Source organism: Mesoplodon densirostris, chromosome 18, assembly GCF_025265405.1.
Source record: "Mesoplodon densirostris isolate mMesDen1 chromosome 18, mMesDen1 primary haplotype, whole genome shotgun sequence".
NCBI lineage: Eukaryota > Metazoa > Chordata > Mammalia > Artiodactyla > Ziphiidae > Mesoplodon > Mesoplodon densirostris.
Genome location: NC_082678.1, coordinates 39,480,010 through 39,552,098, shown reverse-complemented (window position 1 = coordinate 39,552,098; position 72,089 = coordinate 39,480,010).

The following is a 72,089-nucleotide window of genomic DNA, read 5'->3' as shown; positions in this document are numbered from 1 at the left end:
AAGTAATGCAATAAATAATTCCAGGGGCTTCCCTGGTGGCACAGTGGTTAAGAATCCACCTGCCAATGCAGAGGACACAGGTGCAAGCCCTAGTCCGGGAAGATCCCACGTGCCATGGGGCAACTAAGCCCATGCGCCACAACTACTGAGCCTGAGCTCTAGAGTCTGAAAGCCACAACTACTGAGCCTGCGTGCCACAACTATGGAAGCCCACGCACCACAACTACTGAAGCCCGCGTGCCTAGAGCCCATGCTCCTCAACAAGAGAAGCCACCGCAGTGAGAAGCCCGCACACTGCAACGAAGAGTAGCCCCCGCTCACGGCAACTAGAGAAAGCCTGCGTGCAGCAACAAAGATCCAGCGCAGCCAAAAATAAATAAATAAATTTATTTATTTTTAAAATAAATAAATAAATAAATAATTCCATTTACATGACATTCTAAAAAAGACGAAATTATAGTAACAAAGAATGAATCAGTGGTCGCCAGCGGTTCCTGTTGAGGTGAGGGAATGAATGGCTTTGAGATGATATAATTATTCTGTATCATCACTGTAGTGTTGTTTACACAAATCTTTACACAAACTCATAGAATTGTATACATACACACACAAGTTACTGTATGTAAGTTGTGTGTGTATGTAATTTTGTTAATTTGAAAAACAAGTATTGAGAGGTATCATTAGTTTTTCATTTTAATTAGTGTCCGTGTTTGATTTCTAACACTGACTTAACACAGTATCACAAAGATATACTATGTTTCTTTTATGTTAAATTGATGCCATGTTATTTTATGTCTGAGAGTTGTCCAGGGGTTACCGTGAAATAATAAAAGAGTCTAGAAGGCTTATAGGGTTTGTTGGTGCCTTGGGGGACCCCTGTTGATGGGGCCCCAGGTTCAGCATTCAGTCAGGTGGGGGATGGGATCTATCCTAGGAGAGCTCTGCTGAGCAGTGAAGGCAGTTTGCTGATTCAACCCCCATCTCCTCAAGCCACGCCTCCATTGTATGAACAAAGACCATGCCAAGGAATGGGTGAGTGCATGTTTGTTTCACTGGGGACTTCAGTTACTTCAAGTATTGGGGGTTTATTAAAAGTATGCACAAGCACAGAACCCCAGGAAGACCCAGACAAGGGGGCCTCAAGAAGAGCAGGAAGTGGTGGGTGATTTTGAATCCAAGATGGTCAATGGGCTTCCACAGCTGGAGCTGATGAATCTTTGTTATGTGTTCCACCATCAATCATAATTCAGCTGATATTCTCACGTCTGGTTCTTCCTAATTATTAACTGGTTCATTCCTTCTCTCGATTCTTTATATCCTTTCTCTATCTCATAGCTTTTGTTCATTCCTACTGTCTGCTTCCTCGTAGCTTCAGCTAATGACTGTAATGATACCTCAGCTCAGATCTCACTGCTAACTGTACATTTCTTGATCCACTGAATCTGGCCCAGCTCATATTTTTGTGCCAGTCCACATCACAGATTACTGGCCAGCTCATGAACTGGCTGTTCTTTAATTCCAGTACCCACTCCAGGTCCAATTAGCTGTCACCAGGTGTGGGAATAGTCACCTGGCCTGTATCAAGCTGCATTTTCATGACACAGTCCCACTTAGAAGAGGCTGTGGGCTTGGAGGCACCATGATCATCCTGTCTACTACAATATCCCACAGTTAGCAAACTGTACAGGATAGAATACAAGAAAATTCTAAATTTTGTTGATATATAAGTGCCAAGACCTATAAAGGATCTGGGAGTCTATCCTACTTGTAGGCTATTAAGCTAACCTATTATTATTTCATGGGCGTTGGCAGAAGACACGAGATTCCTGGGTCAGAGACAATATAATTATAGCACAACAGGCAGCTTGAGTTTCCTGTCATGTCCATTCCCTATGGTTCTCAAGTCCCCTGGGGAGTGATACAGATGAACCTAGATGGATGCCTTCACAAACAGCGGGTTGCATTAAAGAAGAGGAACACTGAGATTGGTGTGAGTGGTAACAATGCCCTCTCTCTGGCCAGGAGGGCTTGGTACTTCATCACTCAATCTTGCTTGCTGCAAACACAATTTTGAGAAATGGACCAGGCAGAGAGTGGTCAGGATCTTGCATTTTTGGCAGGCTCAGCTAGAGCACGAAGAGACACTCAGAGCCAGTGGTAGTGGTGAATGGCCTCTCCCAGCAAGAAATTATCCTCAGCCAATGTAGAAATGATGGAGAATGCAATCAAACAGTAACTAGTGTCAATAAATAATCTCTGCTTTGTACCACAAAGTATTCCTAGAAACATCATCATTATAAGATTAAAAAGTTAGAGTTCCCACTTTCTTCCCAATCTCAAGCCTGCCCACCTCCCTCTGGAAAAAAAAAATGTTTTGGCTAGCCCTAAGTTTGCAATGACCACTTGTGGGCATGGGATGGCATACTGTCAAAGGTCAAATTTTCTGGGAGAAGTTTCATTCTTCGTAGTGTGATGCAGGGGCCTAAAAGAGAAAGCAATGGTTCCTTGCAATCATCCGATGAGAGCTGAAGATCATCAAAAGTACCCTACCTGGGGTGGTAACTGTACATCACACACATCTCCGAGCATGCTGGATCCCCCTTCACTCCTGGGGTCTCAGCCTTGATCTCCCCAAGGCCATAAGGCAAACTTATCCATCTCAACATGACTCTAGTCTAAGAAGTGACTTTCTTCTTCATCCATGATCAAATCCCCAGTCCTTCTCTTCTGGGTGATTTATCAGTCTTTTTTGGAATCTACTTGGTGATTCGAGATGCAAAGGTCATCTTCCTCTCCTGGAAGACAGGTCACTTTCCAGGGGCTGTTCTCGTGGGCACATGTGGAAACTGGACTGGCGATAAGAACTTTCCTACTGAGTGCCTACTGTATACCCAGGAGTGTGCTAAATATTATTTCATTTTCACAACAACTCTGTGAGGGAGAGAATGTGATTATCCACGTTTTACAGCTGGGGTAACTGACGCTTATAGAGTTTGAGGAATTTCCTAGGGTCATACAAATAGTAAGTGGGGAAGGCAAGTTTTGAACCCAGTGCTAGAGGCTGACCAACTCTTCACCACTCCCCTGGTTTACTCTTGGACATGGGCAGCCCTGGGTTGCTTGGGGGCTTTCCTACTGCCGTCTGAGTGGAGCAGCAGCTCAATGTTGCAAAAAGAGCCTTGTGTTTAGAGTCACGTGATCTAGGATTAAGCCCCTTCTTCACAATGTACCAACCTAGTGATTGTGGCAATCACACTATTGTTACATTACCTAGTGAACAAGGGCCTGTGTCTCAGGTCAGGAAACTAACCCTAGCCTTTTCTAACTTCATAGGGTTATTGAGATATTCAGCTGTCACAAGAGTACTTTATAAACTTACAGCAGTCTATAAATATAGGACAACAGCAAATTGCTATTTGCTCTCAACTGTCCAAAAATATAGAGTCTGGCTTCAATATGGGCTCTGCTTTCACTGAACAATCATACGACAAACTTTAATTCTGGGGGTCAAATAGCTTTCTTTTGGTATGATGGGTGATGACTGTCCTGGGTTGAGAAGGATGCTGAGGCCTCACTGGACTCAGCAGAGAAGGGTACTGTGACTGATGAATGCGACAGTTAGGAGAGAGGAGGAAGGTTATATTCATGCTTGATTGTTCCATGCTGGTCTTGGGGTGAAACAGAGATAAATGAAGACAAAATGAGTATTCTGTGACAGCCCTCAACAGTTCTGGAGGAGCCCCAGGTATGGGCATCTGCTACAGTTGTGGTGATTCCTTCGGTATCAGAGGACTTCTTAAGTGTATTGAAGTGCCCATAGTGGGAGAATTAGTTCTCCCACTGTACCAGCAGCTTGGATAATTTTTCATCCTGGAGGCATGCCTGGGCCTGACTCCTGGGATGGGGAACATTATGGCTGGGAGCCATAATGAGAAGCAAATCTCCCAGGATTGGGGCCCATGATGTGATGAAAAGCTCTGACAGTGGATGAGATAAGAAGTGCTGAGTGGAAGCATGCATGGCTGATCCCACAACTTCTATTAAAAACAGGCCTCCCGCCCCATCATTCACACAAGTTTTTCTTACTCTCTGCCCATCAGTTAAGAAAACTGTTAGGAAACTAACATTGACCAAAGCCCAGGGCTGTGACTCTGCGGAAGTGATCCTTGGTGTGCTGGGATATGGGGCAGTGACATCTGGAAAGGTCCTTGGGAAAAAAAAACTGGGGGCTCCAATTAGACATGATTCAGTCTGGGTGGCCAGGCAAACGCATCCGGGACCCACATAAGAGGCCCAGAATTTTCACCACTCTCTGCATAGAAAAGTGTTTTCAAACCAGTTCATAGCACTTTGTACTCCTATTTGGGAAATAACTCTCCTTGCCCACATATTAAAACAAATTTAGGGCTTCCCTGGTGGCGCAGTGGTTGAGAGTCCGCCTGCCGATGCAGGGGACACGGGTTCGTGCCCCGGTCCGGGAAGATCCCACATGCCGCGGAGCGGCTGGGCCCGTGAGCCATGGCCGCTGAGCCTGCGCGTCCGGAGCCTGTGCTCCGCAACGGGGAGAGGCCACAGCAGTGAGAGGCCCGCGTACCGCAAAAAAAAAAAAATAATAAAAAAAATAATAATAAAACAAATTTAAACATATTTAAACAAATAAAACACCTAGAGTGCCAGTCTTCAGGGATAACCATTGTTTACATTTTGGTGTACATCTTTCCTATATTATGTAGATTAAAATATCTATATAGTATATATTATGCACATATATCTGTATATGTGCATAATATATATGCACATATATATGTAGATAAAAATATGATCAATCTATAGATCTGACCATCAATTATGGCAGCCAATAGCCACATGTGGCCATTCAAATTAGAATTAATTAAAACAAATATTTAAAAAATTCAGTTTCTCAGTTACACTAGCCACATTTCCAGTACTCAAAAGCTGCATGGGGCTATTGGGCAGTGCAGATAAAACACATTTCCATCCACACAGAAAGCTCTGCTGGACAGTGCCTCTCATAGATACAGTCCTGTGGGCTTTTCTCACTGACTGTGAACATCTTTCATGAAATAAAATATGACTGTAAGAGTAGTCTTTTTTTTTTTTTTTTTGCGGTATGCGGGCCTCTCACTGTTGTGGCCTCTCCCGTTGTGGGGCACAGGCTCCGGACGCACAGGCTCAGCGGCCATGGCACACGGGCCTAGCCGCTCCGTGGCATGTGGGATCTTCCCGGACTGGGGCACGAACCCGTGTCCTCTGCATCGGCAGGCGGACTCTCAACCACTGCGCCACCAGGGAAGCCCAAGAGTAGCCTTTTTAATGACTGCATAGTATTCCTCTTTGTCCATGTTCAATCACTTTTTTAAACCATTTCTCTAAAGTTGAAATTCAAATCATTTCTGGTTTGTCACCATGATTCAGTTAACTTTCTAAGAGCTAACTGCTGATTATCATGTGCGGTTACTTTTTTACTATTACTTCCAAAGCAGGCTGCACAGTTTTTAGGTCATTTTCATACCTATGACAAAATTAACTTCCAGACAGGTTGCATAAATTTATACTCCTCCCGAGCAGGGTACACAAGTACCTCTTACTCTAATCTAACAAATAACTTTTTTGTGTGTGTGTGTGGCCTCTCCCGCTGTGGAGCACAGGCTCCGGACGCGCAGGCTCAGCGGCCATGGCTCACGGGCCCAGCCGCTCCGCGGCATGTGGGATCTTCCCAGACCGGGGCACGAACCCATGTCCCCTGCATCGGCAGGTGGACTCTCAACCACTGCGCCACAAGGGAAGCCCTCTAACAAATAATTTTAAAAATTATTGCCAGGGCTTCCCTGGTGGCGCAGTGGTTGAGAGTCCGCCTGCCGATGCAGGGGACATGGGTTCGTGCCCCGGTCTGGGAAGATCCCACATGCCGCGGAGCGGCTGGGCCCGTGAGCCATGGCCGCTGGGCCTGCGCGTCCGGAGCCTGTGCTCTGCAACGGGAGAGGCCACAGCAGTGAGAAGCCCACGTAATGCAAAAAAAAACAAAAAACAAAAATTATTGCCAATTTGATAATAATTTTTTATCAAAGCAGCATTACCTCAAAGACATTTTGGTTTGCAGTTATTGGATTTTCAGGGTTTATTTGGGTTTATAACCACTTGTATTTCTTTTGCCACCTGCTTTTGTTGAGCTTTTAATTGAATTATTTATCCCTTTCTAATTGATTCATACAAAATCTTTATATGTCGAGGAATTAAGCCCCTCCATAGAAGTTACAAAACTTGTTTTTGGTTTGTCGTTTGCTTGTCAATTCTTTTTGTTTTACTTACAAACATTATAAAATTGCATTTAGTCAAGTCTCTTGGTTTTTTTCTTAGATTTCTATTTTTGATAAGACACTTAGATCTACCCTGCTAAAAATTATATATAAATATTTACTGTGTTTTATAGTTTACTTTTTTTAAGTGCCTAAAATTTTAGTACATCTGGAATTAATTTAGGGTGTAGTATGAGTTTGGTATTTACGTTTACTTTCTAAATGGTTAGCCAGATTTCCTCAAACCGTTTGTTGAATTATTATTCTTTACTTTTTAACTGATTTTAAATTTCACCTTTATCAAATATTACATTTACATATATACTTGGGTCTGCTGTTATGTTTCCTATTCTATTTTATTACTCTGTCCTTCTAATTTTGTACAAATAACATATTGACTTAATTATTATACTATATATTACATGTTAATATTTGTGTGGTAAGTCGTTCTTGTAAGTTTTCTCTTCCAAAATATTTTTGGCTTTTCTAATTTGCTTGTTCTCCAATACGAATGTTAAAACCATTTTGTGAAATTTCAGACAATAGTCCTGTCAGAGTTTTTATTGGCATTGTTAATATGAAACTAAATTTGTGAAAATTTGATATTTTATCAATATTAAATCTTCTCATCAAGGAATATGGTATACCTTTTTTTTTTTTTTTTTTTTTGTGGTACGCGGGCCTCTCACTGCTGTGGCCTCTCCTGTTGTGGAGCACAGGCTCCGGACACACAGGCTCGGTGGCCATGGCTCACGGGCCCAGCCGCTCCACGGCATGTGGGATCTTCCCGGACCGGGGCACGAACCCGTGTCCCCTGCATCAGCAGGCGGACTGTCAACCACTGCGCCACCAGGGAAGCCCCGGTATATCTTTTAATTTATTCTCATTCTTGTAAATGTCTTGTTCAAGTTTATCAGTTGTTTTCTTTCTATAGGCCTTGAACATTACTTACGAATTTCACTCCCACTTTGCCAAAAACTTGGCCCTGGCTGCTGGGGTGGGGAGCAGGGGTGAACTGTACTGGGAGCCACACTAGAAAGCAAATTCCCTGCACTGGGACACATGACGTAATATTTTAATTTTTTAAAAAATGGTTCTTGTGGACTTCCCTGGTGGTCCAGTGGCTAAGAATTCGCCTTCCAGTGCAGGGGACACGGGTTTGATCCCTGGTCGGGGAACTGGGATCCCACATGCTGGGGGGCAACTAAGCCCACACGCCACAACCAGAGAGCCCGTGTGCCACAACTATGACCTAACACAGCCAAAAATAAATAAATATTAAAAAAATAGTTGTTGTGGGGCTTCCCTGGTGGTGCAGTGGTTGAGAGTCCGCCTGCCGATGCAGGGGACACGGGTTCGTGCCCCGGTTTGGGAAGATCCCACATGCCGCGGAGTGGCTGGGTCCGTGCGCCATGGCCGCTGAGCCTGCGCATCCGGAGCCTGTGCTCTGCAACGGGAGAGGCCACAGCAGTGAGAGGCCCGCGTACCACAAAAAAAAAAAAAAAAAAAAAAAAATAGTTGTTGTGAATGAGATCCTTTTTTTTCAGATCTCATATGATATCACTTATATGTGGAATCTAAAAAAATGATACAAATGAACTTATTTACAAAATAGAAATAGACTCAGGGCCTCCCTGGTGGCGCAGTGGTTGAGAGTCCGCCTGCCGATGCAGGGGATACGGGTTCGTGCCCCGATCTGGGAGGATCCCATATGCCGCGGAGCGGCTGGGCCCGTGAGCCATGGCCGCTGGGCCTGCGCGTCCGGAGCCTGTGCTCCGCAACAGGAGAGGCCACAACAGTGAGAGGCCCGCATACCGCAAAAAGAAAAAAAAAAAAATAGAAATAGACTCACAGACATAGAAAATAAACTTATGGCTACCAAAGGGGAAAGAGGAGAGGTCTTTAAATACCATTATATTTTGAGATACTGCAATAGTTTCTAGGTTGGATATCTTGGGCTTTGCAAAGAGATGATCATTTTATTTGCAAGAAATATTTGTCAATATTTAGAATTTTGACTTCTTTTTCTTATGATAGATCAATATAGTGCAGTGCTTAAAAAGCATCACTGTTTCAGACAGACAGACCTGGGTAAATTCATACTGTACCGCCTACTAATTCAAACCTTCTGCATTTTACCCAATTTCTAAGGCTGTTTCTTCAGTTGTAAAAAGGGATAATGATACCTACTTTATAGGGATCTTCTGAGGATTAAATGAAATATTGTCCATAAGGCACAAAGCCCAGTACCTGGCACATACAGAGTCTATTATTGTTTGTGTGATTGCAGTTGGCTGGAACTCCCAGAACCTTGAATATTAACCATAATGGTGGACATCAGGCTTTAATGGCATGAGATTCATTGCTAAATAGAAATACCAGGCACTGTTGATGACAATGTTGATGACGATGATGGTATGATGGTGATGATGATGATGACTAACATTTATTCAGCATTTGTGCCCCATCCAGCACATGCACTCTACAGACGATTGCAGGAAATTACTCCAGCATCTTGCAAACTTGCTCCTAATCATATTGCTTTTATTCATTCATTCCGTCATTCAATTAATTCATTCAACAATCATTTGTTGAGCATGCACCAAAGCTCTCACTTAATATGCCTCAATTCTTACTATAGTCATTTTGGACAGGATGTTACTCATTGGATGAAGAGGGAAGAAACAAATAAATCAACAGACGATGGAAGGTAAGTGCACCTAGGCTCTGTGTATAGAACCACACACATGCACAGGTGATGGTGCAGTTCATTACCATGATCCTTCCTGTCCATTATGGAAGGACACTGAAAAGCAAAGGATGAGGGGCAGGGTTTGTAATGGGATAAAGAATGGGGCTGGCCTTCCTCTGATGAAAGATCCTCCATTCAACCATCATTTACTGGCGCTAATAATAAAAAGATGAAGAAGATGGGGATCTTGCCATCGAGTCACTCGTAGTTGAGAAATCCAGACGGGTAAGGAGCATCACAGCAGAAGAACGGACAAACGTAAGTGAGGACCGAGAGAAGTGCTTGTGCAGGGAGGTGAAGGTTGCTGGCTTGTTATGGGTGGGAAGGAGACAGGGCTGGGTGAGTGAGGAACTAGGCAGTAAGGGAGAAAAGGCATGGCTTTTTCAACGCTGGGCACGGCTCATGCAGAGGCACAGAGGCAGACTGGAGCCGACTGCTTCACTTGCCAAATAGCCTGTTTTGCAGTGAACTGGAACTGAAAGGAGGTGGGCTTTGTGATTAAATTCAATTCGAAGCCTGGCTACATATTAGAGCTTATCTTATATGGTTTAATGAGGTCAGCAGAAGGGAAACAAATTGTGCCTGGTTAGTATTCCTAGTCAAGGTATGTACTGGGGCAAAGCAAAATGAAGAAAGTAAATACAACTTTCACTGGGAAGAGATTGGGGACAAAATGAGGAACTGAAGGAATCTACTGCTTTCAGGAGGTGTTAATTTTCTTTGGATTAGCTCAGTTTCTCCATTTTTCTCTTTCCATCCTTATCTTTTTCTTCTCCTAGACCCTTAGTCAGCCGCAGGTTTCTAGGCTGGGTGGATTTCTTATAACACCGAGGAAGAATATTAGCTCGGGGTAGAAGAAGATGATTTAAATTTCTCCCTAAAGTCATACACAGACAGGATGTAGCCCCTTGGGCTCTATTATATGCTAATGAATCCAGAATTTGGGGGATTGATTCATTCGCCCTCCAGAGTCAGCTTCTCCTTTTTCCTCTCTCTCTACCCTGCTTCCTTCTCAGGTATTTGGCTTTGGCAGGCTGTTTAATGGGTGGAACCCACAGACACAAGGAAGTGATTTTATGGACTTTCTTCTGGGCTCATGTACAATTTTTTAAAATTCCTTTTGATCCTCTAAGATCCCAGCAGCCTACTCTGGTTAACATCATTAAGAAGCTAGCTACACCCAGGGCTGTCCTAGGAGCCACGCTTCTCATGTGCTAAGCTGCAGGCAATTCTGTCTCCCTGCCTGGAACTGAAGGCATCTTGAGAAGATTCAAGCAAACAGAAGTGGAGAGTCAGATCGTTAACATGTGAATTTTATCAATGTTTACATCTGTGCAAAGCATTTCATACCAAATAAATCTCTGAAAAATTCCACAGCCATCTTCCCCACCTTTAGGTTGAAGAGCTTAACCCTCAGTTCTTTTATATAAATTTCCTGATGCAGTGCCTAGTAAGGTTTTAAGGTTGATCCTGTTCTGAAACTTTAGCTTATTCTCGTGAAAGTCCTAGGGGTGTCTGGATCGGAACTACTACCTGGACACATTGGGGGACTGCAGGAAATGGCTTATCAAAGGAGCCTTCAAACTCTAACCAGACCTGTGAGCCAGATCACCACCATTGCCTAAAAACGCCTGAGGCCAGGCTGTTACCCCAGTCCTGTGTCTGGCTTTTGATCAGACCTTCCTGCCTGACTTTTGATGGCATTGTGAGCACATACAGATAAAATATAATAAAATACAGATAAAGTTGTTTGTTATGAGTGTGATGCCAGATTAGACCCATTCATTTTTTTTTTAAACATTTATTTATTTATTTATTTTTAATTTATTTTTTTGTGTGTGGTACGCGGGCCTCTCACTGTTGTGGCCTCTCCCGCTGCGGAGCACAGACTCCGGACGCGCAGGCTCAGCGGCCATGGCTCACGGGCCCAGCCGCTCCACGGCATGTGGGATCTTCCCGGACCAGGGCACGAACCCGTGTCCCCTGCATCGGCAGGCAGACTCTCAACCACTGCGCCACCAGGGAAGCCCGACCCATTCATTTTTTGATGGGATTACAAGACTAGTTCTATCAAGAAAGTACAGCAATCCTAGTGCATTTTTTTTTACATTTGCATTTTTTTTGTTCTGGCTTCCCTCCCCCGCCACCCCCAGTTTTACTTTATTTTTTTAATTTTTAACATCTTTATTGGAGTACAATTGCTTGACAATGGTGTGTTAGTTTCGGCTCTATAACGAAGTGAATCAGCTATACATATACATATATCCCCATATCCCCTCCCTCTTGCGTCTCCCTCCCCCCCTCCCTATCCCACGTCCCCAGTTTTATTCAGATATAATTGACATATAACACTGTATAAGTGTAAGGTGTGCAACATAATGATTAGATACATGTATATACTGCAAAGTGATTACCACAGTAAGTTTAGTTAACGTTCATCACCTAACATAGCTATCAGTTTTCTTCCTTGGGATGAGAACTTTTAAGATCTACTCTCTTGGGGCTTCCCTGGTGGCGCAGTGGTTGAGAGTCCGCCTGCTGATGCAGGGGACACGGGTTCGTGCCCCGGTCCGGGAAGATCCCACATGCCGCGGAGCAGCTGGGCCCGTGAGCCATGGCCACTGAGCCTGCACGTCCGGAGCCTGTGCTCTGCAACGGGAGAGGCCACAGCAGTGAGAGGCCCGTGTACAGCAAAAAAAAAAAAAAAAAAAAAAAGATCTACTCTCTTAGCGAAAACAACCAAACAGACAAACAAACTAAACATCTGAAACTAACATAACACTGTAAATAACTATACTCCAATAAAATTAAAAACAAAAAATCTACTTCTTAACAATTTTCAAGTATACAATATATATTATTAACTAGTCATTATGTTGTACATTACATCCCCAGAACTTATAAGTGAATATTTGTGCCTCTTAATTACCTTCACCCAACTCCCTCTACGCCCCCAATCCCTGCTTAACTACTTCACTGAATTTGACTTAAGATATTTGAGCTGTGTATTCATAGTGTCTCCATGTACATAAAAAACTGTAGATTGAATGACAATACAATTAGGAAGAATTGTACCTTACTGAGTAACTGAGTCTGAAAGATGAAGAACGAAGATCAGCATCCATCTGTGAGATTGTCTCTAAAGATGACACACAGGGCTCTACCCTATGGGGCATTTTTACTTATGCCAAGTTTGAAGGTGGATTTTAGGCTCATTAAATTTGTGGATAGCACAGTAGAAACACTAAATAATGGAACTGAGTTCACCCAGTGGACTCAGACAATGGGTCAGGTGGTGGTGGGCGGGGAACAGTGGAAGCTGGCCACGTGTTTTCTTCTTCCTCCCCTCCCCCATCACACCCTTCTCTCATTCACCTTTGTGGCGTGTACAAGTTTATACACCCCACACAGGGCCATTGAGGGATTAAGCGAGATGAAGGGAAGTGGGTGAGGTAGCATCGTTCCCTACATTCTTCAGGACTACTCGCAGTCCGGTGGTTAAGACTCTGTGCTTCCAATGCAGGGGCCACCGGTTCGATCCCTGGTCAGGGAACTAAGATCCCACATGCCTCAAGCCCGAACAAAACAAAACAAAACAAAACACACCTTCTTCAGCCTTGGCCCAGGATTTCAGGGTGGGCCAAGATGACAATCCGCTAAGCAGTACTAGCAGGGGCAGAACTCAAACTCTAGGTCCCCTTCTTTGCAAATTAGTCCGACGTCTCTAGAAATAGTCTTTGGGGGTGACCACATCTGCCTTTGTGAACACGAGCAGTCGGTGCAATAAAAGGGTGGTTACGGAGATCTGCACATGCTTGATGTGCTCTTTTCATCAGGCAACCAGGCCCAGGATAAAGCAACTGCCGCTAACATGTGCTTCTGCTGAGGCAAACACATCAAAAAGACCACCAGAGCTAAAAATAGACAGGACATCAGATGCATTCAGGCCACAAGCTCGAGAAGCAGCCTTTTAGATGGGCTACCACATATGCAGAAAATAATGATTCAGCAATGAAGACGAACGTTTTGGAGCTAGAAGAACTGTAAGAAATCACGTGGCCTAACTCCTCACTTGAGTGTGGAGAGCACTGGGCAGAGAGAGGTCTGATGTGCCCAAGATCACCCAGTTAATTACTGGTGTGGTTGGTTTCTTGGCCTGGTCCAAATTTCCTTCTACTCTGCTATGTTGTTCTGGTTCTAATAAAGATAATAACAGTAATAATTGTGATGACTTAATGTTTTTATCACTTTTTTTTTTTTTTTTGCAGTACACGGCCCTCTCACTGCCGTGGCCTCTCCCATTGAGGGGCACAGGCTCCGGACGCGCAGGCCCAGCGGCCATGGCCCACAGGCCCAGCCACTCTGCGGCATGTGGGATCTTCCCGGACCGGGGCACGAACCCATGTCCCCTGCATTGGCAGGCAGACTCCCAACCACTGTGCCACCAGGGAAGCCCTATCACTTTTTATACTTTAAACATCTTGGATGGTCTAATGGGGCCAGCAGAGTAGAGAAGATGAACCGTTGTGCCCTGTTAAATATTCATAGTCACACTATTTACTGGGGCAAAACAAAGATAAAGTAAATATAGCTTTCACTGGCAAAAGACGGGACAAAATGAGGAACTGAAAGACTCTATGGCCTTTATGTAAAAACAACGAGATATTAACTTTCTTTGAATTTGCTCAGTTTTTCCATTTCTCTACCCATCCTGTCCTTCTCCCCTCCCAGAATCTCATTCAGCAGCAGGTCTCTATAACAGAGCAGAGCCCTATGGGGCCTTCCCCAGACAGACCCCACCTCCACCCCCCCACCACGTCCTCCGCCTGCCTTTTGTATGTAGAAAAACTTTAGCCAAAGAATAAAGTTCATCAGAGAAATGGGAAAAAAATGCAAAAGCAAAGGAAAGCAGTCAAACAGGACAAAATAATACTAGTTCAGTCGTTAAAGAAATTCAAGGACCTTTAGTTCCTCCTCAGGGGCTATAGACAATATCCTGAGCTGTGTCACTAAGTTTGTGATAGATAGTTTGTTGCGGCATGCTATAGCCACCCTTCAGAGACAGGGTGGACCCCTACCCCAAATTTGGTTCAGATGTTGAGATTGATGATGCCACACAAACACCAAAAGGATCTGAAAAAAAACTTTTACTCACATAAAGGAGGCTTTCAGGGTGGCTCCCAGTCAGGTCCAAAAATAGCTTGAGAAAGTGGGAAAAGGAGACTGGCTTGGAGGTTTTGTGGTAGTTATAAAGTGGGGACAGGGTGAAGGTTCCTGTGCATGGTCTTATCGTCGTCGTCCCATTGATATCAATTCTTATCAGCTTTCCCAGGTGTGGGGCACAAAGAGGATAGTGTGGAGTGAAGCTTAAATACTGTCAGCAAACATCAAAAAATGGAATCAGACTTTATTACCCAACAATAGGAGATCAATACACCAATCTTTCTCTAGCTCCATCTAAGCAACAATACATACATCCATCCACCCACCCATCTATATTTGTTCAATGTTTTATTGCATATCCATCATGTACCGGCCACAGCTAGAGTTTATGGATACAGTAATGTCACTGAAATAGTTTTTCCTCCTGTTGTGCTATCTGGTAGGAGTGATCACTGAATTTGAAACAGCAGGGAAGGGGGCAGGGCACAAACTTTAAAAGAATGACATAGCCCGAGGACATGACATAAAATGATTAGAACCAAATAGGTCCAAGTTGACAAGTGGACTTCCACTAGACCTTGAGCCTCAGTATGCTCATTGTAACACATCAGCAAGCTATGTGACACATCCACCAGTGCCATGACAGTTCCAGGACAACCATCAAAGATTAAAAACTGGGCAGTGGCCCAATTCCTGGAAATCCCTGCCCCTTCCCAAAAGAGTTGGAATAATCCTCCCACTCATTAGCATATGAAATTACCCAGCCCGGGATTTCCCTGGCGGTGCAGTGGTTAAGAATCCGCCTGCCAGTGCCGGGGACACAGGTTCAATCCCTGGTCCGCAAAGATCCCACATGCTGAGGAGCAACTAAGCCCATGAGCCACAACTACTGGGCATGTGTCCTGCAACTACTGAAGCCCACGTGCCTAGAAGCTGTGCTCCACAACAAGAGAAGCCACCACAGTGAGAAGCCCACACACCACAACAAAGAGTAGCTCCCGCTCACCACAACTAAAGAAAGCCCGTGTGCAGCAACGAAGACCCAACGCAGCCAAAAAAAAAAAAAAAAATTACCCAGCCCATAATAACTAACTATATTTTGAGGCCGCTCTCGTCTTTTTTTTTTTTTTTTTTCTTTTTGCGGTACGCGGGCCTCTCACTGTTGTGGCCTCTCCCGTTGCGGAGCACAGGCTCCGGACGCGCAGGCCCAGCGGCCATGGCTCACGGGCCCAGCCGCTCCGCGGCATATGGGATCCTCCCAGACCGGGGCACGAACCCGTATCCCCTGCATCGGCAGGCGGACTCTCAACCACTGCGCCACCAGGGAGGCCCAGCTCCCGTCTTTTGAGATGGCCCACACTCTGTCTGTGGAGTGTGTTTCTCTCTAAATAAATCCACTTCTTACCTATCACTTTGTCTCTCACTGAATTCTTTCTGCGATGAGACATCAAGAACCTGAGCTTCATTAAGTCCTGAAACCAGGTGTGTGATCTCAGTTAAAAGACTGTGGGTTTTGGCCAGGTTTGAGCCCTGGCCGTGTGGGTTCAAGTCCCAATATGGGTTTTGGCTGGGTTTGAGTCCCGGCCTCGTGGGTTCAAGTCCCAATCTGAGATACATGGTTTCAAATTGTTTTATAAACATTTGATTATTTGTCAAGTATCACAATTGTGGTAGATGAAGAAGGCTAAGAAAGCACAGTGGAGAAAGATTTTTCTTCCTGGGAATTTTAGGGGAATGTTCTGAGAAGGCAACAGTTTGCACTGTTCTTGAATAACAAACCAGGAGTTCAACAAGCAGAGACACAAGTGAAAGTACTTTAGACCCCTAAAGGGAACACTTTAGGCAACAGTATAGATGCATGATGTTGTATCTGTGTGACAGTGAATGGGATTAGCAGATGAGGGCTTTTGCATCCTCTGATCCCATGTGGATTTGGGATTGGGGAATGATGGGATTTCATGGGATAATTTGAAAGAAAAAGTACTAGAATAGTGGGACAGAATGGCTTTAAAGATGACCGATAGCTGGTTATCTGCAGGTTAACCTAATTTAATGATGCCCGTTTGTTTTTAACCTGAAGCCATTGACTCATACCTGGTGTAATATACATGAGGGAAGATATATGAGACCTACAGCATGAACAAGACCAGGAAGAAATGGTTTCAAGAAAAGGGAGTTAATCTATAATCAGTAATGAGCCTTTCTGGCATAGACTACAGTTTTTGAATTTGTTTGTTTGTTTGTTTTCCAATCATGCTCCAAGCAAATGAAGCATAGATTATGTAGAATTACAGGATGGCTTACAGAGAGCAGCCTGGATCTGCAGGGCTGGCAGAGAAATAAAGCTGCTCATCACGATTCAGGATGGGTCTCCTCCCCCGTCGGTCCTCCTCTTTGTGACATCCTAGAACATCCTAGGATGCTGTTGGTCTTTGAACTCCACTCCCTCACCCCAGAGGTCTGACAGCCTGGGTAGCAGCCTCCACCCTCATGTGGGTATCAGCTGGGGCAGCCTGGAATTTTATAAGAATTCCAATGTTAATGAGTAGGGTTCTGTTGGAGACACAAGTCTTTTCTCTAACTCCTACCCCCCACCTCATGCTGCATCCCCACTTCTCTCTCCCTCTGTTTTGTGTTTTAGACGCAAGAGGATCTTTCATATATACAAGTCCTTGATTTGAACTTAAAAATAAATAGTATGAAAGAAAAAAAAAAGACTGTCCAATCTTACTTGAAGTGCTCAAATATGATTAGTATTAGACTGTGAAATACCTCTGCCTTATCTCTAGTTGCCAGCTGCTGGGAACGTTTTGAGGGCTCGGGCTGGTGGTTGTGATGTGATTTATTTTTTTAAACAAAACATAAGCCCCAAATGATCTGTGTATAGACTCTCCACAAAATCCTCTTTGTCTAAAGCTCAATCTTTCTAATTTTTATTCCCTCATCATTTGGCCTGATCCCAATTCATGGAAGTCAGCATAGAAGTAAAATAGAATCCAGTCTCAATCCAGCCATTTCCCTCTTACTTCTCTCTGTATTTCTGCCTTTCTCTTTTCTAAACTTGCCTGGCTACATCTAAGGATTTCCCAATTGAAGAAACAAATTATTTGGGTCATACAGGGCACTGTTGATGTTTATGAGCCAAAAAATGCTGCCTGGCATTTTGAAAAAATGATTTCTGAATCCGCACAGGGGGGTCTTGCATGTCAACTACTTCAAATTATGTATAACAGATTTGTGTCTTCTATAATTTCATGGCCTCATTCAATGGGACTTTTTAAAAAGGCTAAAAGGATAAAGTGGTTTTTTCCCTCAAATCTCTTTTTGAACCAGCTGCCTACCTCTTTCATCAAAAATAAAGAAGAGAAAACAAAAATATGTTTCTCTTAATTCACTGAAAAGTTTAGCTTTAAAGCATAAGACAAGTTTAAATCCACGAATTATTATGTGCATGATGTATGAGCCAATTATAGAAAGAATAGGAAATAGCTAACCATTTCACATCAATCTTCAGCTAAACTATGTTTCGGAAAATAAATTTATGATTCAATCATACAGGGAGCTAACTTTAAGTTCCTTCTGAACACACTACTCTGGAAAAATATTTAAGGGATACTAAAAGTAAAAGATAATGCGTATTTATCTTCATTGAATGTGTACTTTTGGGGGGAGACAAGACTTCAAAAGTTGTGTGTTGATACTGAAAAGTTTTCTAGCAATTTACTCCCAAGAAAAGGCCAAGTAGCACAGGATCATTAATTAGTAAATAAGCAATAAGATAATAGGAGCCACTAATTGATGGTAATGCAGCATTACTGCAGGATTGGAGAGGTCTGAGACGATTTCAAGCAAAAGATGGATTTTTTTTTTTCTGGATTTCAAATATAATTGAAATCCTAGTAGGTAGGAAAAGCAAAGAGGACATCTCAGAAGAGTGGGGCTGGACTTGGAAAGGATGTTTCAGAGATTCTCAGGGGCCAGTGATTAGAGCTGCTTCATTGATTTGGAGGATTTGTGGGGAGTTGCAGTTCAAAAGAATGTTAAAAAAAACAAATACCTAGGAAATGCCCAAAGAAAGATATTCAAGACTTCTACACAAAAAACTACACACAATTACTGGCCATAAATGGAAGGACATGCCATGTTCATAGATTGGAAGATTCAACCTTGCTACGTTATTTTTTCTTGAAATCAATCTATATATTTAATGCCATCCCTATCGAAATCCCAGCAGACTTTATTTCTGTGGAAATTGATAAGCAGATTCTAAAATTTATATGGAAATAGAAAGGGCTAAGAATAGGCAAGGTTGAAGAAGAATAAAGATGATTATACTTTATGATTTATGAAAAAAACTGTAGGAAGTGGAATAGAGTCCAGAAACAGAATCATTCATATTCAATCACTTGATTTATAACAAATTTACCATTTATGTAGCTGGTGACATAGTAAACTGGAGCACCAGCTTTGGAAAACTGTTTGGAGAGACCTTCAGGATGGTGGAGGAGTAAGACGTGGAGATCACCTTCCTCCCAACAAATACATCAGAAATATAGCTACATGTGGAACAACTCCTACAGAACACCTACTGAATGCTGGCAGAAGACCTCAGACTTCCCAAAAGGCAAGAAACTCCCCACGTACCTGGGTAGGGCAAAAGAAAAAAGAGACAAAAGAACAGGGACAGGGGCTTCCCTGGTGGTGCAGTGGTTGAGTCTGCCTGCTGATGCAGGGGACACGGGTTCGTGCCCCGGTCTGGGAAGATCCCACATGCCGCGGAGCGGCTGGGCCCGTGAGCCATGGCCGCTGAGCCTGCGCGTCCGGAGCCTGTGCTCCGCAACGGGAGAGGCCGCAGCGGCGAGAGGCCCACGTACCGCAAAAAAAAAAAAAAAAAAAAAAAAAAGAATAGAGACAGGACCTGCATCAGTGAGAGGGAGCCGTGAAGGAGGAAAGGTCTCCACACACTAGAAGCCCCTTCACGGGCGGAGACTGCGGGTGGCGGAGCGGGGAAGCTTCGGAGCCGCGGAGGAGAGCACAGCAATAGGGGTACGGAGGGCAAAGCAGAGAGATTTCCGCACAGAGGATCGGTGCCGACCAGCACTCACCAGCCTCAGAGGCTTGTCTGCTCACCCGCCGGGGCGGGCGGGGCTGGGAGCTGAGGCTCGGGCTTCGGTCGGAGCAGAGCGCAGGGAGAGGACTGGGGTTGGCGGCGTGAACACAGCCTGAAGGGGTTAGTGCGCCACGGCTAGCCGGGAGGGAGTCCGGGAAAAGGTGTGGACCTGCCGAAGAGGCAAGAGACCATTGTTTCAAGGTGGGCGAGGAGAGGGGATTCAGAGCACCACCTAAACGAGCTGCAGAGACGCGGACCCCAGAGACAAGCATGAGACGCTAAGGCTGCTGCTGCCACAAAGAATCCTGTGTGCAAGCACAGGTCACCATCCACACCTCCCCTCCTGGGAGGCTGTGCAGCCCGCCACTGCCAGGGTCCCGTGATCCAGGGACAACTTCCCTGGGAGAACACACGGCGCACCTCAGGCTCTTGCAATGTCACATAGGCCTCTGCCACTGCAGGCTCGCCCCGCATCCGTACCCCTCCCTCCCCCTGCCTGAGTGGAACCAGAGCGCCCAAATCAGCTGTTCCTTTAACCCCCTCCTGTCTGGGCGGGGAAAAGACGCCAGAGGGCGACCTACATGCAGAGGCGGCGCCAAATCCAAAGCTGAATCCCAGGAGCTGTGCGAACAAAGAAGAGAAAGGGAAATTTCCCCCAGCAGCCTCAGGAGCAGCAGATTAAATCTCCACAATCAACTTGATGTAACCTGCATCTGGGGAATACCTGAATAAACAACAAATCATCCCAGAATTGAAGTGGTGGACTTTGGGAGCAACTGTAGACTTAGGGTTTGCTTTCTGCATCTAAATTGTTTCTGGTTTTATGTTTATCTTAGTTTGGTACTTAGAGCTTATTATCACTGGTAGATTTGTTTATTCATTTGTTTGCTCTCTTCCTTTTTTTAAAAAATATACATATATATTTTTTTTCTTCCTTTTTCTCTTTTTGTGAGTGTGTATGTGTATGCTTCTTTGTGTGATTTTGTCTGTATAGCTTTGCTTTTACTTTTTACCATTTGTCCTAGGGTTCTGTCTGGTGTTTTTTTTTTTTTTTTTTTTTTGTATAGTTTTTAGCGCTTGTTATCATTGGTGGATTTGTTTTTTTGGTTTGGTTGCTCTCTTCTTTCTTTCTTTTTTTACTTTTAATTTTTTTATTTTAAATAATTTTGTTTTTTATTTTAATAACTTTCTTTTCTTTTCTTTCTTTCTTTCTTTTTTCTCAGTTTTCTTCTGAGCTGTGTGGCTGACAGGGTCTTCATGCTCCAGCCAGGTGTCAGGCCCGTGCCTCTGAGGTGGGAGAGCCGAGTTCAGGACATTGGTCCACCAGAGACCTCCAGGTTCCACATAATATCAAAAGGTGAAAGCTCTCCCAGAGATCACCATCTCAATGCTAAGACCCAGCTCCACTCAACGACCAGCAAGCTACAGTGCTGGACACCCTATGTCAAACAACTAGCAAGACAGGAACACAACCACACACATTAGCAGAGATGCTGCCTAAAATCATAATAAGGTCCCAGACACCCCAAAACACACCACCAGACACGGTCCTGCCCACCAGAAAAACAAGATCCAGCCTCATCCACCAGAACACAGGCACCAGTCCCCTCCACCAGGAAGCCTACACAACCCACTGAACCAACCTTACCAACTGGGAGCAGACACCAAAACCAACGGGAACTACGAACCTGCAGCCTGCAAAAAAGAGACCCCAAGCACAGTAAATTAAGCAAAATGAGAAGACAGAGAAACACACAGCAGATGAAGGAGCAAGGTAAAAACCCATCAGACCTAACAAATGAAGAGGAAATAGGCAGTCTACTGAAAAAGAATTCAGAATAATGACAGTAAAGATGATCCAAAATCTTGGAAATAGAATGGAGAAAATACAAGAAACGTTTAACAAGGACCTAGAAGAACTAAAGAGCAAACAAACAGGGATGAACAACACAATAACTGAAATTAAAAATTCTCTAGAAGGGATCAATAGCAGAATAACTGAAGCAGAAGAACGGATAAGTGACCTGGAGGATAAAATAGTGGAAATAACTACTGCAGAGCAGAATAAAGAAAAATAAATGAAAAGAATTGAGGACAGTCTCAGAGACCTCTGGGACAACATTAAACGCAACAACATTGGAACTATAGGGGTCCCAGAAGAAGAAGAGAAAAAGAAAGGGACTGAGAAAATATTTGAAGAGATTATAGTTGAAAACTTCCCTAATATGGGAAAGGAAATAGTCAATCAAGTCCAGGAAGCACAGAGAGTCCCATACAGGATAAACCCAAGGAGAAACACACCAAAACACATATTAATCAAACTATCAAAAATTAAATACAAAGAAAAAATATTTAAAATAGCAAGGGAAAAACAATAAATAACATACAAGGGAATCCCCATAAGGTTAACAGCTTATCTTTCTGCAAGCCAGAAGGGAGTGGCAGGACATATTTAAAGCAACGAGAGGGAAAAACCTACAACCAAGATTCCTCTACCCAGCAAGGATCTCATTCAGATTTGATGGAGAAATTCAAACCTTTACAGACAAGCAAAAGCTAAGAGAATTCAGCATCACCAAACCAGCTTTACAACAAATGCTAAAGGAACTTCTCTAGGCAGGAAACACAAGAGAAGGAAAAGACGTACAATAACAAACCCAAAACAATGAAGAAAATGGTAATAGGAACATACATATCAATAACCACCTTAAATGTAAATGGATTAAGTGCTCCAACCAAAAGACACAGACTGGCTAAATGGATAAAAAAACAAGACCCGTATATATGCTGTCTACAAGACACCCACTTCAGACCTAGGGACACATACAGACTGAAAGTGAGGGGATGGAAAAAGATACTCCATGCAAATGGAAATCAAAGGAAAGCTAGAGTAGCAATTCTCATATCAGACAAAATAGACTTTAAAATGAAGACTATTACAAGAGACAAAGAAGGACACTACACAAAGATCAAGGAATCAATCCAAGAAGAAGATATAACAATTGTAAATATTTATGCACCCAACATAGAAGCACCTCAATACATAAGGCAAATGCTAACAGCATGAAAGGGGAAATCGACAGTAACACAGTCATAGTAGGAGACTTTAACACCTCACTTTCACCAATGGACAGATCATCCAAAATGAAAATAAATAAGGAAACATAAGCTTTAAATGATACATTAAACAAGATGGACTTAATTGATATTTATAGGACATTCCATCCCAAAACAACAGAATACACTTTCTTCTCAAATGCTCATGGAACATTCTCCAGGATAGATCATATCTTGGGTCACAAATGAAGTCTTGGTAAATTTAAGAAAATTGAAATCATATCAAGTATCTTTTCCAACCACAATGCTATGAAACTAGATATCAATTACAGGAAAAAATCGGTAAAAATTACAAACACATGGAGGCTAAACAATACAGTACTAAATAACCAAGAGATCACTGAAGAAATCAAAGAGGAAATAAAAAAATACCTAGAAATAAATGACAGTGAAAACATGATGACCCAAAACCTATTGGATGCAGCAAAAGCAGTTCTAAGAGGGAAGTTTATAGCAATACAATCCTACCTCAAAAAACAAGAAACATCTCAAATAAACAACCTAACCTTACACCTAAAGCAATTAGAGAAAGAAGAACAGAAAACCCCAAAGTTAGCAGAAGGAAAGAAATCATAAAGATCAGATCAGAAATAAATGAAAAAGAAATGAAGGAAACAATAGCAAAGAGCAATAAAACTAGAAGCTGGTTCTTTGAGACGATAAACAAAATTGATAAACCATTAGCCAGACTCATCAAGAAAAAAAAGGGAGAAGACTCAAATCAATAGAATTAGAAATGAAAAAGAAGTAACAACTAACACTGCAGAAATACAAAGGATCATGAAAGATTACTACAAGCAACTATATGCCAATAAAATGGACAACCTGGAAGAAATTGACAAGTTCTTAGAAAAGCACAACCTTAGGAGAGTGAACCAGGAAGAAACAGAAAATATAAACAGACCAATCACAAGCACTGAAATTGAGACTGTGATTTAAAATCTTCCAACAAACAAAAGCCCAGGACCAGATGGCTTCACAGGCCAATTCTACCAAACATTTAGAGAAGAGCTAACTACTATCCTTCTCAAACTCTTCCAAAATATAGCAGAGGGAGGAACACTCCCAAACTCATTCTATGAGGCCACCATCACCCTGATACCAAAACCAGACAAAGATGGCACAAAGAAAGAAACCTACAGGCCAATATCACTGATGAACATAGATGCAAAAACCCTCAACAAAATACTAGCAAACAGAATCCAACAGCACATTAAAAGCAACATACACCATCAACTGGGGTTTATCCCAGGAATGCAAGGATTCTTCAATATATGCAAATCAATCCATGTGATAAACCATATTAACAAATTGAAGGAGAAAAACCATATGATGATCTCAATAGATGCAGAAAAAGCTTTAGACAAAATTCAGCACCCATTTATGATAAAAACCCTCCAGAAAGTAAGCATAGAGGGAACTTTCCTCAACATAATAAAGGCCATATATGACAAACCCACAGCCAACATTGTTCTCAGTGGTGAAAAACTGAAACCGTTTCCTCTGAGGTCAGGAACAAGACAAGGTTTTCCACTCTTACCACTATTATTCAACATAGTTTTGGAAGTTTTAGCCACAGCAATCAGAGAAGAAAAAGAAATAAAAGGAATAGAAATTGGAAAAGAAGAAGTAAAACTGTTACTGTTTGCAGATGACATGATACTATACATAGAGAATCCTAAAGATGCTACTGGAAAACTACTAGAGCTAATCAATGAATTTGGTAAAGTAGCAGGATACAAAATTAATGCCAGAAATCTCTTGCATTCCTATACACTAATGATGAAAAATTTGTAAGAGAAATTAAGGAAACACTCCCAGTTATCAGTGCAACAAAAAGAATAAAATAACTAGGAATAAACCTACCTAAGGAAACAAAAGACCTGTATGCAGAAAACTATAAGACACTGATGAAAGAAATTAAAGATGATACATGCTGGAAGAATCAACATTGTGAAAATGACTATACTACCCAAAGCAATCTACAGATTCAATACAATCCCTATCAAACTACCAATGGCATTTTTCACAGAACTAGAACAAAAAATTTCAAAATCTGTATGGAAACACAAAAGACCTCAAATAGTCAAAGCAATCTTGAGAAAGAAAAACAGAGCTGGAGGAATCAGGCTCTCTGACTTCAGACTATACTACAAAGCTACGGTAATCAAGACAGTATGGTACTGGCACAAAAACAGAAAGATAGATCAATGGAACAGGATAGAAAGCCCAGAGATAAACCCATGCACATATGGTCACCTTATTTTTGATAAAGGAGGCAAGAATATACAATGGAGAAAAGATAGTCTCTTCAATAAGTGGTGCTGGGAAAACTGGACAGCTACATGTAAGAGAATGAAATTAGAACACTCCATAACACCATACACAAAAATAAACTCAAAATGGATAAAAGACCTAAATGTAAGGCCAGACACTATAAAACTCTTAGAGGAAAGAAAACATAGGCAGAACACTCTATGACATAAATCACAGCAAGATCCTTTTTGACCCACCTCCTAGAGAAATGGAAGTAAAAAGAAAAATAAACAAATGGGACCTAATGAAACTTAAAAGCTTTTGCAAAGCAAAGGAAACCATAAACAAGACAAAAAGACAACCCTCAGAATGGGAGTAAATATTTGCAAATGAAGCAACTGACAAAGGATTAATCTCCAAAATTTATAAGCAGCTCATGTAGCTCAATATCAAAAAAACAACCTAGTCCAAAAATGGGCCGAAGACCTAAACAGAGATTTCTCCAAAGAAGACATACAGATGACCAACAAACACATGAAAGGATGCTCACCATCACTAATCATTAAAGAAATGCAAATCAAAACTACAATGAGGTATCACCTCACACCAGTCAGAATGGCCATCACCAAAAAAACCTACAAACAATAAATGCTGGAGAGGGTGTGGAGAAAAGGGAACCCTCTTGCACTGTTGGTGGGAATGTAAATTTGTACAGCCACTATGGAGAACAGTATGGAGGTTCCTTTAAAAACTAAAAATAGAACTACTATTCAACCCAGCAATCCCACTACTGGGCATATACCCTGAGAAAACCATAATTCAAAAAGAGTCATGTACCACAATGTTCATTGCAGCTCTATTAACAATAGCCGGGACATGGAAGCAACCTAAGTGTCCATCGACAGATGAATGGATAAAGAAGATGTGGCACATATATACAATGGAATATTACTCAGCTATAAAAGGAAACAAGATTGAGTTATTTGTAGTGAGGTGGGTGGACCTAGAGTCTGTCATACGGAGTGAAGTAAGTCAGAAAGAGAAAAACAAATACCGTATGCTAACACATATATATGTGGAATCTAAAAAAAAAACTGTTTATGAAGAACCTAGGGGCAGGACAGGAATAATGACTCAGATGTAGAGAATGGACTTGAGGACACGGGGAGGGGGAAGGGTAAGCTGGGACAAAGTGAGAGAGTGGAATGGACTTATATACACTACCAAATGTAAAATAGGTAGCTAGTGGGAAGCAGCTGCATAGCAGAGGGAGATCAGCACGGTGCTTTGTGACCACTTAGAGGGGTGGGATAGGGAGGGTGGAAGGGAGACGCAAGAGGGAAGAGATACGGGGATATATGTATATGTATAGCTGATTCACTTTGTTATAAAGCAGAAACTAACACACCATTGTAAAACAGTTATGCTCCAATAAAGATGTTAAAAAAGAAAAAAGAAAAAGAAAACTGTTTGATAGTATCTAATAAAATTAAACACATGAATATTCAATGACTCAGCAGTTCCATATTTAGGTAAATCAACAGAAATGTGTATATATGTGCAAGAATGTACATAAGATCACTGTTTATTATTGCCCCCAACTGGAAACAAACCAAATACCTATCAACAATTGAATGGATAATAAATTATAGTTCATTCATACCGTGGAACACAATATAGCAGGTTTGGGCTGCTATAGCAAAGTACCACAGATAGCTTATAAACAACAGAATGTATTTCTTACTGTTTTGGAGTCTGGGACATCCAGAATCATGACACCAGCGGGCTCCGTCTTTGGGGAGGGTTCCCTTCCTAGGCAGCTGTCCACTGCTTCTGTGAAGGGTCAGATAGTAAATATCTTAGGCTTTGCTGGACATATTGCTTCTGACACAAGTACTCATCTCTGCTGTTGTAGCATGAAAGTAGCCACAGACAACCCACAAACGAATGAGCATGGCTGTGCTTCTAGAATTTTATTTATGGACACTGAGACTTGAATTTCATACAATTTTCACATTACAAAATGTTATCCTTTAAAAACATTTCTTTCAACCATTAAAAAATTATACAGGGCTTCCCTGGTGGCGCAGTGGTTGGGAGTCCACCTGCCGATGCAGGGGACACAGGTTCGTGCCCCGGTCCGGGAAGATCCCACATGCCGCGGAGCGGCTAGGCCCGTGAGCCATGGTCACTGAGCCTGCGCATCCGGAGCCTGTGCTCCACAACAAGAGGCCACAGCAGTGAGAGGCCCGCGTACAGCAAAAAAAAAAAAAAAAAAAAAATTATACAAACTGCTCTTAGTTCATGGGCTGTACACAAACATTTCCTCTCCTTGGGAATGAAATGAAGAGAAATGAACCACTGCCACAGACTCGACAGTATAGATGAACTTCACTGTTAATAATGGCAAGTGAAGAAAGCCTCACCAAAAGGAGACTTTACGATTCCACTTAAATAAAGTTCAGAACCAGGCAAAGCTAATTTATGGTGATAAAGATCAAAACAGTAATTATCTGGGAGGTAATATAATAATCAGACAGGCTTCTGAGCTGTGGCTAATGCTCTATTTTGTGATCTGAATGGTGGCGCCCGTGGCTGGCTCTTTGGGCCTGGACAGCCCCTGAGTGGTCCTCAATGTGTCTGTCGGCTTATTCTGACCTAGTACAGCATGCTTTTTATTTTTTTATTTATTTATTTATTTTTGGCCTTGTAGTGTGGCGTGTGGGATCTTTGTTCCCCGACCAGGGCTCGAACCCGTGCCCCTCACAGTGGAATCGTGGAGTCTTAACCACTGGACCGCCAGGGAAGTCCCAATAATTTTTCACATTGTCCTGTAGAAATACAGCAAATTTACAGCACAACTTGAGGGCTTTTATAAAGTCAACACAGCTGATTATCCACCATTCAGTGGCTTTTTTTTCATCATTCACTTTATTTTTATTTTTTTATTTAAAAAGTATTAATCTAGGGCTGCTTAAGAGCATCATGGGCTGGTTAAGCCCATGGAGTCTGTAGACAGATTGCTGGGTCTAAACCTTAGCTCTATCATTAGCTGGGTGACCTTAGGTAAGTTTCTTCACCTCTCTGTTCCTTAGTTTTTTCACTTGTGAAACAGGGGATGACTATGGTTCCCACCTCATAGGATTTCTGTAAGAATTCTGAGATAATTCATATAAAGCTGTCTAGAACAATGCTGGCATACCCAAAGCACTCAATAAATGTTAGCTAGTATTACTGTGGCCAATAACTTTTTTTGCTTGGGGTCTTATGTTCCAGCCTGTAAAGATGTTTATAAATTCTTGATTCTGCTATATACTATGTTTACTTTTAGATTAAGTCTTGGGCCAGGAGCACAAAGAAGTCTTTCTAAGTCACATGTGGTCCAGCCCGGCTCATCAGGAATACGATTCTGGAGAAGAGCCTGGGAGTGTAGGCTTGTGGTCGTAAATAATATAAATACCCCTCGTCTTATTTAGAATATACATACTGCCTGTGAAAAGTGGCAGTGTCAGTAGGTGCTAGTTGAAGACTCTGAGATCTGGGATTCCAAACAAATATACATTTCCATCTGAACTAATCATTTTTATAGGAAACAGAAGGGGTTTATTGGAGGGGTGCATAAACAATATAATTTGTTGCGCGTCTGTTCTCCAGGCCTGGGTCTTGCATCGAAGGAGTGCTCGAGGCGGGGTCTCTTGCCCTCCAGGAACTTTATATGGTGTAACCCCCAGCTCACCCACCTTAAATCTTTTCCTGGAAAAAAAGGCTTAAAATAAATAAAGACAGAAATAAACATAATCTAGAGGGTACCCTCTCCTTAGGTACTATAAATGACCACTCTACCGTCCTGGAAGGTATAATGTTCCACGGCTTTAAAACAGTGAAGCCCATAGCTTTTTTCCTGACTATAAATATTCACTTTCTGTTCAATCATTCAACAGATTTTCAATCATTCAGAAGATTGTCAATCATTCAACAGATTTTATCGAGTACTTAATATCTTCTGCATAAAGGGCCAATGAAATTCCACACGGAAGAAATCTTTTTAACTTTTTCTTTGATTAAGATGGTGTTTCTTTAAAATTGTTGACCATGGAATGTCACAACCTCCTCCTTCTTTTTTGTCCCCCAGTCATACCCATTAATATCACAGAACAAACTTTGGGAAATGCTGAGTTCACCATTCCTTTATTGCTGAACACTGAGGTCTCCCATTTTGCTGCCATAAATAACACTGTGGTGAACATTCTTGTACCTACAGCTTTGCACACATGTTAGATTATCTCTTTAGGATAAATTCCTAGGAGTGAAATTGTTGAGCTAAAAGCTCTGTTTCTTTTTATGTGCATAAAGACCCTATGTCAGTTTCACAAATCTTAGGTAATTGCAGACTCCTAAAACATCAGAGTTGGAAGGGGTCTCAGAAAGCATTATCTCAAGCCCTCCTGAGGCGCTGGGCAGACCAGGGCTAGAAGCCAGGTCAGTCCTCATGCACTTCTCGAGGCTCTACGTGGGCTCTGGGGACAGCAGTCCAACAGAAGAAAGACATATTGGAGGGTATCAGCGAGGCAAAGCTGAACTAGCGTTCGCATCTGCCGGCTCAGCTACCCACCCATCTCCTTCCTAGTGGTCTTTCCCCTTCAAGCCAGTGTGCACATTTATGCACCATGGGGCATTTAACCAGAATAAATGTCAGGGAAGCTAAGATCCAATTTAGCACCCACTCTTCCCTTTAAAGGAGAGCCAAGAATCCAAAGAAGTCCACAAAGGGCTCTGTGTGTGTTTGCGCGTGCGCACGCAAATGTGCATCCTTGTGTATCCTTGTGTGCTAATTGCTTGGGGAAGTTTACATGAGACACACTTAGGACACCATGTGATACTGATTTCCCGGCAGCTCAGCTATGACCCTGCCACTTAGATTGCCTTAAGAAAGAACTAGGGGGGCAGCTGTGTGAACCATTTCCTAGACTTGCGCCCTGTTTCCAGGAGAATTGGCTGCCATGTGGCCAGTGCGTGTGTTTTGAAGGGCCTTAGTAGGAGGTAGCAAGCAGCTCTGGCCACTTGTCTGACCCGCCTCCTGGGCACGGGAGCAAACTGGGGACCAGAGAAACCCAAACCGAACTCAAACGATGGAGCACCGGCCAACTTCTCCTCGCCACAGAGACCCAGTGCGTTCCCTGGGCATCCCTCCCCATCGTGGATCTGACTTGCACAGAGTTAAGCTTTACTCAAAATGAAAAAAGGGACGGCGCTCTTGAGATGCCTCTAACTTTCGTTTGGGGAGAAAATAACTTTACCACATCAGAGCGAAGGCCTTCAAAGCTTGGTTCTTATTTCTGGCTTGAAAAAGTTCTTGATGTTTCATAGAAGACTTTCCTACATCCGCCCACACCCATCTGCCCGTCTGTTTCCTCCACGCTGACTGGGCATCTTCTACCTTGTGATGAGGTAGTGTTAACAGGACAGGATACGGGCTGGGAAGAAATCTCATCAAGGGCTGCCCAACAGGACTCCCTGGCCTCTGCCGTCCTGGATCATGTGGCTCTGGGGATCCCTCGGAGGCTTCATGCCAGGAGGGCTGGTGTACTGTGATTTAGGATACGGGTACTCTCTTTGGTCCACCCTAGGGCACACTAACCCTGAGGTCAGCTCTAGGGGCAGAGGCAGTATAGCATCTCTTTCCTTCCACATCACCTCTCAGGACTTCTGACCCTCCTCTCGCAGCTTTTAGGTAGTCTTTTTAATGCTCCTTATACAATGACTACTAAATTACTGGTGGTTTAAAGTCCTGGTTTTAGCCCATGTATCTACAGCCAAGAAGACCTCCTGTTCGTAGTTCCCAGGATCATTCCCAGGCCTCCATTTTCCCATCTCTAAAATAGGTGTGTCCATTGATATCACCCTTGAACAGGAGGATGGACCTGGGAAAACCTGTGTCTAGTCAAAAGTGGTCCTGGGCTCCCAAGTGCCTCACAGCCCAGGCATTGATGCCTCTACTGGCTCTGTTCTTTTCTTGTTTTATGAGCAGTAAATCATCAAAGACTCAACACTTGACATCACAACTCACCCTGAGTGCCCCCACCCAGATCTCTCCTTTCCTCCTTAATTCTTCCTTAATTTATAGACTTTTATGTAAAGAAGCTATAAATAAACTAATGTTTCTGGATGACATCGATTCTTTAAATCAAACTTCAGGCAGCAGCAATATCACATGAGTAAAGATAATTCTCCCCAAGAGGTGAAAGATGGGGCTCAGAGGAGATTAAGTTCATAATGTGATGAGCCCTCCTCTGCCTCCCTAACGTCATTTAAAAGCAACAGCAGGTCCTTTGGGGTTTGAACAAAAATCCCTTCTGGGGCTTCCCTGGTGGCACAGTGGTTGAGAATCCACCTGCCAATGCAGGGGACACGGGTTCGAGCCCTGGTCTGGGAAGATCCCACATGCTGCAGAACAACTAAGCCCGTGCGCCACAACTACTGAGCCTGTGTGCCAAAACTACTGAAGCCCAAGTGCCTAGAGCCCATGCTCCACAACAAGAGAAGCCACCGCAATGAGAAGCCTGTGCACCGCAATGAAGAGTAGCCCCCGCTCACCGCAACTAGAGAAAGCCCGCGCACAGTAATGAAGACCCAACACAGCCAAAAATAAATAAATAAATACATAAATTTTTAAAAAATCCCTTCTATCTGATCTACTGACAATCTTCTTCAGTTAAATGTGAAATTGGAGGGCGAAGGATTAAAAAAAGCAGGTTGGTGAGACTGAGAGCTTATGTTTCTTGACCTGGATCCAGGTAGGTGCTAGCTGAGACATTTTGATGTATGTGTGTATATTCACATAGCAGTATATTCAGAAAAGTCTTCTTTCCTACATATGCCCAGTGACTGGGGAAAAAATATGTATTGAGAGCTCCACGTACTAAAAAGAAAACATTTTGCTGGACTTCCCTGGTGGTCCAGTGGTTAAGACTCCGAGCTCCCAGTGCAGGGGCCTGGGTTCGATCCCTGGTCAGGGAACTGGATCCCACATGCCGCAACTAAGAGTTCGCATGCTGCACTAAAGATCCCGCGTACCACAACTAAGACCTGGTGCAGCCAAACAAACAAACAAATAAATAAATAAATGTATGTTAAAAAAAAAAAGAAAACATTTTGGAACTAAGATGTCAAAGTAGACTAATTTGAGGGCTTCCCTGGTGGCGCAGTGGTTGAGAGTCCGCCTGCCGATGCAGGGGACACGGGTTTGTGCCCCTGTCCGGGAAGATCCCACATGCCACAGAGCAGCTAGGCCCGTGAGCCATGGCCACTGAGACTGCGCGTCTGGAGCCTGTGCTCCGCCACGGGAGAGGCCACAACAGTGAGAGGCCCACGTACCGCAAAACAAACAAACAAACAAACAAACAAACAAAAAAAAACAAAGTAGACTAATTTGAGAGAAAACACACATATGAAATGTCTTAAATACCTTGTACATTAAGGGCCGATAAAATTAGTTTAATAAAACACCAACATATAGTTTAATTCTCTATCAAAGCCAAAAAAAGAAGGATGAGGGGTGGGAGAAGGGGAGTAAGAAAATAGGAGGAATATTTTAGAAGGATGGTGGTGGGGAGGTAGGAAGTGTGAAGAGAACATGAGACAGAAAAGACAGAGGATGTAGGAGACCCATCATTTATTCCCCAAACATTTACTGAACTTGGCATTGTGCTAGATCCTTCCCCATGGGTTATCTCTATGGTCTCTTCCCCCAAAGCATAAAGGAACTAGATCATGGATGGGGCTCAGTAGGGGTTGGAGGCTGCAAAGTGTTGAAGGGAGACCATTACGGGATGTGCCAAGTCGGAAGTGCTGTGTGAAGGAGAGTTTCTGGGCATCATCACCTGTCAGATGGAAGATGCTCTGGACCAACAGGAGGATGGCCAGCATCCTTGCTAGGGTTAAGTCCCAGAGATTGTGCCTCTGGACAAAAACACCGTCTTCAACTTCTCTGATGACATTTCAAGTGATTATTGAGCAACTGGAGATTTAGCGAGAGTGGGGTGAAGATCATAAAGTAGTTGTATCAGAATGGCTTGGAGTGTTTGTTATAAATGCATACACCATAGCATCTTGCCCCCCAGATCCAGATTTGGTTAAGTCTGGGTAGGGACCAAGAATATTGACTTTTCATAGGTTCCCTCTAGGTGATTCTGAAGCAGGAGATCATGGGCTGAAAGTGAGGAAACCCTCACTCACTGGGTATTTCAAACCCCAGCTTCTAATTCTGGGGTTCCATGTTCCATGGAACCTTAGACTTTGGGATAAAGTCACAAATGGGGTCAGCTGCTGTTATGAGAGTGTCCGTGCCATTGATGATTTCATTTTAAGGCTATTTTCCCCCAGACCGGTTTCATTTGTGAGCTAGTCTCTGTCCCTGCCCCTCCTACAAGCCTCGGCTCCATCTGCATCTTCCGTGGATGGTTCCTGCGTACCCCAAAGACTTCCTCCTTAAGACCCTGCCTCTCTCAGCCGGAGGGTGTTATCTGGCTTCTGGAGTGTTCTCAGCCTGTGCCAGAGCTGACCAGAAGAATACAAGGGACTGAATTCCTAGGACAGGACAAGTGGGAGGTGGTAGATAAATACCCCAGCGTCCTCCCCTCCTAAAGGGGCAATTCTGAGGTGCCTTCTGCACAGTGTGTAAAAGGGCCCAGGAGGACCAACCCCTGCTACCCACAGCAACACACTCAGGTCTGTGCTCAGGACTGGCTTTTCTTTCTTCTTTCTTTCTTTCTTTCTTTCTTTCTTTCACTGCACCACATGGCATATGAGATCGTAGTTCCCTGACCAGGGATGGAACCCATGCCCCCTGCAGTGAAAGCACGGAGTCTTACCCACTGGACTGCTAGGGAAATCCTGGGACTGGCTTCTTTTCCTTCCCAGTCACACCCTCCCACCCTCTCAAAGGGCATCCTGAATCTCCTCAAAAATAAACCACTTACACCTAAATCTTTGCCTTGGGTTCTACTGGGAAGGACCCCAAACTAAGACCTTCTTTTTTCTTTCTATTTATTATTATTATTTTAAAATTCTTAATTTTATTTTATTGAGATATAATTGTCATATAACATTATATTCATTTCTTGTGTATAACATAATGATTTGATATTTGTACAAATTGTGAAATTATCACCACAATGTCTAGTTAACATCATCACTATACATATTTATGAATTAATTTTCTTGTGATGAGAACTTTTTTTTTGGCTGCCTTGGGTCTTTGTTGCTTCATGCGGGCTTTCTCTAGTTGCAGTGAGTGGGGGCTACTCTTCGTTGTGGTGTGTGGGCTTCTCGTTGCGGTGGCTTCTCTTGTTGCGGAGCATGGGCTCTAGGCACGTGGGCTTTAGTAGTTGTCGCTCGCGGGCTCTAGAGCACAGGCTCAGTAGTTGTGGCACACGGGCTTAGTTGCTCTGCGGCATGTGGGATCTTCCCAGACCAGGGCTCGAACATGTGCCCCCTGCATTGTCAGGCGGATTCTTAGCCACTGTGCCACCAGGGAAGCCCCTGTGATGAGAACTTTTAAGGTCTACTCTCTTAGCAACTCTCAAGTATGCAGTATGGTATTGTTAACTAGAGTCATCATCATGCTGTACAACATAACCCCAGGACTTACTTATTTTATAAGTAGACGTTTATATGTTTGGACTCCTGTCACCCATTTCTTCCACCCTCCCTTTTCTCTCTTTTTAATGCTCCTTTTCACTTTGCATAAATTCTCAAATACAACCAAGATTTCTGCCAGGGGATAAAAAGCACCCAATAGAAATTAATTTTACCATGAATCATGAAAAAAGCAAGCTAAAAAGCAAAGGGAAATTTCATAACAATCCTACAAACTCCCCACTATCCATACATAATTCAAAGGCCTGATTGATATGTCGACTGATAAAAAAATGCACAACCTAAAAATTGAGAATTATGTTTTATTCAGCACACTTACCGAGTACTTAAGCCCAGGAGGTGGCTCAGATCGCTCTGAGGGACAGCTCCAAAGAGGTAAGGGAAGAGCCAGGATATACAGGAGTTTTTGCAATAAACACACATACACACAAACAAAGCAACAGAACAAAACAAAACAAAACACCCCAGGTAGTCAAACATCAAAAGATTAATGTTAATTAAAGAAAACCAGACACCTCAAGGTAATGAATTTAGTGCTTTTCTGTGTACGGGAAGATGCAAGAGTCTGGACTCCTTGAAATCATTCCTTTGATAGGCATCTTAACTATCTGGGGCCTGGATCCTGCTTTTCTCCATCCTGAATCCCTCAGAGGGCACCGTTGGGGGGCGGCTGCGGTGGCTGATGACAGTGGCCACAACATCCTTTGTTACTGGTAGGGCAGGCGACATTGTTCATCCACAAATACTTGCCAAACCAGTAGAATTTCTTTATTAAGACTATTCATTACATCTTATTAAACTTGATTAGTTGAACTTAACTGACTTTGGCAACGCGGTGACCAGTGTTTCCACGGCTTTCCGTACCCTGAGCACCTCCATCTCTGCCATCAGTGGCACAGAACTCAGGTAGCCACGTGATCGCCCCTACCTGCCTTGGATTTCCTTGTGTTCAAATTTGGCTTTAGAGCTGATGATGAACTTCCAGACACATTAACCTTGTTTGAGCTGAACACCAGCCCTGCAAAGTAGTCAGGATACATTGCTCTATTCTACGGTTAAGGAAATGGAGGTTTAGAGATGACAAATAATTTGACCCGAGTCGCAAAACAAGGACGTGTCATCCGCAATCCTAGAATCCATACATCCTTCTTCCCAGTGTGGAGTGCTTTCCAGAACACTGCAGTCTCCCTGCAAGGAGCAACCTGGGCAAGTCCATTCATTTACTCATGCATCATCAGACATTCAACAGTTATTTCAACTCAGGTAACTGAAGCTCACATTTCCCCACTAAAACAACCTTTCCTCGGCCTGTAGAAGGCTCTATCCCAAATTGCCTTCAAAACACATTTGTTGGGCTTCCCTGGTGGCACAGTGGTTAAGTATCCGCCTGCCAATGCAGGGGACACAGGTTCAAGCCTTGGTCCGGGAAGATCCCACATGCTGCGGAGCAACTAAGCCCATGCGCCACAACTACTGAGCCTCTGCTCTAGAGCCCGCGAGCCACAACTACTGAGCCCGCGTGCCACAACTACTGAAGCCTGCGCGCCTAGAGCCTGTGCTCTGCAACAAGAGAAGCCACAGCAATGAGAAGCCCGCACACCGCAACGAAGAGTAGCCCCCACTCACCGCAACTAGAGAAAGCCCACGTGCAGCAATGAAGACCCAACACAGCCAAAAATAAATAAATAATAAATAAATAAATTTATTTAAAAAAACCAAAACAACAGCACAAACACATTTGTTTGTTTTGTTTTCTGACTTCTGCTAAATGGCTGACAATTTTTGTTAAGCAAATTCACTCCACAAAGTCCTAGGTCTTTGCATCTCTATCTGCAAATTGGAGAGAAATAAATCACCTGCCCCAGCCCTCCATGGTCTGCAGCAGAACTGCAGAGATGGTGACCTTAGTGAGGAGCAAGACCCCATCCCCAGCCTTCCTCCTGCCCCAGCCAGGGGGCCCCCTGGTCTTGTGGGAGCCTTGCTCTCTGGCCTCCTCCCCTGAAGAAACAGTCCTTCCTGGAAATCCACTCCTAGTCTCCCCCAGCCTTCCAACAACGAGTGTTTATGGCTGCAGTGTTGCAGCTGGGAACCATAAGGCATGAATGAATGTGTCCATACACTGGAGCCGATTTTCGTCAGGAATGTACTAAACACTTCATATATTAAGTCCTGGGCTGTCAAGCCCCTCTGATATTAGATTAGTCACTGCTAGCCATTCCCTGGACAAAACCCAGGGGACGGATAGACCACATGGTGCCAGAGTTTTGATTTTTTTCTTTTTGTTAATGGAAACTGTGCATCGAAGAATAAGTGACTCTGTCCCCCGCTGCACAATCACAGATGTGTGTGATGGACATTCCTGCTGGTTTTCCCAGTGCTCCAGCCTTACTGTCCTTCCCCCAGCACATTCCTTGTGTGGAGGGGCTTTTGGTGGAGCATGAGAAGCTGGCCAAGACCCTGAATGCCTAGGATTTCCCTCAGGTTTCGTGTGTGCCAGGCACTGATGTCAACATTTTATATGTTTAGAGGAATCAGTCCTCAAGGATGATCTCATGATGGGGGCACTCCTATTTTCTCCCACTTGATTGCTTAAGAAGCTGAAGTACATGAGTGAGTAACTAGTCCAAGGTCACATAACTAGCGCACAGCAGAGATGGGGTTCACGAAGCATGCCCTGCCCTTAACCACCTGCTGCTCCACGGGTGTCAGACCCGTGTCAGAGCTACTCTGCTGGCGGGATGGGGCAGAAGTGTTGAGCTGGGGGCCTGAACCTCAGCCCTCGAAGCCTACACATTCGTCTATTAAGGCAATAAAGATTTGCTCAGGGTCTACTGCCCTAGAGGGTCTTAGGCCATTTTCTTTTATCAGTTCCTTTTAATTCATTTTAGTATATTCCAGTATATGAAGTAATTATATATTCCAATATATAAAGTAATGCAAAGAAGAGCTTTCCTGGTTGAACAGGAGGTGGGGACACAGTATCCCAACATACCCTGTCTCTCAAGGTGGCCCCTGAAGTCCTCTCCAAGCAGGGCCGCTTTGAGACATGCAGGCATCTTCACATCAGTATTTCCTCATGTATATTTAGAAGAGGTGCAGGTGTTGCCTGGGAAGAGGGACAAAGCAGGATTATAGTGGCACCAGCAGTTGGGTTTTCTTCCATTTTCTGGAACCACTTAACTCTGGCCACAAATTTGCATGAATCTCAATGCGTGGCAGTCTGTTAAATGACAGTAGAGGTTAAAACCAAGTGTGTGGCACAGGACCATGGAATGTGTACATCATTTGAACCACATGTGGAGTGGGAATAGTTGGAAGGAAAAACGAGTTCGTAACTCAGGTACGCAGTGTCCCTCTGAAGGGATTTACCAGTAAATGGATCGTTCTATATATGCACAGTCTATTGACAGCTGTTCTTAAGCGCAATTACATTGAATTCCCCACTATTCTTTTGCCTGCAAGTGACAGGGACATAACTTAAGCTAGCTTAAGCAGAAAAGGGAATTTATTGACTTTTATAAGCAGGAATCAGTGGTTGATGTGGCCTGGGCACAGTGAAGACCAGAGGCTCCAGTGTTGTGGTCATTTTCCTCTCTCTCTCTTTTTTTCTCTCTCCTGAGAAATGCGTCCCAGTGTGGGCTGGCCAGTTGCCCTCTTCATGTTGATGAGGGACCTGAAGACCTGCATGCATCTGGGTGAGGAGGCCACCTCAGCTTCAACTGCCCATCTTCTCCATGCCAAGATTCCCAAGATAAGAAGTAGACTTTCTTATTAATCACCAACAAAGAAGTCTGCTGGGGGCTTTCCCGGTGGCGCAGTGGTTAAGAATCTGCCTGCCAATGCAGGGGACACAGGTTCGAGCCTTGGTCTGGGAAGATCCCACATGCCACGGAGCAACTAAGCCCGTGCACCACAACTACTGAGCTGGCGCTTTAGAGCCCATGCGCCACAACTACTAAAGACCGCGCACCACAATGAAGAGTAGCCCCAGCACGCAGCAACTAGAGGATGCCTGTGTGCAGCAACGAAGACCCAACACAGCCAAAAATAATAATAATAATAATAATTAAAGGAATATCAGGGCAGGCTGCCCCAGTTTAAAAAAAAAAAAAAAGAAGTCTTGTTGGCTCGGATTGAATCACATGCTTAGCCCTGAACTAACCCTTAGAGTCAATGACTCTTTGACCGACCAGCCTAGGTCACACACCTGCCCTGTGTGAGGGCAGTGGGTACCATGATTTCCAACTGTTGGAAACACAATAAGTAGGAAAGAGATTGTTCCTCAAAGGAAAAGACACATATAAGTTACTACAGATTATTTATATACATTCTGTGACTTGAGTCACCAAGAGCCTCAGTTCTCCATTCATGGGTTCACTTACTTATTCATAAAATCTCTGTGGATATCTACTAGGTGGCAGGCTGTCCTGGCTGCTCTTAGATCCTATGTTCAGGCTCTGGTATCTCTATTCGTTTGGTAGGGGTGCTATAACAAAGGACCACACATTGGGTGGCTTGTAACAGAAATTTATTGTCTCACATTTCTGGAGGTCAAAAATCCAAGATCAAGGTGTCAGCAGAGTTGGTGCCTTCTGGGAGCCATGAGGGAGAATCTTTTCCATGCCTCTCTCCTAGCTTCTGGTGGTTTTCTAGCAATCTTTGGTGTTTCTTAGCTGTAGAAGCATCACCCCAATCTCTGCCATCACTCCCATGTGCATGTCTGTTTCCAAATCTCCCCCATTTATAAGGACACCAATTGTATTGGATTAGGGCCCATACTGATGACCTCACTGTAACTTGAGTACTTATATAAAGATCCTATTTCCAAATAAGGTCACATTCTGAGGAACTGAGGGATAGGACATCAACAGATGAATCTCCAGCAGACGCAATCCAGTCCCTAACAGTGTCCTAGTGAGAGGGTAGGTCAAAGCAGGTAAGAACAGTGCAGTGGGAAAGCATTTTAGATGAGATGCAGGATCAGATTCCCCAGCTCTACTTCCCAGAAGATGCCCCTCTCAGTTATGAAAACTCACTAATTTTACTGAGGAAGAATTCTGGTTCACTTATAATTTTAGTCAGTGAGTTTTTGAGCAACAGGAAAGATGGATTTTAAACCTGGATTTTAGTGGTCTGAACATATTGGCTCTATACCTCAGGGTCCTTTTGTATCTTGAGATGGACGTTCTAAAACCAACTGTCCTTTTCTAAATTTCTCAAGATGGAGAGAAGTTACCATCCCAGCTCACTCTCCATGTATTTTCTCAACCTCTAGAGCATGATCCGGAAGCCTTGCCCTCCTTGAATGCCTGCCAGCTGATGGCATCATTAACTTCTTCCACTCAGATTGCTGTCTCACCAGGACAGGTCAAGTATCTTGCTTCCTGTTGCCACATCAACAACCAATAGTCCAATAACCTGTTCCAAATATGCTGAAGAAGGCTAGAGCCAGCTCATACCAGCTTTCACTGGCTCACCAGAGTTGATCACATACAACCGTTTGTTCCTCAAGACCTGCTGCAGCAATCCCACTCCTGGGCACATGGCCAGAGAAAAATCTAATTTGAAAAGATGCAGGCACCCCAACATTCATAACAGCACTATTGACAATAGCCAGGACACGGAAGCAACCTAAGTGTCCATTGGCAGATGAATTGATAAAGAATATGTGATATATATTATATATATATTATATATATATAAAATATATATATAATGGTATATTTCTCAGCCATAAAGAAGAATGAAATAATGCCATTTGCAGCAACATGGATGGACATAGAGATTATCATACGTGAAGTAAGTCAGAGAAAAACAAAAATATCATATGGTTTCACTTATAGGTGGAATCTAAAAAAGATGATACAAATGAACATATTTGCAAAACAGAAACAGAATCACAGACTTAGAAAACAAACTTATGGTTACCAAAGGGAAAAATGGGGAGGGGAGGAATAAATTAGGAGGTTGGGATTAGCATATACACACTCCTATATATAAACTAGGTAATCAACAAGGACCTGCTGTATAGCACAGGGAACTCTACTCAATATTCTGTAATAATCTATATGGGAAAAGAATCTGAAAAAGAATATACATATATATATATAAAACTAAATCACTTTGCTGTATACCTGAAACTAACAGAACATTGTAAATCAACTATACCCCAATATAAAATAAAAATCTAAAAAAATCCCTTTATGGGAAAAATTTGCCACTCCAAAATGTCTCTTTGTCTTGTGAATTATTTCAAGTTGAAAACGATCAAGGGCCAAAAGACTTAGGAAGAAACTTTGACCTTCCCTCTAACTGCCTAAAAGAATATAGAACAAGGACATGGGGACTTCCCTGGTAGCACTGTGGCTAAGAATCTGCCTGCCAATATTTTCACTTTCTATTTTTATATACTTCTATATCCCTTAGGTTTATTTTTAATTTTTTTTTTACTGCCAATGTAAGTATAAATGTCTTTTACACTACTTGCATACGGGCATATGTTTTTAATTCTTTTGTGCAAATACCTGAGAGTAGAATTGGAGGGTTATTACATTCCCATCAGCAATAATCAAATGTGATGCTGTTTGATGCTATTGTTAGTGGTACATATTGTTTTTTCACTTCTATTTCCAACCGTGGCTGCTAGTATGTAAAAATACAATTGATTATTGTAAATTTGTCTGGCTAAACTCATTTATTGTAGTGGCTATTTGTATGTTCCTTAGAATTTTCTGTCTATGTGATCATGTTGTCTAGGAATAAATATAGTTTTACTACTTCCCTTCTAAAAAAAAAAATAAAAGAATCCGCCTGCCAGTGCAGGGGACACGGGTTCAATCCCTGGTCCGGGAAGATCCCACATGCCATGGAGCAACTAAGCCTGTGCACCACAACTACTGAAGCCCGCATGCCTAGAGCCTGCTCCACAATGAGAGAAGCCACCACAATGAGAAACCCACTTGAAGCAACTAGAGAAAGTCCGCTCGCAGCAACAAAGACACAACACAGCCAAAAATAAATAAATAAAATAAATACATTTATTAAAAAAAAAAAAAAAAAAAGAAACTGATGCTGGGCTCACGGCTGGGCCCGTGAGCCATGGCCGTTGAGCCTGTGCGTCCGGAGCCTGTGCTCCGCAACGGGAGAGGCCACAACAGTGAGAGGCCTGCGTACCGCAAAAAAAAAAAAAAAAAAAAGGAGGGCTTTGTTGGAGATTCCTCAACTCCACAGTTTTCTATAGGACCTGCTTAGGACAGTGGATCATTTTTGGATGAATGAGGGAGTTTCCACTGAAGCCCTTGGGAATAGGTTTTCTATGCTCTTCATTTTTACCCATATGGCACAGCTGAGAACTCCACTAAGAATTCTCAAGAGCTTGTCTCCTGAAGGGGAACAGAATATACCATCCCAAAATATGCTTCTTTGGGGTAAGGATTATTTTGAGATTATTTTGATTATTTTTAAGAAACAGCAGACACAGGAAAAACTCTTAAAACCAAGCAGAAGTTAGCTCTCGTAAGAAAAATTTACATTTACAAGGGAAATCTCCATTTGTAAGGGAGTCTCCCTCTCTGTGCAGGATAAAGGGGGTGACTAAATCTCTAGAAACTGATCAGTGGAGAAGGCAAAGACCTAAATCTGCATAACAACCTTACCCTTGTTTACTGTGCTTTTCCTGATAACCTCCCTAACTGTCCCACCCTACCCATGACATCCTCCTTTGTCTTTAAATGGAGCTTGTATTTAAGGTGGTGCCTTGGGCCATTTTGGAGAATGACTCTGTTTTCCTGGATATCTCCCATGTACAGGAGGAACACATGTTATCAAACTTGAGGTTTTTTTCCTGTTAATCTGTCTTTTTTATTATGGTGGGGGAATGGGGGGTGGTTAGCCACAGAACCTAGAAGTTTAGAGAGAAGATTACTTTTCATCCTCTACGTGCTCATATCCTACATAAATTATCACCTCTTCTTTCTCCAGGAGACTTTGTGATGTCTAAAGGTAAACCATCAGGCCATCTAAGTTAGCTTAGATCTTTCTGCCACCCATGCCCTGGTCCTTGCTGTACCAGGGTTCCTTTGAGCCGTCTATAGCTTTGGTGATAGTGTAAGCAGATATGAGGTCCCCAGGGAAAGAGAACCAGGCATGGCTTTCTTGGCCTAAGTCATTTTGTGATCTAAGCCACAAAGCTTGCCCTAGAACAGGTCTCAGTAATTAATGATCTTAAGGAAACAGAAGAATGTAGGAACAAACAACTGTTATCAGGCAAGAGAAGTAACTATAGGACAGATAACAAATCAGTTGTGAAGACTCCCAGTTCTGTCTCAATGGTGAAGATTAGTCTGAAGAACTTTCTTGAGCTGCCTCGCAGAATTTAAACCCTCCTTGAGCACTCAACCACCAAATCAACTGGAACTTAAGGGATGAGGATATTGACCTTTTCTGACCCTTATGACTTCAATCAACTAAACTTTGGACTCTGTCAACCTTTGCAAACATTAATTAGAATCTTTATAACAATCCTAGAGGCAGGAGTCTACCATTGTCAAGAAGGAAAAATATTCAATTTTGGGGGGGGAGACAATGTTTTTCCCTAAAAAGTTCAGAATTCAGATCTAGACCCCTATGAAATTTTTAAAAATTGATTTTCATGAGAGCAAAAGTAAGAAGCTCCATCCAGGGAAAATGAACCGAAGCCAAACTAAACTTCTAAAATCACAGGTGTTGATTATCGACTATAGCCCTGTTGGGGCATCTCATCTACTGCCTTGTATATAAGGGATGATTGTCAAATGTGTGACACACGCCCGCGTTCAGAACTTGTTCTGCCATTTATTTGCCAATCACACCTCAATAAATCTGGAAAAATAATAAATAAGAACTTATTCTTCAGCTGAAAAAGACATATCAGAATGCACGTGAGTAGAAGCAATTTATACTGGGATGACTTGGGATTTGTTCTAATTTTTGAAAAAAGTAAATTAGAAGCGTAATTATTCTGTAACAAATTACAAGGGTTTCATTAAATTCTGGTTGATGGGATTTAGTGCTGGATTGGTACCTCAGTGTTTTAATCCAGGTAACAGCCTGATTTGTCAGAAGGGATCTTTCTCAGGTTCTGTGAAAGCTGGGAGGAATTACTTTGGTGGGGCAGGTCTTTGGGATGACCCAGACTGGGCTCTGCTTGTATGTAAATCCAGCCTTGTGGGGTTTTGTAACACTCAGAGACCATGTAAATCCCCTAGTCCTCTAGTTTCTGAGATAGCTTGCCACAGTTCCATAGATCTGGTGAAGAAGTTTTGTTTGTCTCCTGTTTCCTCAGAGAATAACATTTTACACCATGTTGTCAAGGAATTCTTTCAAGACAGTCTTTAAAGTACCCATAGAATAAACAACTCTTGCTTTCTGTTTTATGTGTATACTTTGTGTCAAAGAGATTCTCAGTTAAGCATGAAAGGAAACTTGAAGTCCAGGCTCTGGCTCAGAACAGTTCTTAGAAATTTAGATTCCTCAGCTGGAAGATAAAAGGGCCGCAGGGACCCTAATGTGCCTGCTAGTTCTCACTTTATATGATGCTAATGATTTTTTTAAATTAATTAATTTACTTTTGGCTGCACTGGGTCTTCGCTGCTGCGCACGGGCTTTCTCTCGTTGCAGCGAGCAGGGGCTACTCTTTGTTGCAGTGCACCTGCTTCTCATTGCGGTGGCTTCTCTTGTTGTGGAGCATGGGCTCTAGGCATGCAGTGGCGCGTGGGCTCAGTAGTTGTGGCACACGGGCTTAGTTGCTCTGTGGCATGTGGGATCTTCCCCGACCAGGGCTCGAACCCGTGTCCCCCGCATTGGCAGGGTAACCACTGCGCCACCAGGGAAACCCCAATGCTAATGATTTTGATAACCTTTATTGACTGCTCATTAAGCACCAGGCTGTTAACTCATTTACCCTTCTTCGCAATCCTTTGATGAAGGAAGTATTTTTATATACCTCTGTTTTACAAGGGAGACATGGAAGACAAAAAGAATCAGAACCTCCAAGTTCACTTTGCAGAAACAGGGTTCTCATTTTTGCAGCATGGCTCTGGAGACTTGCTTTTGCCCATGACACTTAATTGCCAATTTTGGGAGGATATAAGCGAGATGAGAGATAAGGCAATGAGTGAATGAAGGTCATTTATCATTAATAAGCAAGTAGCAAATAGTTATTTTGCAAAAATGAATAAAGTTTCCTTTTATCTGAAACATATTCATCTAGTTTATAGACTTGAATTCTTCAAAATCATTTTAACAGAAGAATTAATTTCTTCCATAACAAAGCTCTGTGGAGCTATTAAAATTCTTTTTGCATAAAAATTTGATTACAGATAGTTTTTCTTGAAATAAGCAGATCATCAGATTTGGCTTAGGCAGGCTTTTATATATATATATATATGCATATATATATATATATATATATATATATATATATATATATATAAAATATTGATTGTTGCTATTAATCTAATTCATAATCTCTGTGTGCTGGGTTTGCCCCAGCACTCGATTCCTGGGGTTTCTAGAGCATGCTCATCAGCAAGGATACTCAGGCACAGGGAGGCATCCACTGGCCTTTTCCTTCCTTCTGCTCTCCTGGCACCTTCCAAGCACCGCTTCCTCAGCTGGGTGCTCCATCATGGGCTCCCCTGGGTCTAGCCGCTACTGCCACACCAGGGCTCCTAAAGGGGCTGAGGCAACTAAAGCGGGGAGACTGCTCCTCTCCCTCTGTGATAACCTCCCTTCCTTACAGGTGTTGACCTAAAGCAAATATGTTGCAGGAAGGGGGACCCCTTCCAGGGCCCAAGAGTGGGCTCTTGTCTAACACTCAGCAATGAATTGTCGGGACTTCCCTGGTGGCTCAGTGGTTAAGAATTCGCCTGCCAATGCAGGGGACACGGGTTCAAGCCCTGGTCTGGGAAGATCCCACATGCCGTGGAGCAACTAAACCCGTTGCGCCACAACTACTGAGCCTGTGCTCTAGAGCCCATGCACCACAGCTACTGAAGCCCACACGCCTAGAGCCCGTGCTCCGCAACAAGAGAAGCCACCACAATGAGAAGCCCGCGCACCGCAAAGAAGAGTAGCCCCTGCTCACCATAACTAGAGAAAGCCCATGCACAGCAACGAAGACCCAACACAGCCAAAAATAAATATAAATAAAAATTTAAAAAAAGAAATGAATTGACGAAGGAGACACGTGCTGACAAAGCAAGAGACTTTATTGGGAAGGGGCGCCTGGAGGGAGAGCACAAGGGTCAGGGAAACGAGGAGGACTGCTCTGCCACGTGACTCGCAGTCTCGGGTTTTATGGTGATGGGATTAGTTTCCGGGTTCTCTCTGGCCAATCATTCTGACTCAGGGTCCATCCTGGTGGCGCACGCATCACTCAGCCAAGATGGATTCCAGCGAGGAGGATTCTGGGAGGTTGGTAGGACATATGGGCTGGCATCTCCTCTCTCCTTTTGACCTTTCCCAAATTCTTCCGGTTGGTGGTAGCTTGTTAGTTCCAGTTCTTTACCAGGACCTCCTGTCATAAAGTAACTCACGCAACTGGTTACTACCATGCCTGGTCAGGGCAGGAGGTTTCAGTCAGCGTTTCCCCTAACAAATAAAACGCCAGATATTTCTCCAGCAAAGATGGTTTTATTTCGGATCAGCAGAGAATTGCCATTTGGGGTCTGCAACCACGGTGAACCACGTGTAAGTCCCCACACAGCAAGGGATGGAGAATACTTTTATAGAGGGGAACGGAAGTTGGGAGGTGATAGTAAACAAAGAGTCCGTGGCTTGTCATTGGCTGAGTCCTGACCAGGAAAGAAGAGGAGTCTTTCTTCTTCCTATTGGGCTTTGCTATCCTTACAGGGCATGAGAGCTCCCCCTGCTGGTCTCTCAACTCTATTTAAGTGAGGTTTCAGTTTATTAATTTTTTTACAGAGGGTGGCAAAACTGTGCTTCCCGCGCGGGAGTATGCTGGGAGCTTTCCATGAAAACAGAGCGTGGAGATTTACTTTGTCTCTGAAAACCAGGCATGAGTCTGAAGGACAGGACTACCAATAGCACCTTGCCATACAATTTCTCTCCCCGGTCAGGAAGTCCTGTCACCAGGTCACACTGTCTCCCTGACACTTTTCCCTTTGATCTATTTCAACCTCGGACCCTCCTTGGGCTTGATGATAATCCACCCTGACCAGCAGCCCCTAAATTGTGTCAGAGGTGCTTGGACTTGCCTGAACTCCAAATAGAAGAAACAGCTGAGGTACAGGCTGGGGATAAGGGACCAACCTACATAAAGCTCATTTCCTAAAATGTAGTTTGGCTTCTTTGAAAATCAATTCCCCTTTGAGGGAATCTGCAATTCTAGCAGCCCCTGCGAGGAGAGTGAGGCAAATTTGAGGGGCTTAAAGAAATTGTAAAGAAATCAGTTTTTCTAAAGACACTTTTACTACATTTAATATTTTTAACAAGTATTTTTGGTTTTTTAGAAAAAGAGATGTTCAGGCTTTTTTTTGTTGTTTGTTTGCTTGTTTCTTGTTTGTTTGTTTCTGGGGGAATAACATCAGCTGCCTGAGCTCTGCCTACGGGGTGCGGGTACTGGTGCTAACAGATACATCACACACAGACCTTCATGAGCCCCCCTGTTTTGGGCATCACATTTTACACCACCCTTCCCCACTCGGGGGTCTCCCATCTGCTCAGAACCCCTCACTTCGGGCTCCACGCCGCCGCTTTCAGCTGTGCGTTGTTTGTCTGCTTCACCTGTCAACACTCTGGCATCCCTTCTACATCTTCTGGAAATCGGTTGACACTGATAGTTTTCCCCTCCTGTTATTTTAATTGCTCTAGTCTCAGTGCTTTCTGAACTTCTCTATCTTTATTTCAGAGGAGTCTCGGGAAGGCTCCATAGATCTTGAGCTGAAAGACTTGCCTTCTTGGTTCTGGAGAGAGGAGAGGGCACTCTAAGAATCCAACCTGACTCGGAGTGGCGAGAGGTCTTTGAGGAGGATGCCCACGGCCCTCAGGTAGGTAACTCAGGTCCAGATCACATCTAAGGACTGTGATGAAGGCCAACCACACGGGACAGCAAAGGCTCTTCTTCACGCTGACCGTGCCTTGGCACTTGAGTCTGGAGAGACTCCAAGGCAGGCAGAGGAGGGGGAAGGATTCACAGTGGGAGGAAGAGAAGGTCTGTGCCCTGATGGAGGCCTTTGGCCTGGGGGGCCTGGGGGCGTCCTGTGTGATTGGTTAAGGGCTCAGAGACAGCGTGGATATCTTTGAAAGGTCAAAGGTCAAACATCTCAGGAGGGGCAGAGTGAAGATTGAACCCAAGTCTGAGTCTTTCAAAGCTCAGCCGTCCCTCCACCAGTGTGACACCACTTCTTAGCAGAGCTTAGCTGCTGCAGGAAACAGGTTGGTCTGGCTAGATGATCAGGGAGCACAGCCCCCTTCCCTGTGGCTCTGCTGTCTGCGTGATCCCGAGGGCTTTCCCCCGGATCCACAGTGAGGTCTAGCTCTCCCCTTGCCCACTTTAAAAACTAGCTTTTGCGTTTTAAAACCTGTGATAAAATACACATAATAGTTACCATTTTAACCATATTCAAGTGTGCCATTCACTATGGCGAGCATCTACCACCACTATCTGGTGCCAGACCTTTATCATTGTCCCAAAAGGAAACCCTTAACCATTAGTAGTTACTCTGTTTTTCCCTCCCTTTACCCCATGGCAGCCCCTAATCTGCTTTCTGCCTCTATGGATTTGCCTATCCTGGGTATATACATGGAATTATATAACAAGAGGCCTTTTGTGTCTGGCTGTCTTCACTTAGCATAATGTTTTCAAGGTTCATCCATATTATAGCACGTATAAGCACTTCATTCCTTTTAAAGGCTGAGAAATATTCCATTGCACAGACAGACCACATTTTGTTTCTCCACTCATCCACTGATGGACATTTGGGCTGTTTCCACCTTTTGCCCTTGTGAATACCGCTGCTGTGGACATTCGTGTACAAGGTTTTGTTTGGACTCTGAGACAACTTTGCTAAAGACAGCTGCCTGTGCAATCATCCCCTGGTTCCTGTCCTGAGCCTAGAATCCCACCCTAGTGCAGCTCATCTTCTGGCACCAGCTTGCAGGCAGACAGACAAAGAAGAGCTGTGCAAAATACCTTGTGAGATCCCCACGACCGCACCCCTCCCAGGACCGAAAGTCATACTTTGTAAACCACTCGGGACAGAAACTTCTTTAGACCTCTGTGCACACGAATGTTTTCTTAGGCTGAGTATGCTACTCTTTCTCCTTCCTGTCCAACTGCTATTCCTCTTTCATATCTGGTTTAAATGTCACCTCTCTGACTTATGTTCTAAGCAGTGTTCTTTTGGGTACAAGCTACTGAAAGAAAAGGCAAAGTATATCCAAAATAAATTCACATGTCCCTTGGGACACAGCGGCTGTGATAGCGGGATTCATGGTAACTGTGAGCAAGGAGCTGACAGCTACCAGGACGAAATGGCCACTTTCTCCAACTTTCTTCTTCCCTCCCTCTCCCTCCTGAATTCTCTCCCTCTCCCTCATCTCTGGGGCTCTGCCTGCACACGGCCCATCACAGCCATCACTAGCCTCACCATGGTCCTTCTGTCCATCACAGTCCTTCAGCTTCAGGTTTATACTGCTTTCTGTCCTTCTGTTAATTCAACCCATAATTTCTGGTTTCAACATGGGTGCGTCCTCTCATGTAATGTGTGCCCCTTCCCGGTCTGTGACCCTTGAAGCCAGGGCCACATGGCCCCCTGCCCCCTGTGGAGAGGGACCATTAGCCATGGGGTGGACCCTCAAGTCCATGGGGTGGACTTGAATCTTCCAAACACATGTGATTTCTCTTGCTTTTTTGTTCTGAGGGCACTTTGTCGTTTAGACAAATAAACAAGTAAATAACATAAAAATGCCTTTTTTTCCCCCTGAGATGATGAACTGCTGCACAGTAGAGACTATTTTGGCTACGGATGGTATTTCCAGCACCCAGAGCAGTAACTGGCATATAGTTGTTTACTTAATTTGGTTTAAAAACATAGCAGTGGAGGGAATACCCTGGCAGTCCAGTGGTTAGGATTCCGTGCTTTCACTACCGGGCCCGTGTTCAATCCCTGGTAGAGGAATTAAGATTCTACAAGCAGTGTGGCAAAACAAACAAACAAACAAACCCCACAGCATTGGATGAGATTAAACCACCAAAGTTCCTTCTAAAGATACATCGGAGGACAGTATCTGAAAATTCCAAACTAGCATCGGACTTCAGACAAATGCTCTAGAGCACAGTGGGTTTACAGAACTTGCCTTCCATACTCTGAATAGGCTATTCCCTAGCAGGGAGATGGGAGGTGGGAGAACCCTGGGATACAGGGTGGGGCAAAGCAGCTGTAGCCTATGAAGAGGTCTGCAAGGACTTAACCTACCAAGTTCAAAGTCAGCAGTGGGCAGGATGGTGTCAGGAAGGGTGTGAGTGGGCATCGCCAGAGAGAAGCACTTGCTCACCCGACCAGCCCACTTTCTTCCAGAGCCCTTATATCACAGCTGCCACTGGAGCCTTCATCAGGCCCGTCTTGGATCAAGCAGACCAAGGAAACTGAAACATGGGCTTGGATAGGGGTCGAAACTTTGCTTAATGTGGTGGAGATTTAATGTGCCAGTTAGGTTGAACGGGGAAGGATGAAAGTAGCCGAATAGGCAATTTATCCTAATGATGATCAAATACTTCTGTTCCCCCTTCTACACTGTTGGTGGGAATGTAAGTTGGTGCAGCCACTATGGAAAACAGTATGGAGGTTCCTTAAAAAGCTAAAAATAGAACTACCATATTATCCAGCAATCCCACCCCGGGGATAATAATCCAGAAAAGAAGAAAACTCTAATTCAAAAAGATACATGCACTCCAATGTTCATAGCAGCACTATTTACAATAGCCAAGACATAGAAGCAACACAAGTGCCCGTCAACAGACTGGCTTAAGAAGATGTGGTATACACACACACAAACACACACACACACACACACACACAGTGGAATATTACTCAGCCATAAAAAGAATGAAATAATGCCATTTGCAGCAACATGGATGGACTTAGAGAATATTATACTTAGTGAAGTAAGTTAGAGAAAGATAAATATTGTATGATATCACTTATATGTGGAATCTAAAAAATAATACAAATGAGTCTATATACAAAACAGAAACAGACTCACTGACATAGGAAACAAACTTATGGTTACCAAAGGGAAAAGGGAGTGGGGGAAGGATAAATTACAACTATGGGATTAACAAACTACTATACATAAAATAGATAAGCAACAAAGACTTATTGTATAGCACAGGGAACTATATTTAATATCTTATAATCACCTATAATGGAAAATAATCTAAAAAGAAATATATATATATATATATATATATATATATATATATATATATAAACACTGAATCACTTTGCTGTACACCTGAAACTAACATAATGTTGTAAATCAACTATACTTCAAAAAAAAAAATACCCCTGTTCCCACTCCTTTTACTTTCAAATATATTTTTGTCTCTGAGGCCTTCAGGTTGCCTGCAGAGAGAAACACTGTCTACATTTCAGGCATTAAGACTAGGGCAGTGTTGACATGGCAAAGATGCTTCTTGAGGGCTATTGGATTCAAAGACAGATGCAGTATTGGATGCAGTTAGTCTGGGACCAAATGGCAAAGCACGTCTCAGGCATCCCAAGAAGAAGAATTTGGAGCAGGTGGTGGGAAGGCCAGATGGGTTCTTTGGGGCAGGACCAGCTGGAGAATTCTCCTCTGGAACTTTGTTTCTAGTATTTGCCTAAAATGTGATCCACAAACAAATGATGATCTAGAATATTCTAGTATGAATTTCTATGCATTAATTTTAACGTGTTTTAGAAAAAGCAATATAGCTTGCCCTTGAAGTGCATGATTCCATTGCAGTTTTTAAGCTCAGGTTTAGGTAGACAAAGCCTTGGATATCCACTTTTTTCAGAACATCATCGACATTTTAAACCTTCTGTAACTTAAGTTGCTGTCACAGTATATTTGGAAGTAATGATAGGATGAATCGCCATTCTATACTTCCCCATATCCAATAGGTTTCCCCCAGCTTCCCTCTTTGGGCATCGCAGGTATCTGCTGGGGAGGATGGCTTGGGAAAGATTCTCCAAGAGTGACCGCATGAAAATGGGCAGGTGAGCAAAGGTGGGCTGTTTTCAGTGTGCCCTGGCCTCTGGAACAAAGCTGCTGTGAATTGAGGAAAGCCTAGGTCTGTTCTGATACTAGTCACCCAGCCAAGCCTTCTGAAAACATAGGACAGGAATCTAACAGGGACTGCTTTTCAGGTTTAAAACAATATATTGAGGTTTCTCAGTGCTAGTATTATTCTATTGTTATTTTACAATTTTTAAACTTGAGAGCATTATCTTGTTTTTATCCCATGTACTGTTGTGGGCTACTTCTTTACTTTCAGCTAAATGATTCTACTTTTCAAATTGCAGCATCGATATAAAGTTTCCTTTAAAATCTTTTAAATCTTTTGTTTAAAAAGTAATGTGTTTTAAGAAAAATATTGAGAAATCATAGTAGATTATCCTGGCAGGAATTTGGTACCTGGGGTGTCCAGGTGGCAAAAATTCTCAAGGTGGCACAAAGAACCAAGTTAGGCAAACACTGACATATAAGAATTCTACAAGAATTCACTTTTCCCTTTTCTCCACCTGCCCCCACTCTATTTTTTAAAATTCAGAGTATCCTTAAAGGTCAAGATTGAATTCCCCTCTATCTTAAACCCCAGAGCAGGTGTTCCCTTCTCTGAACTTCTTCAGCAATACAATTAGCCCTCCATGTTCGTGGGGTCTGCATTTGCAGATTCAACCAATCGAAAATCAAAAATATTCAAAAAAAAAAAAAAATTCCAGAAAGTTCCCAAAAGCAAAACTTAAATTTGCCACACACAGGCAACTATTTCCATAGCATTTACACTGTATTTACAACTATGTACATATGTACAAAATATGCATTATATTGTATGAGGTATTACAAGTAATCTAGAGGTGATTTAAAGTGCAGATGGCCGGGCCTCCCTGGTGGCGCAGTGGTTGAGAGTCCGCCTGCCGATGCAGGGGATACGGGTTCGTGCCCCGGTCTGGGAGGATCCCATATGCCGCGGAGCGGCTGGGCCCGTGAGCCATGGCCGCTGAGCCTGCATGTCCGGAGCCTGTGCTCCGCAACGGGAGAAGCCACAACAGTGAGAGGCCCGCGTACTGCAAAAAAAAAAAATAAAGTGCAGATGGCCAACAGGCACATGAAAAGCTGCTCAACATCACTAATCATCAGGGAATTGCAAATCAGAACCACAATGAGATATCACTTCACACCTGTCAGAATGGCCATCATGAGAAAGTCTACTAATGACAAATGTTGGTGAGGACGTGGAGAAAAGGGAACACTTGTACACTGTTTGTGGGAATGTAAATTGGTGCAGCCACTGTCGAAAACAGTATGGAGGTTTCTCAAAAATCTAGAAATAGAACTACGATATGACCCAGCAATTTCACTCCTGGGTATATATCCAAAAAAAAACCCTACCCCAAAACACTAATTCGAGAAGATATATGCACCCCAATGTTCATAGCAGCATTATTTACAATAGCCAAGATATGGAAACAACCTAACTGTACATCAACACGAACGGATAAAGATGTGGCATACACACATGTGTACAAACACACTATGGAATACTACTCAGCCATAAAAAAGAATGACATTTTGCCATTTGCAGCAACATGGATGGACTTGGAGGGCATTATGCTAAATGAAATGTCAGAGAAAGATAAATACTGTATGATATCACTTATATGTAGAATCTAAAAAATTCAACAAACTAGTGAATATAACATAAAAGAAGCAGACTTGCAGATATAGAGAACAAACTAGTGGTGGAGGAGGAGCAATAGAAGGGTAGGAGAGTAAGAGGTACAAACTATTGGCTGTAAGATAGGCTCAAGGATGTAATGTACAACCCAGGTAACATAGCCAATATTTTGTAATAACTGTAAATGGAAAGTAACTTTTACAAATAGTATAAAAATAAAAAATTAAAAAATAAAGTATACAGGAGGATGTGTGTAGGCTATATGCAAGTACTACACCATATTATATGAGACATGAGCACTTGTGGATTTGGGGGTCTGCAGGGATCCTAGAACTAATCCCCCATGGGTACCCAGGGGCGACTGGGCTCTGTGTCCCTTTAGCTGCCATTGGGTTCCTACAGCTGCAGTCCGGTATGGCTGGTTCTGTTTCGATGTGCTCAAGTCCTACCTTTCCAACAAGCCCTAAAACTCTTTGAGTGTAAGGACTGGGTCTCGTACATTGGTCCAGCCCCACCCCACCCATCCACAGCCCGTGGTGTGTGATGCTGCTTAGCAACCAAATTCCTCGCCCTCTCCAAGCTTCAGTTTTCCCACCTGCAAATGGGGGTGATAAGCCTTTCACTGCCCTGTCACCAGGATCAAGTGAGATAATGCTGTTGAACTCTAATCACAGAGCCTTGCAGAACCTGGCACGTGGGAAGCAGCCAATCGATGCTGGTGGTACTATCGACACTTCCCTGCAGGACCATACAAACAGACAGAGCTCTGTTCTCTTCGATCATGAAATTTTAATTTTTTTCTTGACTTTTTATTTTATATTGAAGTACAGTTGATTAACAATGTTGTGTTGGTTTCAGGTGTACAGCAAAGTGATTCAGTTTTACATATACATGTATCTATTCTTTTTGAAATTCTTTTCCCATTTAGGTTGTTACATAACATTGAGAAGAGATCCCTGTGCTATAAGTAGGTCCTTGTTGGTTATCCATTTTAAATATAGCAGTGTGTACATGTCAACCCCAAACTCCCTAACTATCCCTCCCTGCCAGCCTTCTCCCCTGGTAGCCAGAGGTTCATTCTCTAAGTCTGTGAGTCTGTTTCTGTTTTGTAATTAAGTTCATTTGAATCATTTTTTTTAAGATTCCGCATATAAGCGATATCATACGATACTTCTCTTTCTCTGTCTGACCTACTTTACTCAGTATGACAATCTCTAGGTTCATCCATGTTGCTGCAAATGGCATTATTTCATTCTTTTTTATGGCTGAGTAATAGTCCATTGTATATGTGTACTGTATCTTCTTTATCCATTCCTCTGTCGATGGACATTTAGGTTGCTTCCATGTCTTGGCTATCGTAAACAGTGCTGCAATGAACATTGGGGTGCATGTATCTTTTTGGACTGTTTCCTCTGGGTATATGACCGGGAGTGGGATTGCAGGATTATATGGTAGAAATATGAAATTTTAATCATAAATAAAAGAGCTGGAGAAGAAAAAGCATTTAAGGGGCCAGTTTCAGAAAGAGAGAGTGACGATTTGTTTCTCAGAGCTTGATTTGTTTGCCCAGAGCACAGGCAGGAATGTCCCGGGTCACATTTAGAACCACCTAGTCACATATTAAAACTCCAGGGGTGTCTGAGTTACTCAGAGCACTGAGTGAGCTATTGTGGGCACTTCAGAAACAGTAATAAACGTCTCTGTAGTGAAACAAAATGTGTCCTTTTTCTGGGTTGAAATTCCCAAACTCAAGGTTTAAAGGGATCTGACTTTATCATTATTTTCTTTAGCAGAAGACCTTGAGGTGGGAATGGAAGCTGCTGTTCTCCCCTGAGTCCAATGCTGGATGGCCCAGCTGCCACCAGCACCCTGAAATGAATGGGCATATTATGCTTTCCATTAAAAGTTGTGGCTCTTAATTAAAAATGTGATCGTGGGTCTTTATGGAGAAATTGTTTAGGTTTTCTTTAGCTGTTAACACGTAATAAATCATTTTAAAAGGACCTTTCCCCCCATTGCTTAATGGTTACTGTATTTTTAAAAAGCGATTCGAAAATAAAACTGGGATTAAATTTAGTGTTTGACAAGGTGCTAAGGGGCTCACCACCTCGCTGGGCTAAGACAAGAGGGCTTTGCTTCATCTGCTACTGACGTTCTTATCTCACCAGCTCCAACCAGGCTTTCCTGGTTGAAACAGCAGGGTGACTTGGGTGTCAAAAGTTTAACGTGTGGGTACTGGGAAAAAGTGCAGCCAGCCCATTCACTCATGCAAGCTCCCCTTTACTATTTGTAATTGCAAAACATGCAACTCTGCTGAGAAGTAAAGCCTGCTTCTTTTATGAACTCTCCTGTGATGCCATAAAGCAGGGAAGGTGTGGGTCGCATGTGGGAGCATGTGAATAATCCATAAATCCCAAAGACCTTGGGCTCGTTTCTTCTTCCTAGTGAGACTCCCCGAGGGTGGAGTAAATGGGGTGAACCCTTGGGTTTCAGTCCATTGGGGGGGGGGTTCTGTGCTTACACAGGCAGGAACCACTGTGAATCTGATGGGCGGTCACGAACATTTCATAATTTATTGGGCTGTTCTTAGGGCCTTTGGGTTGGATGGTACAGCGGGGACAAAACTAAAGGTCATGCCTGGAGTTGATGCGGGACCTTAGTTGTGCAATGCTGCTATGCTTTCGGGATGCCTGTGTTTTCTGCAAAGGAGGAAAACAGTACTTCCTAAGGGTATGATGAGATGATGTCAAAGTGTTTGCAAACTGCCTGTCACCCGGCAAATAAAAGAGGTTATGATGATGATGATTCTAACCAAGTTTTACAATCATTAAAAAAAAAAAATCATTTCTCTGCAAAATTTCTAGTTGGCTGTGAAGATGGTTTCAGCTTTTTGTTTCCCCTTCCCTAATGGAATTTCCTGGTAGAGAAAGGCATTATCTTGTTTGCTACTAGCCAAAAAACTTGCTGTCCAAAAGTTTTCCTGGCTTCAGGTGCCTATCTCCAAGCTGGGGGCTCAGCCCCCAAGCCTCCGTGTGGCAGTCCCCCCAGGAAGCCAGTAGAGGGCGTGCTGCCCTCTGCTCTCAGCACCTGGGACGCCAGCAGCTGCTGGGCTTCCCTTTTCATGTCCTGGCTGTGACCTTGACTCTTAGGTGCCACAGAGACCACACACATGGCGGGCAGCGGTTTTCATCTTGTTTACTGAAGCGAAAGGGAATTTAACTGGAATTCTTCAGAAATTACAAAATGCTAGACCTCTCATTCCTGGTTACCGTGTCCATTCCAACGTTTATCCCTGATTCAACTTGTGGTCCATCCGGCTGGGAGCCTCTCCCCATGAGTGGGCAGTTTTCGCCTGACTTGGTCTGTCCGCCTGCCTCCTGTGCTCTCATTTTCAATCCTGGCTCTGCCCACCCTTGCCCCCCACTCCCAGATTTTGATGAAGAGAGTAGCTTTCACCCAAGTAGGAAGGATCCCAGCAAAACTCATGATGTCAGCATATTGTTTATGTTCCCTACTTTAATTTGAAAAAAGCATTGTATTTTATGGTTGACCTTAATTTCTTCCTTTATTAACAGATATGTCCGTGTGTGTGTGCGTGCGTGCGTGCATGCATGCATGTGTGTATCTGTTCTTTTGGGTGTTGTCTCTATACAGATAAAGAGTACATTTATGTTACCAATTCTGGAGTCCACACCAATTGTTGACTGTTGTCTTTCTGCTTGATAGATAAGAATTTCTATCACTTTTATCACCACCAATCCTATCCCCCAAGTGTAGTGTATTAATATCTTCAACCAGCTCCTCCTTCTTTAGTCACATCTGCATATTCAAACATTATCCTTTTATTCCCAGTTCTTTTTCTAGCAACCATAAAACATCTCCAGGGCTTCCCTGGTGGCGCAGTGGTTGGGAGTCCGCCTGCCGATGCAGGGGACGCGGGTTCGTGCCCCGATCCCGGAGGATCCCACGTGCCGTGGAGCGGCTGGGCCCGCGAGCCATGGCCGCGGAGCCTGTGTGTCCGGAGCCTGTGCTCCGCAACGGGAGAGGCCACAGCAGTGAGAGGCCCGCGTACAGCAAAAAAAAAAAAAAAAAAAAAAAAAAAACATCTCCATTCTGCACTGGTAATTTGCCTTCCCCATACTTTACCAGTGCTCCTGTCTACCTCCTACACTTTATGCACAAAAGCTTTATGTTTCCATTATCAAGGTTTATAATGTTTGCATTTTGTTATGTAAGCAAGGTTGCCTCCCATGATTTGGCTAGAATTGATTCTAAAAGTTGAAAACTCATCCACAGAGTTTATCTTCTTCTGGATAATATAATTACTATTCTTTGCAGAACCAAGCAATGTGCTATGATTACATTTCCATTAATATGTGTAGAATATGATAATCTCAATACTCAAAGGAGAATCTTTCTGTAAGTTCAGGTTCAAATGGGGTCTCCTTTTTTTCTATCCCAGTAATTGCCTTTATTATATTACCAAAATTTCTCCAGTTCTCAATCATAAGAATTATTCTATCAATTTCTCCTACTCTGCCCCCCTCCTCAGATTCACTCTCCCCATGAATTGGCTGTGATTTCAGCTTAATGCTCTCATCCCGGGAATTCTCTTTACTCTTCTTCTGGGTTGGATCCATAGTATATTCCACATCTTTTTCTTTCTTGGTTTATTCTCTTGCTTTGCGAGTAATTTTCTAAGAATAGGTTTGTTGGAGGTAAACTTTCTGACACCTTAGGATTCTGAAAAATCTTTTTTTACCCTTACATTTGATTGATGCATGAGCCAAAAGCACAAGGCAACATTAGTCAACTTTTTCATAAAGTCACTTACTTAGCAAGCATATAATGACTCTCTACTATGTACCATGCACTAGAAATAGAAAGATGAATAAAACAAAATTTCGCCCTGGAGTTATTCATCGTGTGAAGGGAAAGAACAAATCCACACATGTAATCATAATACAATGAGGTAACTGCTCTCACAGCAATACGCAATAAAATACTGAAATACGGGCTACAGATAGTAAGTGCAATAATGTCCAAGAATAAATAAATCATTTTGTTGGGGGGAATAGCTACGTTCTAAATATTTGACATTTCTCATTTAATTATCATATCCTATGAGATAGATTCTACTGTTCTCCCAGTTTTTGAAGATGAGGAAACAGAGGCTCAGAGAGGTTAAGTTGTCCACCTTCCAGAGGGTATTATTAGAAACAAGACAACAGGCCACAAATGGAGTCACTTATGCTAAGCCCCACATCACTAAACTGTGACTTAATTACAGTTTTGGTTCTCCCGGAAATGGAATCTTAAACCAATGGAATCTTAAACCGGGGAATCAGGAATCCCCTGATCAGCACTAGTGAGGTCATCTGTCTAGTGGACCCCTGCATCCACTAAAGGAAAGTGACCTTGTGATAACCAACCTGCTTTTTGCTGAGTACAACTTCCCTGTCCTGCTCCCTTCTGCCAGTAAAAGTCTTTCATTTTGTACAGCTCCTCAGAGTTTCTTTCTATCTGCTTGGTAGGATGATGTCTGATTCATGAATTACTGAAAAAGCCAGTAAGATGTTTAAAATTTACTCATTTGAATTTTGTTTTTTAACAGTACATGGAGGAAGAAGAACTGTAATGCAGACCTGGGTAACTCTGGAGTTCCCCTTCTTAACCATCCTATTATTCTATACTCGATAAATGTTGAGCAAAAGAAATTAGAACTCTAGCTGGCGTCCTTAAAGATGGCTTTCTGGGGAAGATGAGGAAGGAACACAGCCTTGAAGGATTTTTTAATATTTGTATAAACAAAAGACACGGGGGAGAAGATTCCTAGTTAAATTCCCTTGCAGTGGGTGAAATTCGGGTGTGCAAATATGAGTTCTTTACCTTTAAAATAATTTTCCAGGGGGCTTCCATGGTGGCGTGGTGGTTGAGAGTCCGCCTGCCGATGCAGGGGACACGGGTTCGTACCCCGGTCCGGGAAGATCCCACATGCCGTGTAGCGGCTGGGCCCGTGAGCCATGGCTGCTGAGCCTGCGCATCCGGAGCCTGTGCTCCACAACGGGAGAGGCCACAACAGTGAGAGGCCCGCGTACCGCAAAAAAAAAAAAAAATTTTCCAAGGACATTTTAAAACTGAGGATTCTTCCTTCTCTCCTCCTCCAGGTTGTATAATAATCCTGGATGGTCAACTGTCCAGATCATCGGGGCTGGTGGGTGGTGTGTGGCCCTCTCTTCCTATCCCCTCCCTGGTGATGACTGGGATGTCCAGCCTTATGTCCACATGGTTTTTGAAGTCCAGCACCTCTGCCAGTGCTGTGCTTTCTGGAGGGTGGGAACCTTCTTGGGCAGCCTGCCAGCCACCCCTCTGCAGTCCTGCTGCATCCTGCCCCCGAGGACTGAGAGGGCACCCCCTGCTCAAGGAGCAACCGACCACAGTCTGGGCAAAATCTCTCCTCTTCTCTTCTGGTGGACTTCAAAGCTCCCCCGCCCGCCCCCCCACCCCGCCCTCACACACATACACACCCCTCTTCTCTCTGAACCCCAAGCATTTGCAATCTTTTCAATGAATTCCGGCTCCTAAAACACATGAGGGTCTGTTGACCCAAGCAACGTCTATTTGCAGCTCTGCAAACATCTCCAAGGCAAGAAACTATGAAGGGAAAACATATGGAAGCAGGACAGTGGGGAAGGCTAAGTGTGCACCGCTTTGGGGAGCTGTTTGGCTGTCGGGGGTGATGCTGACGGTGCTCTCGCTGGGGACAGAGGTGGCAGTTTCCTTGAAGCACGAGGGCGCTCACTCGCTTTGTCCACGGCTCTTTCATGCTACAGGGACCAAGGTGAGTAACTGTGACAGAGACCTAAAAACCTAAAATATTTCCTATTTGGTGTGCTGACCTCCTCTCTGGATGAGCAATTCCACTTCTAGGTCTAGACGCTTCACTCCCCAAGACGGGTCCTGGAAGACTCGCTCCTGACGGCACTGTTTGTAATCGGAAAACCTGGAAACAGCACAAATGCCTGTCAATAGGGGGTGGTTGGATATACTATGGTAACTCATGCTCCGGGTTCCACAAAGGAAGAGCAGTGAGTGAACCAGGGCGGGATGTATCCACGTATCTACACATCCCGGAAACACAATGCTGAGAGAGAAAAAGCAGGTACGTGTTCCATAGGATACATTTATTTACATTTCAGTAAAACCAGAAAGCATTATATGTATTGTTTACTTATGTATGTATGTATGTATCTCCCTCCATCTGCCCATCCATCCATCTCCCTATCTATCTACGTATCTATCTATAGTTTATCCATATATGTACATATATACACATACATATATATATGAGAGAAAATGAGGGAGAGAGAGAGGAATGTGTTATATGGTACACTTATATAGATTTAAAAAACCCACAAAACATAATATTGTTCATGCATACATATCTGTGCATGTATATATATGTTTATATGTATCTGTGTAATTTTCTCTGGAAAGGGTAAGGAAAAGCGTTGGAAATGGGAACAAAGGGTGCTCTCTCTATAATGTTTTATTCCTACTGTTCTAAAAAAGTTCGGAAGCAAACGTGGCAAAAAGTTAACATTTATTAATTCTGGATAGTGGGTACACAGTTGTGTAACTTTATCTTTTTTTTTCTTGTACCTTAAAAAGACTTTTTAAAAGAGACCCCACTAAGGGCTTAGCATCCTTGTTTGGAAGCAGGCAGGGGAAAGGAAGGAGGTAAGGGAAAAATAATCAAACTAATGATACCGGTACCCACTTGTCATTTATTTTCTTTTAATATTTATTTATTTATTTTTAAATTATTTATTTGGTTGTGTGGGGTCTTAGTTGCGGCAGGCAGGCTCCTTAGTTGCAGCTCGTGGGCTCCTTAGTTGCAACATGCATGTGGGATATAGTTCCCTGACAGGGATCGAACCCAGGCCCCCTGCATTGGGAGGGTGGAGTCTTATCCACTGCGTCACCAGGGAAGTCTCCCACTTGTCATTTAGCTCAGAGGCTGCTGCGGCAGGAGAGTCACCCTCTTGGGCTCAGGGGTCTGGATGTCCTGCTCTCATTACTTTGGCAGCTGTCCTGCTGTTTTCCTGCAGCTTCTCTCCAGCAAGGATGGGATGCAATTTCACAACTTAGGCCTTTGACCTCCTGGGCTCTCTGTGACCCCAGAGACTGACTGGTTGGTGCTTCATCCTTTGTCTTCGTGTTTAAGACTTGTCACGGGGGTCTCCCATCCTCCACGATGACCCTGCTGCTCACTGGAGCCCCGGGGTTGGGGGGAGGAACTGTGTGCTCATATGTCTCCCCATCACACATGTCTATGAGGCACTGAAACTGGCACATGGCAGTCTTTTGAGCTTTGTTAGCTTTGTACGAGATATTCCTGAGGACTAGTGAGTTCTCTAACTTAGAGTTGTCATGTTTAACACTCTTAGTACTAGTGTAAGAGGAATGGATTCCAGCTGAGGCCTGCTTCATACATGAAAAATATGAAGTGGGAAGACTTTCTTTAAAAAAATCGAGATTTGGGGAAACCCCTCTTCTTGAAAAGTTATAGTGAAACTGCTAGCTTTGATCAACTTGGGTGGAATTCTTGGTTAAGCAGAATTGAAAGCTTTGGAAGAAAGAAAGTATGTCATCTCACAGGCACCAAAGGTAAGCCTAGACCCAGTAAAACACGCATCCTAGCCCCATGGTCTTCATATTTCAAAAGCTTTACAGAAAAAAGAGCCATTATTCCAAAACCTGAAATCATTATAAGGGACTCTACTGCCCCTTTAATCCACAAAGGATGAAATACTCTCAAAAATTAAAATCTGATGATATAATTATGAATGATTTTTTGATGAAGAAGAAAAGGGGAGACATCCATAAAAATCAATGTGGCTAGACTTTCTGATTAATTCACATTTTAAAAAAATCTCTTGACTTAACATTTTGTTTTAATATCCATGCCAAGGCACAGAATCATGAAATTTTTTTTTTTAGAAATTTATTTATTTTTTATTTATTTATTTTTGGCTGCATTGGGTCTTCGTTGCTGTGCGTGGGCTTCCTCTCGTTGCAGCGAGCAGGGGCTACTCTTCATTGCGGTGCACAGACTTCTCACTGCGGTGGCTTCTCTTGTTGCAGAGCACGGGCTCTAGGCGCACGGGCTCAGTAGTTGTGGCTCACAGGCTCAGTAGTTGTGGCGCATGGGCTTAGTTGCTCCGCATCATGTGGGATCTTCCTGGCCCAGGGATCGAACCCATGTCCCCTGCATTGGCAGGTGGATTCTTAACCACTGCACCACCAGAGAAGTCCCTAATTCACATTTTTAAAAGAACACATACAAGACCTGTAAGGAGAGGCGTAATACAAAGGACAGATGGAAAAGTGAGGCTGGCATGAATGTGTAAAAGTAGAAAAACACTGAAATGGAAAAAACACCAAGAAGACTGGGGCTTCCTAAGATGCATCCAGAACAAGAATTATAAGGAATGTATAAGGCCTCTCCCCAGGACAAATGGAGTAATAGTTAAGAGAGAATGTGGTAAAAACAGAATGACTCAAATATTTTTAAAATTTATTTTTATTCTGTTTCCTATATTTCTCAGTCTCTAAATTTGAAAGGAATTGAACAAAATTCTACAAGAGGGAATCGAAACTCTCTGAGATAGTAATTATATATGTAAAATGAACATTTTATTTTTATACTTTACCAGGTTTATGTCATCAGACTCATTCTCATTTTAGAAAATGAGTTGATAAGTTTTCTATGTTTTTCTACGCTCTTAAACAGTTTAATTGACATAAGAGTTCACTATTCTTTGACCATTTGAAAGAACTCATTCATAAAATTAAAGACTATGATTCTTTCTGTGTAGGTCTTTAACAAGTTTTTTAAACTACTTCTTCTATTGTTATTAGGCTTTTTAACTTTCCTATGCATTTTGTGTCAATTTTCATAAGTTATGTTTTCCTAGAATATTTTCCACTCATTAAAATAAAAGGTTAATACACAACATTTGTTTAGGATTTAAAAAACTGTCTCTCTATCCATGGCTACAAATGGATATAAATGGTATTATCCCTTTCTTTGACTTTAAGTTGTGTGCTTGTATTTTCTCTTTTGATTCATTTAGCATTAGTCTGTTTTTCTTTTTTTCAGTTTATTGATACTTGCTCTTATCATTATTCCTTTCTTCTTTTACGGATGTACATCTATATGTGCATATTTTTTAAATTCTTGAATGAAATGTGTTCCATTCTTTTATTTCCATTCTTTGTTTCTAATAATAAAAGGAATTTAAGAACAGGGATTTCTGTTTGAGTTTGGTGTTGGCTGCACAGGATAACTTTAAATATTACCATTATTTCTTAAGAGTCTGTCATTGCATTTTTTAACTTTTTATTTTGAAATATTTTTGGATTTACAGAAAAGTAGCAATATTAGTACAGCTTTCTCTAATGTAATGTAACATCTTACATATGTGTGGTACGGTTGCCAAAGCTAAGATCTTCACATCGGCATAATACTGTTTGGTAAACTACAGACTTTATTCGGTTTTCACCAGTTTTTTGACCAATGTTTTCCAATCCAGGGCCCCACACTGGGTTCAGCTGTCAAGTCTCCTTCCTCCAATCTGGACTCTTCCTCAGTATTTCTTTGTCTTTCAGGACCTTGATGCTTTTGAGTAGTACTGGTTAGTCATTTTGTAGAATGTCCTTCAGTTTGGGTTGGTTTGGTGTTTTCTCAGATTTTATTGAGGTTTTGAATTTTTGGCAAGAATACCACTGAAATATGGCCCTTTTGTAGTGCAGGGGATATGTGATGTTGATATGACTTATTACTGGGTGTTTGATTAGTTGGTTGAGGAGTGCTAACTCTCTTCAAAGTAGTTACTATTATTCTATTCTATTCTATTCTATTCTATTCTATTCTATTCTATTCTATCCTATTCCACTCTACCCTACCCTACCCTACCTTACACTACCCTACCCTACCCTACCCTATCTTATCCTATCCTAATTTTATTCTATTCTATTCTATATATATAGTCATATATCTTGAGGGAGATACTTTTAGACTATTCAAATATCCTATTTCTCCTCAAACTTTCACCATCCAATTTTAACATTCATCTGTGAATCTTGTCTACAGTCATTACTGTTGGTTATTTTTCATTTTCCTCATTTCTTTTGCATTTGTTAATTGGAATTCTCCTGTAGGGAATAGCTGTCGTTTCTCCACCATTTATTTACTTATTTGATTACTTATTTACATCTGCATGGGTTCATGGATATTTTTTTATTTTATTCTATTGATTACAATCCAGTACAGTTACCATTTACTTTGTTGTTCAAGTTATTCCAGTTTTAGCTATGGGGAACTTTCTCAGATTGGCTTCTGCTTCCGTTCTTTCTTCAGCACTTGCATTGTTATCACCAGACATTATAGGTTTGTCTTGTGTTTTTCTTGCCCTAGTCCTGGAAGTAGCTACTTCACCAATAAGCCCTGGCTTTTTTTGATTAAAGGATGGTATTTAGAAGCCAAGATCTAGGCACTGGGTATGCTCATTGCTATTGAGATTTTATTGCTTCTAAGCCCTTTTAGTGGAAAGAGAGTGGAACTACATGAATATATATTAACCTATGGGTTCACAGAAAACTCTGTCTCTGCTTCTCTCCCATGTTAGCTAATTTTTAAAATCTCATGCATTTATATTGATACCTCTAATTTCAATACAACTCCACAGGGCTCATTCTACCCTTCTCCTTTCCTTATTTGTAACTTCTTCAATAGGAGAAACTTGGCTTTTATTATATACAATATGTTTATTTATTTGTTCAACCCTAGAATACATGTAAAGTATTTTTAGAATTGTTAACTCGTACATGTATGAGAAAAAAAATACTAACTAGGGTACAATATCAGTGTATAGTTCTTTTTGTCTTAACCTTACAATATCCAGTCAAAATACAGTTTCCAAAGTTACTTAGGTTAGTTTTCTTCCTTGTCCCCTTCATGGTAGTTACCTTATCAATTTGTAATGCAGTCATATTTTGTTTTTTACAGTTTGTATTATTTTCTGGCTGTGTTGCCTTATTTTACAGTTTGTATTATTTCAAACCTTGATCGATTTTTAGAAACTCACATACAGTAGAATTTTTTCTTTCTGTTGTATGTAGTTTTGACAAAAACATAGTCATGTATCCACCACCATGATTGTAATACAGACCGCTTTTATCATCTCTTTAATCCCTTTGTGTTGGCCCTAACTAGTCAGCCCCTCTCCCCCACCAAACCCCTGGAAACCACTGATCTTTTTTTTTTTTTTTTTTTTTGGCTGCACCACGTGGCTTGCAGGACCTTAGTTCCCCGACCAGGGATTAAACCTGGGCCCTTGGCAGTGAAAGTGTGGAGTCCTAACCACTGGACCACCAGGCAGTTCCCTGATCTGTTTTTTCATTAGTTGGCTTTGCCTTTTCCAGAATAGCCTCTGAATGTAACCATACATGTAATCTTTTGGTTCTGGTGTCTTTCCTGTAGAAATTCATGTAAGGTTCATCCATTTGTTGTATCAATCAGTAGTTTGTGCTTTTCAATGTGGAGCAGGTGTTTCATTGTAGGGAGGTCCTGCCATCTGTTTATTCATTCACCAGTGGAAGGGTATTTAGGTGTTATTACGAATAAACAATCATATTTAGGTCTTTGTGAGGATATGTGTTTTTATTTCCCTTAAAAAAATTCCTAGAAGTGAGATTGCTGGGTAGTATGACAAGTGCATCATTACCTTATAGGATGTTACCAACATGTTTTCCAAACTGTCTGTGTAATTTTCCATTCCCACCAGCAATGGTGAGCATTCCAGTTGCTCTGTATCCTTGTTAGCACTTAATATTGTCAGTCTTTTAAATCTTAGCCATTCTAGTATATGTGTAGTGATATCTCATTTGGGTTTTAATTTGCATTTCCCCAATGATTAATGCTTTTGTGCATATTTGCTATTTATATATCTTCTTTGGTGAATGTCTAGTCAAACCTTTTGAGCTTCCATTTATTCTTTTTTTTTTCCATTTCTTCTTATACTAATCTTTTGTAATGGAAAAATTATTATGAATCTTTAGATTGGGTAATTTCCTTTGCCCTATTAAATATTTTCATATGTCTAGGTACTTTTTTTTTTCTTCATCCTTGAAGGTTTAGTGGTAGCAGCAGCAATTGTGGCGTTGATGATTGTGGCAATGGTGACATTGGTGGTCTTCATTTCTTTCAAAATGGTTGAAGAAATTGACAATATTTTTTCTGGAGAACTGAGGTCTTGGGTAATGATGGCTGACTTCCACTCGGTCACGCATTTTATATAGAGAGAAATGCTGGACTTTTTCTATACAGCTCTGGAGTTTGAAAAATGGGGAGTAGAAATTAAAAGGAAGGCTTATGTTAGCTTGATTCGTGGAAGAATTTTCTAACAATTATAAATGGCCGGTAATGGAATGAGCTGTCTGTGAGGAAACAGGTTCAGTTTCAGACACAGGCAGGTAAGGAGGGTCACCTGGTATTGATGTCATAGACGACAACTCATATGGGCTAGGGCAGTGGTCCCCAACCTTTTTGGCACCAGGAGCCAGTTTCGTGGAAGACAATTTTTCTACAGACTCGAGGGGTGGTGGGCGGGTGGGAAAGGTTCAGGCGGTAATGTAAGCAATGGGGAGCGATGGGGAGCGGCAGATGAAACTTCACTCACTCTCCTGCCACTCACCTCCTGCTGTGTGGCCCAGTTCCTAATAGGCTGTGGACTGGTACCAGTCTGTGGCCTGGGGGTTTGGGACCCCTGGGCTAGGGGATCAGAGCAAGAGTGACCACAGTGCTCCTGTTGGACATGAAGATCCTGTGATTCTCATGGTCTTGAATAGATAGTTGTGAGAAAGCTAAAAACATTTCTGGGCAACCGCTTTCTGAATTGTGTGCTCGAAGTTGCGTTAGAGTGACATCATGCTTCAGAGAGTAAGTTCTACAATCATATTATGGATTGTGCCCTGGCTTTGCCACCTGCCAGTGCCATTGAACATGGAACAGGTTATTTACTCATAGCCTTGTTGTGTGGGCAACATCAGATCACGGACACGGAGTGGAGTGTCTGCTGGGTGCATAGTGAGTGCATGATGTATACATTGTAGCTATTATGACCACTTCCTCTCCCAATTGCCTCAAGCTTTCCTCCTTCAGTTTAGCATTTTCTACAGTTTACTTCCTATTACCTGACTGTCTACTGCATTCAGGAATGGGTGACGTCTTGGGCTTTTGTTCAGAGGCTGACTGTGTACATCCTGACTCACTCTAAATAGTCTTGCTTTTTCAGCTTCCCCAGATGAAATATTATGCTCTCCCAAACTGTGCAGGGAGGAGAGCCTACATTCTTCTGTTCACCTTTCTAGGTAAATGAAGAGCCAAAAGTTACCCACCTTCATGACCGACCCCTGAGAGTTTTCCTATCAGGATTTACTTCGTATTGCTCTCTGATCTGGGCACCAGATAATCAAGGTTATTGCACTTCATCCTACATTGTCTAAGACATGCTGTTCTTCATCCTCTCCTGGGCCTAGCTTTGGTATTAGTGCTCGCTTAATAGGTAAAGAAGATATTCTATTTAAATTCCCACTCTCACAGGGTTTTAGATCCACTGGAATTTTTCTTCAAAGCAGATTTTCATGATCCATCATCTCCTGCTCTTCGAAGCTCCGTCCAGCCTGCAACCACTTCCTGCATTTACCATCAGTAAGAGCCTGGTCTCAGGGTGGGCCACAGAGTCTGTTTCCACTTTCAGCACTCTGCCTATCACCTAAAGGGGAAAGGTCCCTAAAACTACAAATCGGTGAGATATCCTAACAGCCTCTTCCAAGGGAGTGTTTCATAATATTTCCCAATCACCCAAGGTCTAGTCTAAGACAGGCAATATTGGGGATCTCTAAGTGTCTCCAAGCTTTTTCTCAGAGCCAATAACTCCATGAAATGGGAAAGGAAAGGTCAGTTTCTGCAAGTCCTTGCTTTCAAGTTTTACGGCAAGTCATTGCAGAGAAAGTAAAAACACCTGTATTAGAATGGTTTGATCACTCTCTGAAAAATTCTGTCTTTTCATTAATCAAACTTACTGTATTTTTCTCTATTTGGCAGGACTACAGTAATTTGGAAAACTGGACTTGTAGGATCTTAGAGTTAGATGAAATCTTAGGAATCATCCATTCCCATCCTTCCTCAGTGTAGGAATTTCTTTAATAGCATTTCAAGTGGCTCTAAATTCTTTCCTAGATGGAGGGCTCAGTGCTTCATAAGACAGACCATCTACCTGAAGGCTTATTTCTATTGTTAGAAAACTTTTTCTTCTTTGCTGTGGCAAAATGTCATCAATGATCTCCTAATTTTTCTACCTAACCATCTGTAGGCAGAATTTTGGCCCCCATGACTTTCACCCCCTGGTGTTATTCTGATAAATATGCTGCACATGGCAAAACAGACTTTGCAGATGTGATTAACGTTTCTAATCAGATGACTTTAAGATTGGGAGATTATCCTGGATTGTTGAACAGGCCTAATCTAATCACACAAGACCTTAAAAGCAGAAATCCTACTCCAGCTGGTAATGTAAGGGAAAATTAGGAATTTGAGGCAGGAAAAGGTAGAATGTAGTATTTTTGCTTGAAGATAAAGAAAGCCATGTGCCAAGAAAATTGGAACCTCAGTCCTACAACCACAAGGAACATAATTCTGCCAACAACTTGAAAAAGTAGGGACCCTTTGATTTCAGCCTTGTGAGACCCTCAGCAGAAGACTCAGCTGAGCCACTGTGTGCCCAGACTTCTGACTCACAGCACTGTGAGATAATAAGTGGGCATTCTTGTTACTTGAGACAGGACCCCCCCCCCAGAGTCACCAGTGATCCCTTGCTCTCCTTCCTGCTTCACATCTAAATGCTAATCATGACCCACCCATTCTACTCAGAACAGCTCATGCAATAGCCCCTCTTCCCCCTCTCAAATGCCACCTGCAGTACCTGAGCTCCTTCCTGATGCTATAGGCATATACCTACCACCTGTTCCTCTCTTCCAACACCCTACAGGCATCCACCATGACAGATAGGTGACACCATCCAGTTTTCCCAGGACTGAGGGGTTTCCCAAGATGTGGAGCTTCCAGTTTTAAAACCAGGAAAGTTCTGACAAACCTGGAGGAATTGGCTACCCTCCTGTTGGTTGCCTGCTCATGATGGAGGTTCCCCTTAACATAAAAGCTGGTCATACCAGACATTTGTTTCTACAGTCTTATTTGCAACTTGGGTTTGGGCATATGATCTAATGTAGGTCAGTGGGATCAAAGGGAAATATGCAGGGAAGTTTCTGGGAAGCCAATTAACAGAGATGAACAAAGAGGAACAGGCTGTCTTATTGTCTTTGAGTATCTTTGGGTGACGATATGATGCCTGGAGCTGTAGCAGCCATCTTGGATCATGAGCAGGTAAGCCTAAGGACCAGGTCCATATGCTGATGGAGAAGAAAGATGGAACGAGCCTGGGTCCTTTAAGACATGGTTGGCCCACTGCACTAACCCTGCAGCCACCTTCTTCTGGACACCTTATTGTGGGAGATAATATTATTGGGGCCACCTTTAGTCAAGTATTTTGTTTCTGGCAGTTCAAAACATCCTTATGGATAAGATACCATGTCTACTGTTCATTCTGCTTCCTGAACACCTGTTCGTAGAGCTATGGACACCATAAAACAGTCTCTAAAGCACTTTTATCACATTGCATTGTCACTACGAGTCCCAATGTCTGCTAATTTGAATTCTAGCATATAAAGATTAGTTTTCCCTCACACACAAGTGCAGGAGGTAAAGTAGACAGCAGAGTGACATAGAGATTTTGGCAAGGAAGCTCAGGAGAGATAAAAGCAGTTGAGGGAAAGGAAGCCAGGAATTGAGAATTATTTTCTCACTTCTTTGAGGCACAAAGCACTGGGAGATGTATGATGTCTGATGAGTTCACAGTGCATGGCATTATCCAGGGCAGTGCCTGGGTGATATAACCCTGCACACCAGGAAAGGAGGGGTGGAGAAAGAGTATCTGACATTGAGTAACATATGTTTATATATTTGGATTTCTAACTTCTCTACTCTGGGTCCTAGAGACAGGCAGAGTCAAAGGAGGAGGGACGCTACTGCTCCAAGCCATGAATTTGAAGTTATTGAACATTTAGATGCAGAACAAGTGCTGAAGGGAAGGTGCAGCTCAGTGTATCAGAACGAAGCAAAGTGGATTTACACGCATCTCAACTGACATGTTAGGAAGCACAAAATATGAATGAAAACTAAATTTTACCAATTTCAGAGAAATATCATCAGTACCCTTCGTATTCAGTGGGAAACCTTTATAACTGCACACAAGAACATTTTTAGGAGTGTTTTCACGAGCTAGTGTCTGTGATCCCTCTGCTCTATTTGCAGGTTTTAAGTTTCCATACCTCAAATTTTTCTAAGCTGAGGTTTTCAGGGAAAACCCTTCACGGTTGGGAGTGGGGTTGCAGAGCAGAAACTGTGTCTGCCTCTGCCTCTGAAGACCCAGTATCTTCCTCATGTCTGTATCCTCAATGCTCAACAGGGGCGAGTGATAGGTGATAGATAATTTCTAAAACACAGATTTAATCTTTGCTCCATTGTCTAAAAACTTCTGGTAACTTCCACTGCCCATAGAATGAATGCTTAGCATGATGTACAAAGCCTTTCACACATGATCTCAGCTTATCTGGCAAGTCGTCCTCCGGCCATTGCCAAGCACCCCCTCCTCCATGTTGCACCAGGGGTAGTCACTGTTCTCCAAACGCAGCTCTCACTTTCTCACCCCATGCACTTTCACCCACACTGTTCCCCTCTGTGGCACACTCCGTACCCTGTGTATTCCAGGGGAAGTCCTACACATCATTTACATCGAACTCAAAGCCAGCTCCTCAGCACAATTTCCCTTCCTACATGGTCCTGGGAAGCAGCTGAGTACCTGGCAGAATGCCCGGCACACACGATGTTCTCAATAGGTGTCTATGGAATTGAGTTGTGATGAACTGAGTCCAAATCCACCTCCCTGTCATTTGAATATTGTGTAGTTCTTCCCTGAACACACACAAGACAAAGCTATTGTCTCTTCTACATAACTGAATACATTTTGAAGGTAGCCATCAGGCATCTAGTTAACCTTTGCTTTTCTAGAATCTTCCGATAACTACAATGATTGTGTGAGTTACTGAAGACCAGTCTTTATTAGCGTGCAGAGCTCTGTATGCATTAACCCATTTGACCCACAGACAACTCCATAAGGAAGGCAAAGCAGATATAAATCTGTCATTGTCCCCATGTTAAAGATAAAGAAACTCAGTTTTGGGGAGAACAAGGGACTTGTGCCAGGTCACATCAGGGGATCTGAGTTCATCTGACTCACATTCTCATTTTTAAAATATGCTTTATTTTATCAAGTTCTGATCACCCTGGTCCCGCTACTCACAAACACCTCTTTGAATAAAAAAATGTACTTTTGGTCCTCGAGTTGGGAGAGGGTTTTTTTTTTTTTTTTCCTGTTGTGGCTGTCTTATCTTGTCCCTGGAAGGAGGCTGAGTGGAGCTATACAGCTTAGTTTGGGTTGAGCACTACATACGCTAATGCAAAATGGTGACCGTGGATATCAGGGAAGGATATCCGTGGATATCAGGGAATTTGCCACGTGTTACTGA